The 69,865-nt window shown below is 36.0% G+C and overlaps 8 protein-coding genes and 1 long non-coding RNA gene across 24 annotated transcripts in view; 4 read left to right on the forward strand and 5 right to left on the reverse strand.

Annotated features, from left to right (window-relative positions):
* The window catches only part of LOC116160669 (prohormone-3), a 16,327-nt gene extending 16,278 nt beyond the window's left edge, over positions 1-49 (forward strand). The window contains exon 5 of the mRNA XM_031473933.1: positions 1-49. This exon is cut by the window's left edge and continues 300 nt beyond it. The gene's annotated coding sequence lies outside the window, so the exon portion shown is untranslated.
* Positions 50-3,131: 3,082 nt separating this feature from the next.
* On the reverse strand, positions 3,132-4,503 carry LOC116159377 (transmembrane protein 68-like). The gene is made up of 6 exons (XM_031472345.1): positions 4,368-4,503; positions 4,095-4,316; positions 3,878-4,045; positions 3,638-3,828; positions 3,377-3,580; positions 3,132-3,330 (listed from the first exon to the last, which is right to left on the reverse strand). Coding segments are annotated over exons 1-6 (924 nt in total). The 5' UTR covers positions 4,369-4,503; the 3' UTR covers positions 3,132-3,192.
* A 6,501-nt stretch (positions 4,504-11,004) lies between these two features.
* Positions 11,005-13,016, reverse strand: LOC116159162 (transmembrane protein 68-like). 6 transcript variants are annotated; one of them, XM_031472097.1, is made up of 6 exons: positions 12,831-13,016; positions 11,981-12,283; positions 11,763-11,930; positions 11,487-11,677; positions 11,227-11,430; positions 11,005-11,183 (listed from the first exon to the last, which is right to left on the reverse strand). In XM_031472097.1, exons 2-6 carry the CDS (start codon positions 12,210-12,212, stop codon positions 11,052-11,054), a joined length of 927 nt encoding a protein of 308 aa, XP_031327957.1. In that variant the 5' UTR covers positions 12,213-12,283; positions 12,831-13,016; the 3' UTR covers positions 11,005-11,051. The 6 variants fall into 6 exon arrangements, with proteins under 6 accessions (XP_031327957.1, XP_031327956.1, XP_031327960.1 ...); XM_031472096.1 differs by lacking the exon at positions 12,831-13,016 and adding an exon at positions 12,649-12,804; XM_031472100.1 differs by lacking the exon at positions 12,831-13,016 and adding an exon at positions 12,519-12,802 and having other exon boundaries at positions 11,487-11,650.
* A 4,745-nt stretch (positions 13,017-17,761) lies between these two features.
* LOC116177291 (ATPase family AAA domain-containing protein 2-like) lies at positions 17,762-29,957 on the reverse strand. Of its 7 annotated transcripts, none has more exons than XM_031496242.1 (25): positions 29,801-29,955; positions 29,307-29,386; positions 28,972-29,107; positions 28,801-28,924; positions 25,480-25,637; positions 25,299-25,429; positions 24,889-25,249; positions 22,816-22,944; positions 22,447-22,521; positions 22,034-22,157; positions 21,175-21,413; positions 20,976-21,124; positions 20,682-20,930; positions 20,424-20,636; positions 20,196-20,377; positions 19,961-20,147; positions 19,726-19,911; positions 19,385-19,677; positions 19,067-19,252; positions 18,839-19,017; positions 18,567-18,790; positions 18,379-18,521; positions 18,225-18,331; positions 17,987-18,174; positions 17,762-17,937 (listed from the first exon to the last, which is right to left on the reverse strand). In XM_031496242.1, exons 2-25 carry the CDS (start codon positions 29,373-29,375, stop codon positions 17,872-17,874), a joined length of 4,098 nt encoding a protein of 1,365 aa, XP_031352102.1. In that variant the 5' UTR covers positions 29,376-29,386; positions 29,801-29,955; the 3' UTR covers positions 17,762-17,871. The 7 variants fall into 7 exon arrangements, with proteins under 7 accessions (XP_031352102.1, XP_031352096.1, XP_031352089.1 ...); XM_031496236.1 differs by having other exon boundaries at positions 22,034-22,166; XM_031496229.1 differs by having other exon boundaries at positions 22,034-22,181.
* Positions 29,958-30,989: 1,032 nt separating this feature from the next.
* On the forward strand, positions 30,990-37,983 carry LOC116165087 (3-hydroxy-3-methylglutaryl-coenzyme A reductase-like). 3 transcript variants are annotated; one of them, XM_031479394.1, is made up of 6 exons: positions 30,990-31,244; positions 35,218-35,454; positions 35,565-35,732; positions 36,886-37,076; positions 37,128-37,331; positions 37,379-37,983. In XM_031479394.1, the coding sequence occupies exons 1-6, from the start codon at positions 31,196-31,198 to the stop codon at positions 37,511-37,513; spliced, it is 984 nt and encodes a 327-aa protein (XP_031335254.1). In that variant the 5' UTR covers positions 30,990-31,195; the 3' UTR covers positions 37,514-37,983. The 3 variants fall into 3 exon arrangements, with proteins under 3 accessions (XP_031335254.1, XP_031335239.1, XP_031335246.1); XM_031479379.1 differs by lacking the exons at positions 35,218-35,454; positions 35,565-35,732; positions 36,886-37,076; positions 37,128-37,331; positions 37,379-37,983 and adding an exon at positions 31,294-34,194; XM_031479386.1 differs by lacking the exons at positions 35,218-35,454; positions 35,565-35,732; positions 36,886-37,076; positions 37,128-37,331; positions 37,379-37,983 and adding an exon at positions 31,294-34,194 and having other exon boundaries at positions 30,990-31,240.
* Positions 37,984-38,399: 416 nt separating this feature from the next.
* Positions 38,400-41,169, reverse strand: LOC116165114 (NAD kinase 2, mitochondrial). Its single transcript, XM_031479416.1, has 6 exons — positions 41,032-41,169; positions 39,969-40,245; positions 39,509-39,719; positions 39,283-39,462; positions 38,971-39,238; positions 38,400-38,925 (listed from the first exon to the last, which is right to left on the reverse strand). The coding sequence occupies exons 1-6, from the start codon at positions 41,069-41,071 to the stop codon at positions 38,693-38,695; spliced, it is 1,209 nt and encodes a 402-aa protein (XP_031335276.1). The 5' UTR covers positions 41,072-41,169; the 3' UTR covers positions 38,400-38,692.
* LOC116165105 (beclin-1-like protein) lies at positions 40,956-42,843 on the forward strand. The gene is made up of 6 exons (XM_031479405.1): positions 40,956-41,347; positions 41,397-41,557; positions 41,602-41,753; positions 41,803-42,322; positions 42,371-42,585; positions 42,632-42,843. The coding sequence occupies exons 1-6, from the start codon at positions 41,236-41,238 to the stop codon at positions 42,750-42,752; spliced, it is 1,281 nt and encodes a 426-aa protein (XP_031335265.1). The 5' UTR covers positions 40,956-41,235; the 3' UTR covers positions 42,753-42,843.
* Positions 42,844-44,165: 1,322 nt separating this feature from the next.
* LOC116160681 lies at positions 44,166-45,242 on the forward strand. The gene is made up of 3 exons (XR_004143281.1): positions 44,166-44,808; positions 44,866-44,938; positions 44,988-45,242. It is a non-coding gene; the product is annotated as an uncharacterized LOC116160681 (long non-coding RNA).
* Positions 45,243-48,354: 3,112 nt separating this feature from the next.
* The window catches only part of LOC116159732 (diacylglycerol kinase 1), a 23,818-nt gene continuing 2,307 nt past the window's right edge, over positions 48,355-69,865 (reverse strand). For 2 of the 3 annotated variants that reach the window (XM_031472800.1, XM_031472799.1), the window contains 11 exons: positions 63,065-63,187; positions 62,899-63,023; positions 62,616-62,853; positions 62,370-62,569; positions 62,161-62,316; positions 61,833-62,115; positions 61,520-61,785; positions 50,356-50,511; positions 50,095-50,302; positions 49,866-50,047; positions 48,355-49,816 (listed from right to left, as the gene is read on the reverse strand). In XM_031472800.1, the coding sequence (XP_031328660.1) occupies positions 49,727-49,816; positions 49,866-50,047; positions 50,095-50,302; positions 50,356-50,511; positions 61,520-61,785; positions 61,833-62,115; positions 62,161-62,316; positions 62,370-62,569; positions 62,616-62,853; positions 62,899-63,023; positions 63,065-63,187 (2,027 nt within the window). In that variant the 3' untranslated portion in view covers positions 48,355-49,726. Of the gene's footprint in view, positions 49,817-49,865; positions 50,048-50,094; positions 50,303-50,355; positions 50,512-61,519; positions 61,786-61,832; positions 62,116-62,160; positions 62,317-62,369; positions 62,570-62,615; positions 62,854-62,898; positions 63,024-63,064; positions 63,188-63,243; positions 63,406-69,865 lie in introns of all 3 variants that reach the window. The other variant, XM_031472798.1, reaches the window with a different exon arrangement.

Here is a 69,865-nt window from a genome sequence, read left to right on the forward strand (position 1 = left end):
CACAAACCGCCATAGCGCAGTGTGTAACTTCCTTTATATTTATTTACTTGAAAAAGAAACTAATAGAATAATAGTTATAGGTAATCAAGAGCATTCAAGTTTATGGCTGAGGCATTTTGTAGTACTTAAGGTTTTTTGAAAGATTTTTCAATCTGGCCTAGAAATAGAACACTAAAGAGTAGATAAATAGATTAAGTGAATCCTAAAAAAGGAATCAACTCAAAACTGTGTAAATTGAATGCACAATACTCAATTGTTTCAATTTTACTGTCTAACTGTGATGTTTTTTGAATACGTCCCTTTGACAATTTTGTCCGTGACGTATCTCTCTTTATCCAACTGATCCAACTGTGAAAAAATTATCAGAGGGACCCTAATAAAATATATGAAAGAAACTACATACATATCATATTATACATATCACTTATTATTAATGTAATATTAATGTGTAATCTCTAATAAGTATTAAAAATAAATGTATTCAGCAAATCATGTTAGTAGAAATCCCTGATAAGTTGGTTTAGCTTTCTCTCTCGGACATTACTGAAGATTTTACCTTTTCTGAGACATAGCGCCCCTATTGTTGGATCTACAAAGTTGGAATAAATATACAATTACAATATCATTAACTTATGCATTGAATGAGACCAAACGCACAGTAGTGCTCATCGAGGGGAACAAATTATACAAATTATACTTCGTTCTCCTAATTTAGTTTTTCCTTGTTCCCATGGGAATTTCGGGAAAAGCTTTCGGACTACACTTTAACACATTCAAAGAAACCAACGTTCTAAATGTTGTCACTATCTTCCGCAGACTGTAAAAAGTAAAATCCCTTTTTTCCCGTTCCCGTAGGAATTTCGGGCAATCCTTTCTTAGTGCTACCCTACAATCCTCAAGAAGCGTATATGCCAAATTTCAGCTTTCTGCGACCAATAGTTTCCGCTATTCCGCCTATCTTTCATTCAGTAACGGAAGAGTTTTATAGAGTTACCAGATTTTCCCTCGCGACTATATAACGCTTGATATTGACGGATATACGATAAGGGAAACCCAGCGTACAAAACGTAAAAATGTAAAACACATCGGCACCGTACGACGCGTGTGACTTGTTGCATATCGATCGGTAGGCGAAATAGCAGAGTGCGACATCCACGAAAAAGAAATTTAAAAAATCCATTAATCTGATTGGATCAAATTGTGAATCTAAACTCTCCGGACACATACAAAAAACTTTTCATCAAAATCCGTCCAGCCGTTTAGAAGAAGTTCAGTCACAACACACATACCGAAGAGTTTTATCATTTATTTATTTATTTATTGATTTTCAATTTATTTGCTGCTTTTTGGCGTACCATCTACTTAAAAACCCATTATCAATAAAGTGGTCGGTCAGCAAATTTTTCAAAACCTGGAAGAGGAACGAAGCCATCGAAAGTATTTGGTCCCAACATGTTGTTAGGACACCAGATGGATGCACCCCTCTGAGGTAATGATCACTATTAAGTAAGTAAATGCATCACCCATCACCATCCATTTCAAAGAACCACCGATCGAGGAGGAAGTAATTACTAGATCAATGGTAGAAAACGTTTCTGAGCGAGTCGGGATATAAGTAACAGAGATGTCATTCAGCAGTATCAATTTTCGACTATCTGACATATCACTCACCATGCGCTCGCGAGGGTTAAGTTTAACGGACCCCCATAATGGATTAAGTGCATTAAAATCGCCCGCTAAAATAAAAAGTCTGAGAAGCTGGTGGAAAACGTTTCGCAGATCACCAATATGAACCTCGCCATAATGAAGATATACAGGGTGGCACAACGAAAACGAAACAGACTGAATAGCTCGCAGGAAAATAGTTTTTGGAAAAACGCAAAAACGTCGATTTTGGTTGTAAGAGAGACATCTTTTATTTCAAAATTTACACCCCTGCTATCAACCCCCTAAGCAGGGTTGCCACTCCTTCAATAATTTTAAATTGAAAGTTGGATCGAGTGAAATCATTGGAAAGGGCTCTTAATTTCCTACACGCGTATGGTTTATTTTTCAAATTTGAACGAGTCGTTTGTAGGATACAGGGTGTCTCGTCCTCTTTATAGAGTCCTTTCTTTCATCATCAGAGGTGGAATCCAGTTGATCGTTTCCGCTTTTTGATGCGTTAGTTGAAACAGTCAGGTATCTGTCTAGCTCTAGATGGAACGATGACATCCCCAATGGATTTCCATTGATTTAAATCCATATTTGATGACTTATAGCCATTCATAACGTGCCCCGTTCTCTTATTTCCTTCAGCTCCCCAAAAATGTCTTCGTTCTTTATTTCAGAAATATTTCTTATGTATTGCATCCAAAATTTCTTGAAACTTATCTCGTTAAATTACATTTTCCTGCTACAGCATCTCCTTAAAACCTACATTTTCCAAAGCCTTCTCGAAAACTTTCTCGAATTTATTCAGAATTCTCTCTTATTTTCTCAGTTCTCACAACTTATTAATTCATCCACAATTTCCTTTAATTTTTATAGTTGGTATGGCAGGATGTCTACAGCGATATTCATTTAGAAGTAGACACAGAGATTTGTGCGTATTGCTTTCCCTGTGTCTACTTTTAAATGACAAAAACTCTTCTGAAGGGCGCCTGATTTTATGTAACCAAAATAGCTTCTTAAAATAAATGAGGATCTGCCTGTCAACTAATTAATTGGAATATTATTGCTTTGGCTTCCGTATTTTTATTTTCGTTCGTGTGCGATGTATTTAAATGAACAAAAAGTTTAAAAGTTCCTAGATATCGACATTTCCTTAAAATTTCCCAACATTTCATGTTTATTTAAGTGGAATTCTCTTCTATATCGTTAAAATTTCCATATAATCTTCTAGAACTCAAAATTGACTCTTATCATAGAGTAAATATGCTCTTATCCATTAGATCTCGTATTAAGGATAGATAGGTTAAAAAAATTCCTTCCTTGCCCGAAGTTCTCCTTCTTCTTAAGGTTACGAACTTTTACCATAATTTCAGCAAAACTGATTGCATTGATACCTTACTATTTTAACAGCTCAATAATTCTAATGCTATCATTGATTTTAAAGAAGTTGTAACCAAACCGATAGGTGGCAGCCTACCTCACTTTGAAAACTATAATTTATTAACTAAATCAATTACACTTAAAATTACATTACATCCCTTATTTTTGTTTTCTAAGTGTATGTTGGTTTAGTTTATGACGTTCCTTAAGTGAGGAAATTCTATCGATTAACGCATGTAAAATACTTCCAGGTAATCGCTGATTCTCGCTGATTAGGTGATTAATGGCGTCAGCCACCTAAACATTCACAAACGTGATTTAAGTTACTCACTGAATCACCCACCTTGACTTGTAATTCTTCCGGTGTTAACTCGGGGTCGTAAGCTATCGGTTTACCAACGTGGGTAATCATTTTGACAGGGAACGCTCCATAGACTGGTGCAACCGGTAATTTGGTCCAAGTGTATAGCTTCAAAAATAAGCGTTGTGCAAAGCTTACCGACCGAAATGCTTCTCGTACGTTTTCAGTGAAGATTGGTATAATTGGCTTTGAAGAGAAATTTGCGGGTGAGTATTGGAAGTATTTTGGATTGCTAGGACTTACAACTTTGGCGTCGATTGCCACTTTAGCGAATCCTATGCGGTTTTTCCACATTAAGTTGTAATTGTGACTAAATTGGGATTCGTAGACACCTCCAGGCGATAATGCCAGAATATTCCCGTCTTTGAGAAGATTGATGCATGTTTGTTTCGTGCCCGTGGTTGCCTTCAAGCACTCCATCAGAATTGGAAAGCCTTCAACGGTTTTGAGCTAATGGAATTTTCCAAGATGAGGTTGCGTTACCTGGCAGTTTAAACATAAAACGATCTGCAACAGCATTCAATATCCTATTCTTGTGAAAATAAACGTGTGTATAGAAGTAGTACATATCTGTTGGCACTGCCCCGTGATAAAATATAAACAATGAGGGCCCACTATCAGGTACATTATGCAATCCACGAACTTCGTACCCTAAAAAAATAATAACAGTTACGCCACGCTTACCAGTAGCTGTACCAACCATGCCAAATTTTCCCATGAAGATACCATAATCCAGAAATCATGGTTCGAGCAGCGCTGTCCCATCCGCCTTTGCTCTTATTCAATTTTCGCAAGATTAGGCAATATATCTTGCAAAAATATGCAAGTAATGCACATATGTACAAAAGTATTAGGATAGTTACAGGGAGAAGAAACGGCCATAGCACCCATATGAACAGCCCTGTAGTACTTGCGTATTCCACTGTAACATAAATTAATTACAACCTTCAATTAACGTTGTTTACAAACTTACTATTTAAGACGACTAATCACAATCAATTAATTTCAATAGTAAACGTTCCGCACTACCGACCGAACTTTTAATAAATCGATTTGGCTAAAAAAAATCCTATTATGATTCCGCTTTTTCTAACAACAAATGATAATTGGGAAATTAAACCTGTTTCCAGAATAACATTCGGTAGTACGTTATTAACGCAGGTATGCAATTAGGTTTATCACGTCAGTAATTTGTTGTCGTTAACTTTTAATGTTGAAAGTCTTCTTTAATTTTAATCTGTTTGAAGGATGGAAGGAAAATATGGAGAAGATTGCAATGAGATTTTGATTTTATTTTTCATTGTAGTCACTTGGAAACTGAATTATGAAAACACGAATCATGTTAAATTTTTCCTTGTTCTCTTCAAGAATACAATTTTTATTTTCGGCTAGCTCCTTACTGTAAAATTATCTCGTTCGTTATTGATTGGGTATTACGTTCTGTTTATTTTTAGAGTAGAAACATTGATTCAAGAATACATAATCAGGTACTGACCATTGCTGTAAAATACCGTCTTGTACCACGTTTTGTTGAAGTTAGTTACCCAAAATTCAGTGTGGTATTATAATAAATCAAAAAGTTGATTTAAACACACGCTTTTATTTATCTGAATGCTAGTATCTAAAACTTGTGCAATGACACTGACCCCTCTCTAAGATCTTCAATTGGTTCTCTGTGATCCCAGCAAGGTATGCCTCTGATAATTTAGTTCCAACTCCAACCTGATTCGCCAGAGCAACACTGCAAAATCACTTCAGCGAATAAAAATAGGAAGATCATGATTCATTCCTCATAAGCTTCTTTGAGTTTTGGTTCCACTAAAGTTTTTCAATTAGTCGAAAGTCACGAATCGGATTCAGTTTCTTCCGCCATGCGATTATTGGATTGAGCTTCTGAATTGGACGCATGTGCATATCGCTGTCAACAAATCGGTTCAATCATAACTCTTTTGTAATAAAAATTCACCATATAATTAACCCAATGAACGATAAGAATTTGATTATCAAAATTAATGTGGTCTCGCATTCTGTAATGTTGGGGTGGATTAACACCCAAAGAAACGATAATTGTAGGAAATGGAGAAAGTCATTTCGGGGATTTAAAAACATAATTTAAGACGAAAATAAAGCCCATTCTCCTTCATTAGCCGTGGATGGACTAAACTGAACTAAAAGCTGGAAGGATTCCGAAGTTTCTGAACATCCTGGACTGTCTTGATCTTTGAGAGTGTTGTGCGCGTTCTGATCTGAATGCGCAGAAGCGTAGCTTGTGCCAGATTGTCTTTGCAAGCTTCAAAAGCTAGGTCCAAGTCCGGTGTCCAATTCACAGGTTGATTTCCTCAAACTTTAGATAATGCAGCACGAAGAGGACCTTGATACTGTGCCGCATATTGTAAAAATCGTCGATAAAAATTTATCATGCTCAGAAATAACTACGTAGGGCTTTCGCATCAGACGGTCGAGGGAAATTTCTGAGGGCATTAACTCGGTCTGTTCAAACAAGCCAAAAGGTGGGCTTATAGCAGTTTTTTGAATATCTTCCGCGTTGACAGGAATCTGTGTACATCAAAATGGACGATGCAGAATACGCAAAGACGTGAATGTGCCTTACTGGATATCTGTCCAGAACTGTTCTGGTGTTAAGAGCCCGGTAATCGCCACAATGTCTTCAACCATCTGGTTTTTAGGGACAATGTGCAGTGGAGAAGACCAGAGTCCACTGGAGCGACGGATCGTATTTTTTCAGAAAGACTGCACCGGTGCAGATAAGTGGTACTAAATTCATTTGTAAACTAAGAGAGAATCGTACTGTTAAAACAATTTTTCATGCCAACTTTAGTATTGCATTTGGGATTATTTGTCGAATTTCTGTTTATACTGCTGATCCAAAAGTACATTTAAGGTCTATGATCAGAACTGCCCTCATTATTTTACGCGAGTACTAATTTGTCATATGTATACATAAATAAGTATTAGGTACGCAATGCTATGACTGTCGTCCTACCAACTTATGTAGGTACACATCTAATTACAGAATAAAACCATGCTAAATTGAAATTTTGTGGCCTTGAATAATATTTACAGATTGAAGGAAAAACCAATTAGTATAAGACAACGTAACATAATGATTAGACAAAAATCATATACTTTCTTTTAAAAAATTAAATATATCCTGCTCGTTCCATAAACGATTGAATTTTCCGACTATAACGTTTCCGGGCATTCATTGATACATACTAACAAATCGATGGAATCGAGGGTGGAGGAGACTCGCCCGTTCTGAGGTCAAGTGTACATCTTAGGGGATGACATCTTCCGTATAAATTATCAATTTCCTTGGGGAATTATCGTGAACAAAAATTTTGTAAATATCGTGTAAAGAATGATCGCACTGTCCTAGAAGCTTCTGCATATATTAGTATTCCCAGAAAACACTGCAATAACTGGTTTTCTTTTGGCATAATTTCAAAAAAATGGGCTCACATGATTCCATTTTGGGGTTGAGAAAGTAGTGCATTTTTGAGAAGATTTGTGTATAGAATAAGCTTAGCACCAAACAAAATTTAACAAGTTCAGGAAGAAAAGAATTCAGCGTCATTTTTACTGTAATGTAGGTACATATTTAATTCTGGGATTCCGTTTATTGCTGTGGCAAACTGGCAATCCTTATTTATTTAGGATTGTAATTTGATCTAAAGATTTACGTATTCTAAATATTAATACAATGGGGAAATTGCAAAAATTGAATTATGAACTAGTTCAAAAATAAACTCCCCCAGTTAAGTATTAGAACAATGTTTTGATGTATCTAATTTACATTATGGGATTAATTCAGGCTTTCCTTACTTTTAAGAAATATGTAGGTAGTGGATTGAGTATCATAAATTGAAATCTAAATCCACGGAACCTTTAAAATACCAATTTTACTTCCTCCGAATACAAAATAAATGCTAAGTAGTAGAAGGTCCTTGAATGATGAAGCCTGCTCTGTGGCCGAGATACTGAACGAGAGAGAGGTGGAGCGGCAGCGAGTTTGTGGTTATATGCACTGAACAGGAGGAGAAAACCAGGAAGGAGGAATGCTGACATTCAAGAAACTCGAGGCCGTTATTACGGAAGAAGACGAGGAAAATGAAGATGCAGATGAGAAAATAAGCGGCACAGCACCTGGAGGGACCACCGAAAGGAAAAGTAAAAGGTCAGGTAAAAAATTTTATTTCATACTATCTAGTAATCGCCGCTTTCCCAGACTGATTTGAGTCTGGTAAATAGTTATTTACGTTATAAGTCCGGTAGGTTACTTGTAACAGTACGAGTTAGACATTATGGGCGAGGCGACGTCAGGAGCCGAGTCAAGAATGTCTTAAACGAGTACTGTTACAAGTACTACCGGACGTATATCGTAACGTATTTTATTTCATACTGTAAGTCTATTTTGTATCATTATTTCATTTCAAAGATTACAAAATTTCATTATATTGTAAAAATTGCATTACCTTGTTTCTGTGGCAACGGCCGTTGCTATAGTTTCTAGTTTGTTGACATTGAATTTTTTTCACTGACAATTCAACTCATGTATAAAAAATCACATAAGCCGCAGTGTAATTGTCACTTTGACAGCGGCAAAAGTTACCTGCAACTTTTCCAGCGACAAATGCACTAGTGGTTTTTTCACTTATTCATTTTGGAACAATTATCGCATTATCCTTTCCCATATGATTAGCTTGACGTCTGTCAATAATTGACTAGTTTGGTGAATTTCTTGTTCGTTAAATTGTCCTGCCGAATTACACTCGAGGTTTGTATTTAAACCGAGTAAATTTGGGTTGTTGCAATTCAAATATGTTTCCATTTAGCAATTGAACTCGAAAAACTGTCAACCTAAAAATGCTCCACCTTCGGTGTCGCATTTTTATTAGTTGACAGTTTTTCTCGTCTAATTGCTAGGCAACAGATTTTCATTACCTTAACAACCCAAATTTACTCGGTAAAATTCAAACCTCTTGTGCAATTATAAGTGAAAAATAGACGCTATAAACGTTGTGGGATGTTCCACTGTTCCCGATACACTCCTGTCGAAATCTCATGAAGCAACCGAAAAGTTAGTTCCTAAGAAGTCGGCCGCAAGGTATGAAAAAGAGTACTAAGTGTTTTGCCAATTGAGGAACGAACATGGGGCGAAACAAGTATAGAGGAAAACGTCATGTTGGCATACTGTTTGGATGCAGTAAGTTTTTGAATTGAGATTTTTTGCCTGGGTTTCGGTGTTAAAGCGTCATGGGGCATGGAAAAACTCATCGACGGCAGAAAAATACATCGAAGACTCGGTAGAAGGAAAAGTTAAGATTGCCCGTATGATACAACTGATGCAAGGCGGCGAAAATTTCATTGAAGTTCTACAGCAGAAGGAATCAAACATTACTAACTCGACATCCAGTAATAACCCAGGCGTTAGTGTTGAGGGCAATAGGTACAAATTGTTTGATGTTTGAAATAAAGAATTACAGCCAAATTTATGTTGGGGTTTTTAATTAATTGTGTGTAGATGTCAAATTTGATGTATACAAATAACAATCCGGTAAGTGTTGCTTAGCGACACTTACCGGCTCTGATGCTGTAATAGCTCACCTACCGGACTCAAAATGATAGTGTAATCGAACATCTACCGGACAGTATGAAATAATCGTATTTTACCAGACTGAAAATTTTTACCAGACTGGAAATTTTGCCTAGCAACCGCAACTGACATCCATCTAAACGTGATATTTGATTGATTGATTGATATTGATATTTGTCAAACTACTGTCAGATCAAACAAATCAAGTGATCGACTTTTGCTTTTATTTTAATGTGTACCTACAACAATCTAATCAAAATGGTATTTTAATAGAAATAGAGCAGTATGAAATAAAATGTTTTACATTATTTGTATGTCAAATCAGTTTACGTTACTCGTTTCGAAATTCCTGCCCCAGCTACGCTTCGGCAGTAAACATCTCACTCGTTAACGTAAACCTTGATTTACCATACTCATATGTAAATAACTATCCGTGAAAAACAACGGGATAGACAGTTAAGCTATTTTCCCCAAAGGGAGACGCCGGCGTACCAAGTACCAAGCAGAGGGCAGGACATACGCAGAACTACTAAAACGCGCGAAAGAGGCATTAGAAGGGGCGCCATTGCAGGCAGTTAAAGTCATCCGGAAAACCAAAAACGGGCATTTGAGGATAACACTGAACGAGGATAAGACCGACATGAGACAAGAGACATGATACGTAGGGAAATGGTGGAGGCCAACCGTCCGTTATGGGGACGGTGGTAAGTGAGAGGTCGTCCACCTCAGCTCATAAATATAGATCAGCTCATGCAGGACAAAAACGTGGAGGAGGCGGTGCTTGGAGTTCTGAAGAGGGCTACGACAAGGTCGACATTAAACCCATGAAGGCGGCGAAAGGACACAGAAGAACAGCGACGATCTATGCGGATAAAACGACAGCGCCAAAACTAGACACGTTCCCCCTGCACACTGAACAAAAGGGCGGAAATAACAACATTCAGGAAGTGCTGGGAGAGATACAGAAGAGGAAGCGGGGCACCTCAGGGATAAGTGCCAAAATGAAAAAAGATGTTACGTATGTGACACAAACGACCACTCTTCTTGGACGATGTCGTGCCTCAAATTCAAGAATGCCATAAGACAAGCGGAGCAGGAAAGGTCCCCCTTCTACCTAAAGTAGGGTTCAGAGGACATCTAGCTCATATAAAATAACCGAGGCGCATGGCGCAGTGGTTGCGCTCACCGATGCTATTCGGTAGGTCGCGGGTTCGAATCCCGCTGCCGACTGCTCTGTCTAGGGTTTTGTCAGGGGGTTTTCCTCATCAGACATACGTAGCTTCGCATAATGCTAGCATTATGTTGAAATCTACGAGGCGAATGCTGGAGCAGTACTCTCCCTCTCAGCACCCTAACTCCGTTCCTTCCGTTCCCATCCCTAACTTTAGCCATCCTTACAATCCCGTTCTCTGGCTGAAGAGGGCTAGGAAGCCCTGAGCAGCCCGCCTTCGGTATCCCTGTAGTCGGGGGTGCCGGAGGAATGAAACACGTTGGCCTTTTTCCTTTTTTCATATACAATAAAAGCGTTGAGTTTAAATCCAATGTCGCTCAATTCTTATATACTTCAAAATCATCGTAGAGAAAGTAATTTCTCTTATGTTAAGTTAATAAGTTTCAAGTGGTAACATGTATAAGAGCAAGTGCAATAAGGCGTTAGTGATATTTGCTTCACCGATGATGACGGTTTTGCTACCGAAACGCATCCATTAATAAGAGTCCCTACGAACTATTCATTTTTTGTGTTTTACCCTTAGTAAATAGCTGCAGATAACACAAGAGGTACCTATACGAAAATGTTCATTAATAACGAGCAAAAAAATTAGCGAAACTATTAATGAAAATATGAGGGACTGACAACGTTGTTTCATTAAGAAAAAAATGTTTAAAATGAATGTTTATTTGTATTGTAGTAGAAAAATATTTACAATTGTCACCCCTAACACACTTCCTAATAAAATAGCTCGGGTAAAAGTATCCAAAAAGTAAGAATACAAAATTTACCAATAGTATATTAAGATTGCACCACTTTTTATCTTTTAATCATGATTCCTTACTGACTATATGATCTTTGTGTTCGACTCTAAATGCGGGAATTCTGTCCATCACAGCTCGCAAAATGCTCGGAGGTCTTCGCTGATGTTTTGCTATTAATTCTTCAATAGCGTTTGCCACCTAAAAAATGCAATGATACCAAAGGCATAAATTCGCCGATTACCTTTGTTTTTAGCTGCTCTGGAGATAATTCCGGGTCGTACGGTATTGGCTTTCCAATATGAGTAATTAATTTTACCGGAAAGCCACCATAAATCGGGGTAAATGGAAATTTAGTTGCGTTGTAGATCTTTTCAAACAATGATTTTCCCGTACTTAATGTCCTATACGCTTCACGCAGATTTTCCGTGAATACAGGAATTATTGGCTTTAAAAGAATTGCCATATACTTTAACTGCCCATATTGTTATGTGGGCCACTTACCACTTTGGCATCAATGGCAACCTTCGCGAAACCCACTCGATTTTTCCAGAGTAAATTGTACCGATGGCTAAATTGGGATTCGTAAACACCTCCGGGGGATATGGCCAACAAATTTCCGTCTTTGAGAGTTTTTGTGCAAGTTTCCTGTGATCCCGGTATTACACCTATGGATTCCAATAAAATCTTCAAACCTAAAGTTATTTTATAGGCATACAGTATTGGTAGCAAATACAAAGGTGAGTCCAATGTTGGAAAAGATACATTGGATAAACAGACCTGGTACCTTAAAAAGGAAGTAATCCGCAACCGCCTGTAGCACCCTGTCTTTGTGAAAGAAAAGGTGCGCTATTAAATAGTAGATGTCTACAGGTAATGCTCCGTGATAAAAAATGATTAAAGCAGGTCCAGAATCGGGTATGTTTTCCAAGCCTTGCACTTCATAGCCTAAAACATTATCAGTTGTGGTGCAAAAAATTAAATTTGAGTATACAAACCATTCCATATCCACCCATGTAGGTACCATGTGAACCTATGCGCTCTGGATGCAACATTTGAAGTAGTATGGAGATCATATGGGTTTTGCAATATTTTGCAGTATATCACGTAACCAGTTAGAATCAACACACTTTGGTATACCAAAACAGCTATCATAAATGGAAGAAGGCTCACCACAAATATTGGCAAACACATGAACATGATGAGACATTGGCAGTTTACATATCCCATGATGTTTCTTGAAACGGGTACCTCCTCGCGTATTTTGGTAAGAAGAAATCTTGGTATTTAATGCTTTTCCACTAAAAATAAAGAGTATTCAGTGCTATGGCCGCTATGGGTTTGTACAATGAAATGCCTTTATATAAGTACATATTCGTAGAAATTATAGCATAATTATATGCAAATTAGTGCAGTGGTAAGGCCTAAGCTAACCTTCAACTGGATAATTGTGTGGATAACCATGGTTTCATAAACATACTGTACGATTTCACACGAACTTTGAATAGAATAATTTTCATAGGTACATATACTTACTACCTTTCTCTCCCACACACATGACTTTCTGATATTTTTAGAGTGGCACTTCAATTTTTATGCAATTCTTTGAGACAAATGCACCTCAGCTAGCCACCTCAAAATATTTAGACGATGTCCAAAACCATACCTTGTTTTATTTTTTGTTTCGTTTGACATCACATTGTATGCACATAATTATTTATAATCGCTATTGGAGATATAATCATTGAATTTATAGTTATAAATTCAATGATATAATTATGAGCAATCCACACGCGCATACACCAACAAACATTACCTTTATTACTGCAAATGGCCTTCGGCACTGACCTGAATTATTTATAGGTAAACTTTCCTCGCTAGATTCCATACAAATGCGTTTTAATACTGCATTAATTTGAATAAGTAGGTATATGAAGTTGCAGTCACTTCGCAACCTTGGTCACCTTTTCTTCGCACATTTACGCTAAAAATAAACCGAGTTTGCGAACCTCGGCCAAGAAGTGCGATTGTTGGTTTGGGATATTATGCGATTTTGTTTGTAAAGTGGCAAAATTGTTAAGCAATCACCTCAGCGCTATCTCCCGCGCTTGGATGTGATTGGTTCGAAAATTTGCGATTTACGGTTGGATGAACTTTAATAAAATTGAAGAAAAACAAAGAAATCCCAAAGAACTGGTTGACACCAAGTATGGATGGGCAAATTGCATAATCCGTAACGGCATCATGACAATTTTTTCTCCAGAAAAACGGGTTCTCAGTCAATGAAAAAATCACTACTTATATTAAACATTTTCAAGGCATTATTACTACACCAGCCTTGTAGAGATACGTGTTGTAGAGATGTATAGGTACAAAGTAAGTACCTAGGTAGGTACACCTGAAGGAGATCAATTTTAATTTAAGAAAGGAAGATAGGACTCGTCATGGATCCTATTCCAAAATCTGGGAGTCGGCAACTGGAAATTAATGGAAATGTTAAAACTGCGATTCGACGAAAGATTCATGCATTTTATTTTGCTAATGAAATTCCAAAAATTGCAAAAATTTCCGTAGAACTCGTTTTAAGTAATATGCCTACCAATTGCATGAATTAATGGAACGTTAATGGAAAGCCCGGAAGTAGAAGAAGTATCTTCGAAAAATGAAACAGAGAAGAGAAAAGACCCGCAAAATGTAGGGTATTAACTACTAGTTAATCTGTGGTATTACTTAGATGAGACGGGATAAATGAAGGCCATTCTGTTTCGAAGGGATGGCAAGATGAAATTGAAATTCATACCTTAAATCAGATCATTAGGTACCTACATATTATACCTATTACATATTAAATAGTAATGTATAATATACCTATAGGTAAAAGTCGGACTAATTTATAGTTTTGTAGTAGTACAATTTACCCAAAATCGTTATGAAACTTTCATTTTCATGCACACTTTGTCAGGAAAGTTTCGTTTCCATGACAGAGGCACTAACACTTTATTACCTGACAACTTTTCCTGTCCCCTATATCACATTTATACCAGACTCCTGTCAAAAAAGTTCTAAGTAAGTAGGTAGGTATATAAAAATTGAAATGCTATATTCAAAATGCGATTTTTGGAAAAATGTAATACAAAACTCGTCAGTAAAATGACACTACTTAACTCGGGAATTACCGCAAAGGGCCCTCGTACTTCGTTTTCTGCCTTTATGTAAGTAAATACTTAACGATTTCCCAAAATCATGTTTTTTTAATATAAAATTTCAAATCATATAAACCTTGTTATAGGTACCTACCTAGTAATAAAGCAAATAATAACGTGTCAATAATTTATAATTATTTCATAACGATTTCTGGAAATAGTATACTATATACCGCGGGAGTTTTTTTTTATTGACAATTTATTTGGAGGTACATCAACCTTTGTTTTTAGCACCTTAAAACTAGATTATTATTTTAATTATTTACAGTTTATTAATTAGGTTTGTCGCTTTAAGGTACTGGACTGTGGCAGTAAGCGTAGCGGAGTCATTCGAATTTAGGGCTTCCTGGACTCTGGAGGTTGTTGGACACTCCAACAATGGCGGCCCGACCGCACTACCTATTCATTTTAACAAGCCGTAAGAATTGTATTAAACAACTTTCGACCTTAAAACTGCGGTTTTCCCTTACATTTAAGCAGAGCTGGGCAGAATACTTTCAAAAAGTATTTTGAATACTAAATAGTAAATACTTTACACAAATCAAAGGTATTTGAATACTAAATACTTTTACGTCCCAGCACAAGCGAATACTAGATACAGATACATTGAAAAGTATTCAAATACTTAAAAAAATAAGTATTCAAATACTTTAGAATGTATTCGAATACTTTCAAAAGTATTCTAATACTACCAAAGGTATTCGAATACTATAAAAAGTATTCGAATACAGTAAAAAGTAATCAAATACTTGTCACTCAAATACATTAAAAATTTAAAATAGTATACTAGATAAAAGTCTTAATACTACTCAAAAAATCAAGTTATACTTTGTATGGGGTTAGCTTTTTTTATATTTCTATTGTTATATACAAATTTAAGGGGAGTAAAAGCGTATTATTATTATTATATTATTATACCTATAGGAGGTACCTACCAGGACCTTTCTTATACCAGTTATAGCCTTAAGAATACGTGTACCAGTTTTCAAAGCGATCGTACGTCGCGCACATGATACGTACGCCTTTCTGAAATTAATCCTAGCGATTTTGGAACAGATCCATTTTTGACCATCCGTTTGTCCGTGTGCATGATAACTTGTTTAGAAACGTGCGATCGCTTTGAAAATTGGTACACAAGGTCTTAAGGATATAAGAAGGTCCCTAGTGTTTTTAAGTTACGTAGACTATCGAGTTCGGTATTCAGATGTATCGGATTTTTATATTTGATTTTGTGACAATGGAAACTTTCCCTAAACATTTCTAAATTGTTCTCAAATATTTGAATAACTTAAAAGTACTGCCTTTTTTTGAGGCCGGAAAAAAAAATTGTCTGAGATCGAGATCGATCGAGAGTCCATACTTGTTTTGGATTCTACGCACCAAAATTAATAAGATAAAGTGTTTTCCCGAGAAATTTTGGTGTAGTCGATTTTTGGTAAAAAAGGAAGGTTATACACTGCCTTTTTTTGAGCCCCGAAAAATAAATTGTCTCAGATCGACCTGAAAAAAAAATTTTCTTATAGAATGTGGCCTGTAGAATCCATAATTTCAAACAGTTCCAAGATTGGGCTACTAGTTAAAAAGTTACAGCCCTTTGAATTTTCTTTCGAAATTGGTTTCTAGTCTATAACTTTTGATTGAGAAGTCTGATCGAAAAAGTACGAATTGTTTTGGATTCTACGCACAAAAATTAATAACAAAAAGTGTTTTCACGAGAAATTTTGGTGCAGTCGATTTTTGGCAGACAGCAATACACCATTATAAACATATATAAACGACAAAAGTGTAAAATGGTAGTTCATGAAAAACAGTTTTTTACCATAACCTTTTTCTTAAGCAGCACAGAAAAAATTCCTTCCTTGGTGCAAGTCTCGAGACCATAACCAACCAAATATCGAAAACAATAGAACAATAGCTCTTTTAAGGTAAAGATCTAGTAGCGATCGGACGGATGGACAAAGTGACCACAATAGCGCATTTGTTCTTAATTTTTGTGGAAATTCGCTAAAAAGAGACCAAATGCGCCTTGTTTTAAAGTTATAGGGATACCTACTGGTGTATCGCCTGTTGCTGTCAAAGTAATTTTTTTAACAAAACGGCGAACAGCAGCGGAGCTATGACATCCAGTTTAAGCGGCCTTTCGGGAGATCTTCCAGCTTCTTTTCCACGTCTGATTATCACCTTTAAATGCTCAAGAAACTATATGTAATTCTCTCATACATGCATATATTTTTTTCAGCTCCAATTTATTGATAGCCTCAATCTCGTTGTACTTATTTGATAAGAATGATGCATATTATATAAGACTATTGTACTATATTTTGCACAAATACCGCCAAAAATGGAGTATTTTACCTTTGTGTCTTCACTTTTGGAGTGTGGTGTAATATATATTCGGCGCAATGATTTTTGGCACTGAAGAACGCCCATTTTGTTTTCCTTCATAAGAGAAACCTACCATAAAAATTTGGAACAAATTGCTCCTCAAATAAGAAAGTTGTCTTTTGCACACGTCACGTGTGACATGCGAGTGTAATATCGTTTCATTTCATACTATGAATCGCATACCTAATGACTGATGTCTGAATTTTACACAATTTCTTAACCAATTACTTTAGACTTTATAAAAACGTGTAATGAAATCAATATATTATTGTTTACATTTTTTTATTTCTTAACATGAACTACAAGCGTCTTCGGCTAACACCAGGTAAATCACATTTTTGAGAGTGGGGTATTTTAAATTTTTGCCTTTAGCACTTTAAATCGTATTTGAAACGCAAGCCCAAACCCGAACACGTAAAAAGCACTACGTTTTCGCTAGGTCACAATTTATTATTCTCATCCAACTACCTCCAATTTGCGATTTTTGGCTAATTTCAATGTCCGGGCCCCAAAAAAGGTTACTTATGGACCCCAAATTTCCAGCAAACTTTTCCATTCACTTTATGTCCTAGTTTAACGTCGACACACAGAGCATACAATACAAGCATATCGTAAACATCAGATGTGCGTATGCGCAATGTCAACTTTTGTATTTATGGAGACATTTCTTTTAAATTTTAACTAGATTCTTCTAGTGACGATATCACATGTTAAATATCAGGTGTACGCATGCGCAGATTGTGCAATGCTAAGTTTCTTATGTATAAGAATATTTATGCCGTTATTTTCCCTTGTGCACATAAATAATCCGTTACATAACCTTTCCTTAAGTACAGACCAATTCTTGGGAGATTTATTTATTTATTATTCCTCTTTTGTTCTGGGTCCTCAACAGGCTTGCGCCCAATTACAGAGTGACCCGTATAATGCTAAGGTTTTAAGTTGTTCTATACTACTCTGGTAATTATGAACTAGGAGAACTGCAGGAAAACCTAATTTGGAGTATCCGGCAGAATGCTCGAAATTGGCCTAAGGTAATTCCCATCTCTGCCACAGATGAACAATTCACCTCAACCCAGGTTCGAACACCCGATCTATATTAATATAATAATAATGTCTTCAACATTTAATTAATCAATTGAGATATACACGTTAATATCTAACTTGATGGTATGAGAATAAACAACTATAAAGAGTGAAATTCAATTTTATAAATAAAAAAATTTATCAATTAAAAAAATGTACAATTTTAAGTAGTGATAAATAGAATTAGCTTAGCAGAGGCAGTGATAATGAACACATTACTCCGGAGGTAATTCGCTATAACTCAACTCATTTCGGTACCTCTCTAATTCTACCCGTAAGTCCTAAAAAAAGATTATAAGTGCACCTGTTAGACCCACTCGGGAATACTACCTTTGGTAATGATTCTCTGTCGGTGGTCCTTGAATATCTTCTAAGTATTCTGCTTAAATTACTATGAAGGTCTAATAAAGATCGAAGGGGCTTGTCGACAGTCAACTCGACCACTTCCTCCAAAATGTCCTCTAATGCGTGCTTGCTTACATCTATCTTCAAATTCTCTGTACAATTTTCTTCCCTTACTAGATACACAGTCTAAGCTCCTTTAAACACGATCTACGTTTCAACTTACCACATTCATACAATGCTTTATCAATATCATCAAAATCTAAATGATCATCCAAAAGTTCAGATGGACTTAATAATGAGGTATTCATCACCCGCCTGCAAGTGGGAGATCTAAAATGTTTTAATTATACCAAAGGTAAAATTTGAAAATTGCATACTCAAGGGCTTTTGCATTGCCACAGTTGACAGTTAGAGGAGTGGTAACGGAGCTTCTTCTGTTGTCTGGTTGACTACCAAAAGTAATGGAGCTGTCATCCATGGTTGACATCGGAGAAGTATCCTTCTCTTTGAGTGTATCATTCTGAAACACCACCATTGCAGCTCTTTGCATTTACCCAAATATTACCTGTTCTTCTGTTGAATCATTTGCAACACTTGTCTTTTCCCTTCGTTTTCTCTTCTTTGCTAAATAGCCATTTCTCCAACAACTTTGAAATTTTCGCTTACGAACTGAACCACTCATAACAGGGGAACTCCGCTTCTCAGGTGTTTCAACCGGTGTTGTCGGTGGACATTCTTCTACTTGTTGTGGTTCACCGTCTGCTTCCACAGGGCGCAATCCCTTGTTTTCTGAAAAGAATTGGTTTAACATCAAATTGCAGCCGCCGTCAGATTTACCAGCGGTAATAATATATGCGGGCAAATACTGAGATACACTCGCTTTCCTAGACACTCTCTCCTTCGATATCTTTTGGCATTTGTCCTCAAAGTCGGTGTCCATTTCGTTTTTTATTAAAGCATGAGCGTAATCGCGTAATGAGCAAGCCCTGTGGCGAATTTGTTTATCGGCGGAGGTCCTACAAGAAATTAATTAGCCCCGGTTTGACAACGTACCACGGTGCTCACTTGGCCGGATTATATTCCAAGGCATTCTGAACTATTAACTCTATATCATTTAAAAAGTCTTTTGCGCATTCGTAGCGATGAAAGTCCAGCTTTGTCATCATTGTTTCTAAGTCCATCGGCTGCTTTATGATAGAGGTGTAATCTGGTACTTCCTCGGTATCCACAGGTTTTGTAAACATGAAAAATCTGAAATTGCAAAACATGGTTTGGACTTTTTTTTTTAATTATAGTTTAAGCATAGAGATATGACACAAAAAAATGGAATGCATCAATTCATTAAAAATGTGTGACAAAAAGTGGACCACTAGTTATGCTCACAGTTTGTTATTGGCCAATTTTTTGCACATGTCACGGAGAAATATTCGAAGCTCTCGTAAAGTATGCTCTTCTTGTTCATACAACTTTCTAGCGTGATCTCCAGTCAATGGAAGCGGTGGAGGAGTGGGTGCTCTTGGAAGAGGCGGTGGAGTTGTTGCTCTTTTCCTAGGGGGCTTAACTTGTTTCATACAAGCATCAATAAGGAGAGGTTTAAAGAATGCAGTTCGTGCGTTCTCATCTGGAGCATTTAATTGATACACCTCCTTGCGATAACGGGAGAAAACATCCTGAAGCTTAAATAGAATTGAATTATTATTCGCCATGCAGCGTAACCCACTTACTTCCTCAGGTAAATTTTCAAATTGCACATCAGCGGTAGCCAACAGAAGAATAGGGATGTTGGTATCCATATGCTGTAGCGATGATAAAAATATGGCCTTGACAGTTTCGTGAACTAAGCTCCATAGCTGGTCAATATTTGGAATGTATATCACACTGGGAATATTTCTTTTTGCTTCCCCGAATACCTAAATGCAGTAAAATTAATCTAACGCAGGCAGTTGCTTTACCCCCTACCTGAATGCAGGCCTCTTCGGGCGAACGCGCCGATTCGCGGTACAACATATTCAAATCAAGCACATAAGCGTGAATATGTTCCATGCGATGTAGAATTGCGGGCGCTAAATATGAAGTTTGGCCGTGCTGTCCGCCATCACCAACTAACAATAACTGCGCAGGTCTATACCCGGCTGACAGTTTTACCCTGTTGGGGATCAGTAAAAATTAGTTATCTAATCAAAGCAACCCTTACTTTGCTAATACTGGATCTAGACCATGTGGAAAGGATTCCTTCAAAAAGCTTAAGGCATTCTTGAATGATTCACCTAATATAGGCTCTAAAACTGGAAGCAATTTCTTTCCTAAAGTATTAGAGATTCTATGCGAAGCAGGTACTAACAGCGACTTTGCTCTCAAAAAATCTACTTTGTTTACCTGCAAAGATACCCAAATAATTATGTCATTAATTACGAGATATTACCTTAACACATTTTGGATCTAAAAGTAGACGGTGATCTGCTGCATACACTTGAGGATAGGTTCTGCGAAAACTTTGAATGACGGCTTCCGAGCACAAAGCTCTCAAATCAGATCCACAGTATCCGACAGCCTGTTCAGCCAAATAAGACAGAAGCTCCTGGCTCGGACGATCCGACCATTGAGACACATGTACATTTAAAATTTCCAACCGTTCCTAAATGAAGCAAATATAAATACTATCTTTCCAATCCATACAAACCTGTTGGGAAGGAAGTGGAAAAAACAGTTCCCGATCGAATCTCCCCGGCCTGCGCAAGGCAGGATCAATGGCATCAATTCGATTCGTCGCCCCTATAACAATTACCTCACCCCTATTATCTAAACCATCCATTAATGCCAGCAGAGTGGAGACAATGCTGGCGTGTATTTGATCCTGTCTAGAAGAACGCACTGGAGCTAATCCGTCTAATTCGTCAAAAAATATTATAGAGGGCTTTATCTCCTGAGCCTACAAGCAAATTTGAGACGAGCATCACGAGAAAAAAATACAAACCTGCTCAAATAGCATTCGCAACTGCCTCTCCGACTCTCCAACCCACTTGCTCAGTAAATCTGCACCTTTACGTAAAAAGAACGAGACCTTGCGAGATCCGAAGCTGCACTCATTAGCTAAAGCTCTCGCAATTAGTGTTTTTCCCGTGCCTAGAAAGGTGATGTTTTTTTGTCTGAATAGACTAAGCTGCTTTGATTACCTGGAGGCCCGTGGAATAAGACACCGCGAGGTGGTTCAATTTGAAACTGCTTGAACACTTCAGGATACATCATGGGCAATAAAATCATCTCTTTCAGGCACTGCACGTGCGAATCTAATCCACCGACGCTGCTAAATCTGACGCTATTGTCAATCGTTTCTGGGCCAATTGGTAGTGGTTTGTTTGAACCAGCGCCTGATTTTATCAAATGATCATTTTTGGAATGCAGATTCTTTGAGCTGTAATAAAAGTGGGGGTAAGCTACAAAATCGCATAAGATATTAAATGTAGTATTGTGCGTTTAAAGGAAAAAATCTGCTTAACCAAATCTATAATAGATTTAAAAAAAAGACTATTTTAGATTAAGCCTAAATGTGCAGTTCTGACAGATTAGCATGCAAATATGTCTGTTGGCCATGAAGCCCAGCTCACACCGCCATCTTGGTGATCACTTTCATGCCAAGAAACGGTATGGCTGTCTTTCCCCCTCGCCCCCCACACCCTATTCACCCGATATAGCTCCGAGTGACATTGTCCGAATAAACCTCAAGAGAAAGCATTTCGCCGACGTGGAGGAGGTGAAGAGAAAAACAACGAAAACACTTGCAGACATCAAAGTAAGTTGAGGAGTTTAAAAAATATTTCAAACAATGGCAGAAGAGATTAGAAAAGTATATTGCCGCTAACGACGAGTACTTTGAACAAGATTGAAGAAATTTTGTAGTAAGATATAAATCAATCAAGATAATCCAAGAAAAGGTTTAATAGCCCAATGGCCCATATGAATAAAAGGGAGCATATGCTTATACTTGCAAAATTCAAAGTAAATATCATATAAATACCCCTTAAATTAACTTACTTGTTTGATCTATATTTCGATTTGCGAGCTACTTCAGAGTCGGACGATGAGCTTGAGCTTGAGTCAGGTGAAGCTTTCCGTCTTGCGAATCTTCTTCGTCTTGGACTTAAAGCTTGTTCTATTTCTGAAAGTACTTTATTGAATGGTTCTGTAATTTAGACATCAGTTTTAACCCAATTTTTGTCGAATACTATGGTACATTGATTTTAGTAAATAAACAAGCATGGAAATAAAAACTTTCTCAACTTAAGAATAATTTTATTATTGATAAAATTATGTCTAGGTGTTGGTGCTATGTAATTGGTGGATTAAATTGTTAGTGACTTCTAATTGGTAGTTGGCAATATGTAGTTGTCTTTTGGTAAAGTGTATTCAGACTAATATATACGTAAATAAAAAAATTCTATACATACTTGGTTTGTTTGAAGGTTTCGGAGCACGCTGCCTTAATGAGTACACTCTATTTACCTCAGATGAACTGGAAGTTTCTGGAACATACACAGTTTAATTAAAGTTTGTAGATATTTCATTAACTACGGTTGCAGAACCCCCATCAAAAACAGAAATTTAAATTATTTTTTAACGACAGTATTCATGGACAAAAAAGCGCACTACATGCAAAGGTAAGCGATATTTTATTGTCTAAACTCAAAATTAGCAAATTCAGAACATAAAATATAACTACTCAGGGTACTGCTCATATTTCTTATTTCTGCTTTTGAAGAATAAATATCTAACGGCAACAAATAAAGTTGATATAAATTAAAATAATAAGAATTTACCTGAACGTTTACGATTTCTACGTTTTGGGGACTCGATACGATTAATAATTCGACGCTTTCGTACATTTCTTATTTCTTCACTACCCGACGAGTCCTGTTCGTCTTCGCTACAATCACGATCTGTACTATCTTAAATAATTAAAGAAAATAATTGGTAGTTCTTCTATCTAGATGGACAGGACAGCAAAATCTCGCAAGAGGTCGGTATGTTAATAATCAATCAATGATGTTAAACAGAAATCTATGCTATTTTAGCAGATGAAATGTTTTTTAGTAGCTAATAAAACAACAGCTCCAGTTATGCATCTCCTAGATCGACTTAAACTGAAAATATAATTTGCATATGCCCTGGAAGGCCTTCTCAGGGTTGGATGAAACCAGGAATAGTCCAGTGGGTCGGAATCCTAGTGGACTGATATATTTAAAAACGAATTAACAATATCTCTATTAAATAAATACATTCATTCAATACAGATTTTATTTAATATTGTAAAACTTTTAGGGATTCTGAGATATTTATTAACAATATCAAACCACTAATTATTATAACAATGAACAAACGAGTATAACATGAAACAAGAAAACTAATTAGAGTTACAATTTAAACATAACAGTTTGGATGAACCTCGAAATTTTAAATTTATTATCCCTCTCTTGTTTTGGGGCCTCAACAGGCTTGCGCCCAATTACAGAGTGACCCGCATAATGCTTTTGAAAATAACGTGTTCTTCCTATGTTTGCATTCCTTCTTCTTTGTTGCAGAAGGTGATGTCATTCGCTGAGGATGATGGGATTCCTACACTATTAGGAGAGAGTTGCTTCACTATTAGCACAGAAGCAGACTGAATTTCTGACGTCGATGCACACCCTTTTGTACCCAGTTTTCATGATGGGGTGTGTCCATGTGACTTGTACCAACTGTCACTGCATTTGCTGGGGGTATGTCACTGTGAGCTTGACAGGGGACATTCATAAACAGCTGATGGCAGTGTTATCCTGATTGTCAAACTGTCAGTTTGAAGCAGGATTGTGGCGTTGCCATATTTCACTACAAATCAATACATATACACTGTATATGAAAGATTCTGATACATTTGTACCACCACCATCATTAGCTTCACCAAATGACTGTCGAGTAAAATCGTTTGACAGTGCGCTGTCAACTATAATGACATATAGAAACCCACCTACCTCGCTACCTACCTATCCTGTGGCTTAAATCACTCCAATTAACCACCTAAATATTATTTTATTATTTATATATATTTTATATTATGTTTATTATATGAGCCAAAGCTAGCTGATGTCGACTGGTTTCTTAAGAAACCATATACTGACCAGGTACAAGAAACCTCTCAAACATGGGCTGGTTACAACAGCCTCATGACAGATGAGAAGCCTGTATCACGGGAAACCATGCTAACTATGATCCCAGAGTCACCAACCAATCAATCAGTGAAGCTTACTGTGATGAAGCAATTAGAGAAATTGAATAGTTTAGTCCATGATATAAGTTCAGATGTAGAGGCCACGAGGAAAAAGGTAGTTGTGATGGATTACTCAGAGATACTTGGGGCTGATCAGTAATGTAAAAAACGTCTATTATGTATGTCTCCCACTTTTTGCATTATCTATTCTATTGATACAAATTTTTACATCAACAGATAGCTCGAAAAATTTATAGCAGACAATGTTTTTGAACCGAGTTTCGAACTGTCACAACAGGACAACAAAATTTGGCACCATACAACGATACCACAAAAAAGTATAACCTTTGAGAGATTTTGCTGTGCATGATAATGATACTTTATGAACGAATTACGAAAAGAATCTGAAAATTAAAATAAAGCTCGACTTTGTCCAACTCCTACGAACAGTTAATTTAAAATGAATGATTGCTGTTAAATTTAGTAGGTATCACCAAAATATAATTTGAACTAATTAATGATGAAGAAATGATGAGCTAAACCTGATAAAGCAGACCATAAATCCCACACGGGAAAATTTATGTGCAAAAATGTGCTTATTATGAGGTTTAGACAACAAGCATCAGTTGTTAATTTGCATACTTACCATTCATACTCTTATGTTCATCAATTTTTTGTTCCTCCTCCTTTGCTTCGTCCACATCGTCATTTTCACTATCTTCTTTTTCGTCGGGCTCTACCTTCACTTTGCCTTCTCTTAATCTGCCATTGGTGACATTATTCTCTTTATTTTCGTTGGACTCTTTTTCAACTTTTTGCTTCTCATCGGCCGCCTTTTCGTTATCGATTCGATGCTGTCTACTGCGCGCATTCTGAGCGCTTGTGTTTTTAAACGTATATAAGTACTTGGCGCTTTTCTTGCCATCCTCAACTCCATTTGACAAACGCGTAGTGCGTCTGGTTTCGTACATTCGCTTGTGAGACTTCGTATTTAAACACTCTTCATTCTAAATTAACACATCGCTTATTAATCCGCGTCGAAAAACACATACTAACCTCAGCCTCACGACTGTCTTCTTCAGAGTACGCAATTCGAAAACTCGGATAGCCAACTTTGGGCATCTGGCTGTCCGTTAACCATGACATTTCCGAGTACTTGATGGTTCGTTTCCTTGTACTTCGACGTACTACAAAAAAATGAAGAAAATTACGACGCAGCGATTTGGAATTACGTTACGATCTTTCTCTGCAGCGCTGTCGTCTGTATTGTATGTAATTGGTGAGTGAGGATCTGCATAACATTTACTGCCTAAAGGACGCAAGGAGAGGGCGGTTCGTTTTTCGATTTGCGACAGCGTTGATCTGGCATGGCGCAAATGACGCGACTTACGTGCTCTGCAAGTACCTCATTTAATCAACATACATGCTGGCAGTGTAAAGAATAGAATAGTGAGACAACCACCGCATGGTTTTGGAAACCAGCAAATTTAAGATGCGCGCCTATCAATTCAAATGGATATACAAAAGCATATTCACTGTAGTTTGATGAAAATATAATATATTCCAAGTAACTCTTGGTACTATAAATCGTGATAAAACAAAAAAAAGTTGAGGGTCGGGTTGTCAAAATATTCAACAACAATGGCAACGACAGTTCTCACCTAATTTGTATAAAAAAATTAATAATAATAAAACAAGTATAAATTGTGTACAACTTTTGTGCAGATAAAGAACATTTTTTTTTAACAGAAGCAGATCAGTAAATACTTGGGTTAAGGTAGTAGCATGCTATCGAAGTTTACCTTCTTGGTAGATAATTAATGGGGAGGGGGCTCTTTACACATAAACATTAATTAAAAACTGCTATCCACACTTTCAAAACCTACGCTTACAGGGTGTACTGCGAGAAAACAGGCATTTTACTACACGTTCCTTAGGTGAATTTAAGTCTGAAAATGTCCTAATGAATCTAAGTCCGCAAATACTTCGGCAAATCATATGATTTTTTCCATTCAGTAATATTAATAATGACCCATACACCACCATACTGTAGTAAAATTATTTCAATTAACGAAAAAAAATAAAGTAGTTATGAAATTAAATATTTACAATAATTGCTCAAAGTATCCACCATTGCATCGCTAATAGATATCTCTCGTCCAGACGTTCCACTTGCCCTTTATAAGTATCCTCTGTGACACTTTGTTTTTGAGATATTCGTTTTGATCTCATCAATAGGTATGTCTCGTCTATATATTTATTCTAAGATATTTTTAGAATGCTAGAACAATTCCCTTAAAAGTAAACATCAAAATTGCCGGACGAACGGACGGACAAAATGCAAACAAAAGCACATTTTTTAATTCTTAAAAAAATGCACTAAAAAGGTTGTAATGTTTATTTTTTTTTTTTATTTTAGGCATCACAGGTCATTAATGTTTAATGTCTAAGGAAATTTACATCATTGTGTAAATTAAGAGAAAACTTACGTGAACATACCAAATTTTCGCATATTTTGGCAGAAATTTGGCCTTAATTTACTAATAACAGAGCTACAAAAAATTAAATGGTAATCCCCAATAAAAATTAGCAAAAAAACCTTAACAATCAAAAGAATTATAATCAATATTTAGTAGTATAATATAAAATACTAAATAGAATATAACAAAATTAAAAAAAAAACCTGAAAAAATATTAAACACTCGTAAAAACATTGCGACACTTTTTCAATAAAAATTTTATTGTTGGCTTTTTAATTCAGATTCTGTGATCTGTTGACAAAAAGCTTATATAAGCGATATAACCCAAACAGCACAATTTTACGTAGGTAAGACTCTATTTTAGCGAATTTTCCAATGGAAGGCGTTATTAAGGCCACTTTCTCCATCTGAAGTGGCATGTACTCTCAGTTTTTAAGATATTTAGTGTGTTCTTTTTGCATTCTATAGCTTACAGCTCTGGCACCTCAACCAAGAAAAATCTTGACAATTAATGTGCGCATGCGTGCATTATACTCGAAAAACAAGAAACACGAACTGTTGTAAACAAATTAACGGTATGCAACCAACATTACAACAATACGCCAAAATCCATAAACGTTATACCTACTTCTTCCTACATATTTAGACAGTGTGTGGCGCGTTTATTAACAGATAGAAAAAAGTGTATATACAAAAATGGTGGGGTTTTCAATCGCCAGACAATGTGTAAAGTAAAAAAACAATTGAATTCCGCATAATTAGTAAAAAAATGAAAATTTGGTAGTTTTAATGGAACACACTTTTTAAATTTCAAATTTTGAATAAATCTTTTGTTTCTGATTTCAAAAATATATACTACGTTGAAATTTGCAATGACCGTTTTTGAAGTATTTGCGTTTATTTATTTTTTTCGTACCTACCCTAAAAGATTTGAATCATTGATTCTACTTTCTGATGAAATTCCGAGGGAAATTTGTTATTGAGATAACATGTACAAATACAGAGAACCTGCAGCTTGATCTCCAATGTATTTTAGTACGATTGGCTGGATTGGAATGGTAAGTTAGGTGGCCCCACAAATTGAATAAGAATTTAATCTCCAATGAATCATATTTGCGAATTTTGCAATATCACTGATAGTTATTCCTGAGGTTATTCCCAACTTCCCAATGTAGCTTCAACATCTCTAGATATCTGGAGGAAATCCGAATATAGACTGATTTCAGATATCACCAGAATATCTAAGGATAACTATGGGAATCCAAGGATATCTATGGAAATCCAAGGGTGTCTCACGGGTTTCTGGTGGATATCCATGGATTTCCACACTAAGTGGATTTTTTGTGTACAAAATTTGATGTTTGATTTTCCCCTCGGTACATGTAGATATATAATGAGCTGTTTACTTATAATTTTTCGGACTCTGGAAGCCTATCAATTACTCATTACATGAAAAGTTGAAAAACAAAAATAAAGAAGAACAGAATTTATTTATATTTACAAAAAAATAGCACACAAAGTAGTTTGATTTAAGAACCCCCTGTACTGAACAGCTTTTCCTAAAAGGTAAAATAAATTCACTGCATAAATGTATGATAATAAAAATATGAAGTGCTACCTCTATTGATAGAATCATTGATAAAGACACACCAGAATTTTGTAAACTATGTTATTGTCACTAGTTGCTAATTATGTGTGTGGACGAAATCTAGGAAATAATAAGTTAAATAACTTAGGGGCCATTTTTTAAAATAAATAAAATTTCACACGCAAGGTGCCCACCCTGGCTCACCCTCGATCATACACTTGAAAGTGTAGGTACATGTATAATACATTTTAAACGATTTCGCATTATGTAGATCCTCAGAATCCGAATACTTGGTACTGAATTTCCAAAAATTTACTAGATCTTCACCTAAAGTGATCAAGCATGGTAAGGTGGCAATTGTTTTCAACAGCTGCCCCCCTTTCAGGTTATTGTCTCCTGAGTCACGAAATCTGGTACAAATCTGTCTCCCCATAAGGTGGTCTCCGGTGGTCTCACTATTCCTTACACTGTAGTGTTAGAAACTACTTACCTAGAGGAATACATGTCATCTTCACTTTCGTTCCCATTACAAGAATCAGTGTCATGCATTTTACGAGTCGAGTACACAGACAATGTGTGCCTCTGCTTTAATGCCCGATTTCGGATTCGCTTCGCTAAAGAAGTTTCTATTGAAATGTACAACAAGAACAGTTTAACTTACATGGATATCTCCTCTTGAGCTCCCTTACGCAAGGAAGAGATTTGGTTTTATCTGGTGAACTCCATGAGTGGTCCTCCTCACTTTCTGTGCCGCTTTCATTTGAACCTTCCAAATCTGCACCCAACTGAACAGAACTCTGAGAATAAACAAATTTTATGATAAATAAAATGAGGAAAGTAGAAGACAATTTTAGATCTAATGCAAATGATAGGTAATTTTAGATGCATCCACAATTAATTAAAAGGTTAAATGATCGAGTGATGTGGTTAACACAAGGATTCTAAACGTCAGACTGCATACTATTAAGGAGACATTGAAATAGCAGATACACATACCCGTGTACGATGGCGCAGGCCGTACTCAGGTGTAGTTGTTGTGGAATCCATACGGCGAGTGTGTACCATACCTACACGTGCTATCACACCGATTCTGTACAATTCTCATACAAATATGCAAGGTATTATGTACAAACGTAACCAATTGAGATCTTTATTATAAATTATTAGCACAAATGTCATAAATAATTTAAATATTAGGTTCGATGCATTAAAGTTAATGCTAGCACACAAAAGATTAGTAAAACTGCAATCGTATGAATGAAATGACACTTAAAATAGGACTAGGCGGGACACTAAGACTAGTGTTAAGAATCCCAAGGAGACAGGCGATAATTAATTATGGTAATTTAAGTAAATAAACGATGAAATATAATAAAATGGTAAAGGAGAAGAATTGACTACACCTAGAACTACAACCAAATGACAGTAATCTGACCAAACTCTCAGTTGCTTACAGTGATATTGTATAATAAAATTTCTTTAAGACTTACAAAAATATTAAACTTCTCAGTCACCCTTCAGGTTCCACTTAATAATAAAAGAAAATTGCTTAAACAGAACACAAAATTCTTTCTTTTTACTCAGGTTAGTGACTTTAATTTTTTACTGGCTTCTGGTTAGCCAGACCTTTTTTGTGGTTATGTTTTGGACTTACAGTGTTGCCAAATTGCGTCGATATATGATTCGAAGGGGTACATAAAGTGATAACTGATTTGATCACTATCACACACATTTTTTTTAGTCGTCCTTCGCGCCCCCTCTCATTTCACCTGCTTCACGTCACGTCATTTCTCATATTTCACACCCTGTTCAAGCCTCCCTCGTGTTTCCTTTCCTTCCTACAGCTATCATCCTTTGCCGGATGCTATACATTTCATTCATTCATTCTCATTCAAGCCGTCTTCGCTTCGCACATTTCTCTCACTCGTCAGTTGTTCTGCATGACTGCTTCAAACATTTCTCCTTTTCTTCGCTTCTTGCAAAGATCATATTACACGATCTTTGCTTCTTGTTTGTCATCATTGCTGATCAAGGCGCCACAGTGACCAAACCACATGCTCGGTAGTTTCATCTGCCTTGCCACAAAACCTGCACGTGAGTTCTCACACAAAGCCCAATATGTTGTGCAGGTGATATAGTTGACCCTCCAGTGAGGACCCGGTGATCTTCCCAATGTGGGTTCTTCCTAAGCAATCCGGGTTCAGCCTCACTGCTCCCTGTTAAGGAGAATAGCTCTCCGATCTTAGGAAGACAGGCCGGATCACCCCTCTTCTTCTCCAGCTAGGGGATCGGACCTGAAGGTTTCCTCCCAGGCTGCCTCGATCCTTCTATTCGTCCAAATCATTTAGCCGTATGGAAGCCTTCCGAGCTTCTGCCCTCACAGCTAAGGGTAAAGGCTCTAGTCCCAGGTGCGTCCATCGCCAAAGTTTACATCTTTTTCACCTCCTTTTCTCTATGCCTGCTTCAAACCTATTCAAGCCTTTTTACATATCTTAAACGTCTCACCACTCCATTGCGTTTTTTTTTTGCTTACGTTTTCTTCACGTCTCCATTGATTTTACAGAGTATAATCAATGACTCTCCTTCAAGCCTCCCTCCCTAGTCGTCGTCCTTAACTTAAAATTGGCAACGTCCAATTGTATCAAGGCGGGAAATCAATTTGTCATTTTTGACAACAAAATCCCTAAACAAAACAAACGTCATCATGAACAAACCTATAAAAATTTTAGTAACAAATAAAAATAATAAATAATCATTGTTCAAACTACAGAACATTACGAGTTGTGCTTTCATCAAATTAACAGCAAGTAGAAATGTTAACGGAGTAGTTATCGATCATATAAGTTTGCACTAACTGTAGTATGTGAATCCGAAATGTACAAAAAATGTGGTATTATCTCGAAAAGGCACGACTGGCGATTCAGGATTATGTGGGTAGGTATTGGGTGAACTTTTTCCAGTATGTTTTGTTGTTTTGCTTCAGGGTGCAATATCGTTCGGTCGACAAAGTGCTAGGCCTTATTGATATTATGACATAAGTTACTGTTAGCCGTGTTTTAGATGTGACAGTGTTGTCTGTAATATATTTACATTTTGAGATTGTTTCATACAGTCTCAAAATGGCTACTAAGTTGTTTTACACTCACGGAGAATTTTGTGCAAGTCACCCTTGGGAGCTTATAGTAGGTGTACTAACTTTAATGACAAGCATGCTAACATTGGAGCAACATTATCCACGACACGATGAAATTGGGTTTCTGGAGACTGAACGTAATGGCGCAGATGCTATTGTAATGACATTGATACGCTGTGCTACACTGCTTCATGGTTACTTCCAACTTAGACAACTGTGTAAAGTGGAACATCACATTTCAGCCATAGTTTCTTTATTCACAATTTTCTCATTTATTTTTACTTGGATGATCACTATTCATTTCCCAATTGAAGCTGTTGATTTACAAGATGCCCTACTCATTTTTTTGTTTTTAATGGATACGACTAGAGCAAGAAAGCTGGCTCAGTTTGTTTTCAACAACGGTTCACGAGAAGAAGTGGCTAGCAGTATCGCAACCGGTGTGTCCCTATTAGGGCCGTCCATGTTGTTGGATACCATCATCGAGCTACTGATTATTGGCGTGGGAGGTCTGTCCGGATTAACCAAGCTTGAGCCACTTTTATACTCTGCATCATTAGCAATAGCTGTGAATTACGTTATATTAATGACACTTTTTCCTGCTTGCTTATCACTAATACTGGGATTATCATACTTGACTAAGACAGTTAGGATTACTGTAGGATTAGAATTGGAGAAGTTTAATCCAGTTGTACAGCGTGTTAAACTGATTATGTGTGGAGGATTGCTACTGGTACATTTTAATAACTGGAACTCCTTGAAGGAGTATCTTGTCGTCAAGATGAATTGTGGTGGGTTGCTCAACACAGTCCACGGGTGGTTGTTGTGGCGGACGGACTATCTTTTAATTTTAATTTTTTTATTGGTTTTACTTGCACAGTTTGTGCTTTTCGAACGAGATCAACTGCTTACTTTCATTATGTGTGACAGAAACATCTCTGAAAGCAAAGAAGTACAGCAGAGCACTTTAAAAGAATGCCTAAGGATTTATATTTCTGAGAACAGTGCTACCAATCTAACAGATAAGGAAGTAATTAATCTTGTAGAAAACAAACATGTTCAACTATACCAAATTGAGAAGGCAGTGGGAGATGCTGAACGAGGAGTAAAAATCCGTCGACAAATTCTTGGTGAGCAAAAAAATCTTTCTACCGCCCTACAGAAGATACCCTACGAAAACTACAACTACCAAGATGTTCTTGGTACATGTTGCGAAAATGTGATTGGGTACATTCCGGTGCCCGTCGGTATTGTAGGCCCCCTACGACTAGATGGCTGTTTAATTCATGTTCCAATGGCAACCACCGAAGGATGCTTGGTTGCCAGTACTAATCGGGGGACTCGTGCCATATTAGAAACGGGTGTAACAAGCCGCGTGGTATCTGATGGTATGACAAGAGGACCGGTAGTACGCTTCCCGTCGATCGTCGAGGCTAATGACTGTAAAATGTGGTTGGAGAAGACAGAAAACTTCGCCACAATTAAAGCCAGCTTTGATTCTAGTAGCAGATTTGCAAGACTGACCAAGGTGTACGGGCGCATGGCCGGTCGGTACTTATTCATCCGGTTTGTTGCCACAACTGGAGATGCCATGGGAATGAATATGCTATCCAAAGGCACTGAATTGTCATTAAATTGCTTGCGAACCTACTTTCCCAGTATGGAAATTGTTAGTCTGAGTGGCAACTTTTGTACGGACAAGAAACCATCTGCTGTCAACTGGATTGAAGGTAGAGGAAAGTCTGTTGTTTGTGAAGCGATAGTGCCCGCACACACCGTTACTACAGTATTAAAAACTTCGGCGTCTGCAATGGTTGATGTGAACATTTCTAAAAATTTAATTGGATCATCTATAGCAGGTAGCATAGGTGGATTTAATTCTCACGCCTCCAATATAGTTACCGCAATATTTATCGCGACCGGGCAAGATCCAGCCCAAAATGTGACCAGTAGTAATTGCATTACATTAATGGAACCCTGGGGAGATGATAGTCACGATTTATATATATCCTGCACAATGCCTTCAATTGAAATAGGAACCGTGGGTGGTGGAACCATATTAGCTGCTCAGGCTGCTTGCTTAGATTTATTAGGTGTGAAGGGTTCTCATCCGGAGAATCCAGGCAAAAATGCCGATAAATTAGCTAGAATTGTTTGTGCCTCTGTCTTGGCTGGAGAACTTTCGGTTATGGCAGCGCTAACAGCTGGACATATTGTTACAAGCCATTTAAAGTACAATAGATCTTCTACTACTCTTAATAATTAGGAGCTGTGTGTGTAATTATTGATATTGTAGCTAATAATCTCGGTGTACGTAGGTTTTTGCAGATTATCAAATAAATTGGTCTTATAATCTTTTTAGTTAATTACTCAAACAGTATGTATGGTGGTTTATTTGCCGTGCACAGCACGGACTTAGAGCAATTTCAGGTAAAATAGATTTCTACATTTTTGATAGAAATGTTAATTGATAAATACAAAGATACGCAACTATGGCGCCCGATGGTTACAAAATGTATGTATTTTCAGCATGTATATGTTGATGTACAACTTGTTAATTATAGTTTGACCACCGCCATAGATGAGAAGATTAATTCTAAGCAAAAAGTGTTATTACATTATACATTTTTTTTGTAAAATTAATACATTTCCAATTTATTTGCGACCGTAGGTATCAGTTTTCTATACAAAATGTTCAACCTGCATACAGGGAGAGTCTAATGTAAACTCAAATTATATTCTTTTACAATTTTCCCGTTCTTTTGCATTTAACCATTTACATTCTTTAATAACGTCATTATTATTTAGTAAAAATGCAACATGTTAGACGCACTCGTTGACGACTAACTTTTGCCCGCGACTGCGTACGCGCATAAACATTGCACTCTTGGCTTAATTCCATTTCGGGCAATGCTTTGGGAGTACTCATTTTAAGTCACTATCTTTTTCAACTTGAAAACGTAAAAGCCCGTATTTTCCCGTTCCTATAGAAATTTTGGGAAGTGTTTTACTAAATCAGAAACCTTCACGGTCAAAAAATGTATGTAGGTATCTTAAAATTTTAAAAAAAATTTTCTGTTTCGCTTTTGTTTAAAAAAAATTCCATGTGATGAGAAATTAAATACCAAATAAGTTTTATTTGAAACATTTTTCAATAAGATGAATATTTACAATCGATATTCCATAGTTTTCGGACACCCTGTATACAATTAATGCACTACTCATTCTAGTACTATAAAAAAGTTCAATAAATTTAATTAGAACCAAAGTGTGGATTATAATCTACGTTAGTTTAATTTGTAGTATGGTAGACATTTGGGCTTTAGCGTTTTGCGCATCTAAAAATAAAAAATTTCCTAAAACAGAAAATTAGTATTGCAATTCAAAGAGGGAATGCAAGTTGCATTATGGGAACTTTCAACAATTCTTTCAAGCTAGAAGAGATTTTTTATTTGTGAAATGCGTTTTAAATTAAAATAAATTGTTCAAAATTTCCTAAATAACTGAAAGCAGTAGGTACATTTTTGTTTGTTGGATTGAAAAGAATTTTTTGTTCAAACAACGATTCATTAGGTCATGGCGCGCTTATCTCAGAGTCTAGCCTGGCTGGTAACAAGCTTAGCTTCATGGAAAAAATGTGTACAAACTAAATAATACTATCTTAAGTGGTCTCAATAAATGTTAATGTATGATTTTTATCTGACGTAAATGTCAGTAAGAACTTTTGCTTATATTTTAATATGAAACGATCTAAACAAATTTTTATTATTTCAGTGGAATATATCGACGTAGACTTCACCCTATGGCTTACGTGGCTGCTAGCACCGGTTGTGCTAACATTCCTGCTTCCATTAGTAATCGCTATTATATTGTATATTGATGCTTTAATTGTTTACATTTATAAGTTACATTGGAACACGTTGAGGAGATCGTACGATTCAGAGAGTAGATGGGATGCGGCTCGAAAGACACTCGCTGCCATATGGGATGCTCACGGCCGGATTTGGCATGGTACAGTTCAATTCAAAGTAAATTGTGTATGATCCATGAAATGAGTCATACACAACTTATTTTGAGTGAAGTATACCTGGTTCTCATAACATAAAATTGTATATTTGCAGGGTATGAAGTTCGGGGATTAGAAAATATACCCGATTCTGATCCTGCGCTTATAGTATATTACCATGGAGCAATTCCCATAGATCTCTACTACTTCATGTCGCATATTCTTCTAACGAAAAATAGATTAGTACGTACCGTAGCTGACAACTTCTTGTTTAGAATTCCTGGTAAGTAGTGTTGTAGAATAATGCACATAGATTAAGGAAAAGCATATAATTAAGATAATCACAGTCAAAGATGTAATGTGTGCAATATACACATTAATCAAGATTATATGTCAATCTACATACATTTTTTAATCTAGCAGGCGCTTACGTCACATTTCCTCCAGTAGTCGATTCAAAATAATCTACAGCTATTTTTTTTTCCAAGAGTACAAAGGAGTAAGTAGAGAATCGGATAATCTTCTTGGTATATTAGCACCTATGCGTGGCTCAAATGCTGTTCAAAGATCTCGCTCTTTTTCTGATTTCGAGAATTAAATTTAGCACGCTCATAGATTATTTTCCGCTGCCCTGAGATGCAGTGTGTTGCCTGCAGTTTTTGCATTTCCGAAAGCACTTCGACATCGTTGACCATGTGGTCCGTGGCTCCGGAGTCGATATCAGTGGAAATCGACACCTTGCACGCGACGTGGTCATCTTGTTCTTGCTGAACATTGTTGGTTTGCTTCAGTTGTCTGCACTCTGACTTCTTGTGGCCTGGGTGTCCGCAATTGTAACACTTGAGTCTCGTTGCTTTGAAATGAGTAGGCTGCATGTGAGATGCCGATGAATCGTTGCTCCCTACTTGTTCTTGATGGAACTTCTCACACATGATCCAGAAGCTTTCCCTTCACGAAAGATAGTGTAGGTAAATTATTTTGCTTCATTGGTGGCAGCGTTAAAAGAAGATGGGGTACGATGTCAACATCCTCCAGCACATTTTCCAAGAAATTGGCAGGTATTCCCACTGCGTTAGGGCATTGTGCGCGGGCGCACCATCCTGTTGAAACCAACATTTGCCGACTATTGTTTGTTTATTGTGTGCTGTATATGGTTGTATTGTATTTGTAATTAAAATACTACTCAATACACACAGTATGTACTTTTTATAGGCCCTATAAAAAATTAAGTTAATCATAATTTCTCCGAAACGAAATGTTGTATTTAGAATCTCTCAATGGTGTAAAATTGGTTGTTTTGTGAGGAAAAAAGTATTTTTGGGATGCATCAGCACAATTAATTCGAGGATTAATTAACTCATGTGGTACTAGGAAGCATAGTTAGGCTTTCAAATTTGTCTATGGTTGCAATTCATTGCGTCAGGTTATTATTTTAGGTTTTTCCATATTATCGGAATGCCTACAAATTATACCGGGAACGATACAGACGTGCTCCAATTTACTCAAAGATGGAAATCTCTTAGCCATAGCTCCCGGAGGCGTCTACGAAGCACAGTTCAGCCATCAATACACTTTGATGTGGAAGAAACGTCTAGGTTTCGCAAAAGTCGCCATAGATGCTAAAGTTGTAAGTCGAATACAAAAAATATGTTGCGCTTGTCTTACGCACTTATTAAAGCAAATCATTCCAATGTTCACCGAGAATCTACGCGAATCGTTCAGGGCCATTACCATTGGTCGCAGGTTTTTTTTAAAGCTGTACGCAAAAACAAAGTTTCCATTTGCCCCACTCTACGGTGGATTTCCTGTAAAAATGATCACGCATATCGGAAAACCCATATCGTACGATCCGGAGCTAGGTCCAGAGCAGCTGCAAGCCAAGGTAATGTCAATATTTCCATAACTACGAGCTTCAAATGTTTGTTTTAGATTGCAAATAGTATTAACGAATTAATATCGAATAATCAGCGGATGCCGGGAAGTATTTTACACGCATTGGCAGATAGGATTCCACGATTGAAAGAGAGACACAAATTGACTCGACAATTAGGCCATATTCAGTGAACACAAAGTATTCAATTGTAAATGACAAGAAAACATATTTTTATAAGACAAATTCATCATTCTAGTCTTTAATATGATTTTTAGTATAATAATTGGTGCTATGAAGTATGTTGCTATATTTGTGTAGAAGAGCCGATTGTGACATAGTTTTTTTGTACCTACATTCCATTTGATTCTTCATGGAATATTTGGATATATTTATTTAAGAATGTGTAGGAATTATGGTGAAAGGAGCCTAGTATTTACAAAAATTAATAGACAAAAAGGTAGGTATGTGATAGAAAGTAACGAAATTTAAATTTCATTTTAAGACAGCACTGAAAGTGACTTAAACGTACTTGTCTCTTCTTCCCTTACCTTTTTGCATTATGTTTGCTGTGATTCCTTTTGGATGATCGATAATGTACTTATAATTTTTTATTAATGTAAATATTTTCATAGATAAAACCACAGTATAAAATTTAAGTTTGTATGATTGTTTCATTTAAAAATTCGGGTTGTCGTTTTTCTCCTTGGAGTTTATCATTGGGACTATGCATAAATGCGGAACTATAAAACACCGGAGTTATTTTTTTAACAAAACTCAGCAACACTTAAAATTTCGGGTTTTTTAAATGGGTCATTTGCGATGAACTTGGGGTAGTTCGCGCACAGTTGGCGAACTTTTAAAATTAAAGCATCATTAACGGAATAATAATTTCGCTTTACTTGAAAGAAAAAATAAATGAATATACAAATTATATTAGTCTTGTACGCTTATACCTTCGATACGTTCAAACAAATTAAACTGTTTTTAATTAATTACCCCTTTCTCCGACATCGGAAAAATATGGACGGTGTCAAACTTCAAGTTTTTTAAGAGCGCACCTAACGGATGTTAGAATAATACGAATGTTATCAACTGGCATTTTTGATAATTAAAATAATTGTATTTAACATCTACACTGTACAAATTACAAAATTGGCATTCCCATTGCTTAAAAATACATGAAGCATTTACCATTTCCTATTGCGTATAAATAATGGATTATTTCCTACTTTAACAAAAAGACAATAAAATAATAACAATTGTCGCTTATTGAATCACATGTTTTTTCATTAAAATCACGCATTTTTTTCACTTACACTTAAGGGATAAAAAATTCCCACACCATTTACGTTAAAATGTAGTTTGTACACTTAATCCGGTAGAATGACAGTACGAAGGGTATCTTGAGGATTTGTAGTCAAAATTAATGTGGCCCCATTGGATACGTCTAAAGACACCCCGCCGTCGATTACCAAACATGCATCTATACATTTAGATTTAATAGCAATTGACGTGCAGAAGTCTCTAGATCGTATTCCTTTCGGCTGGGGCCATACTGCAGCCGATATCAAATCTCGAATTGTGTAACTAAGTCGGGTGTCGCCTGTAAAGCATTGAATAAAAAGCTGTTTGTAGTCGGTGCATTCACCTGGTTCAAAAATTAATTTTTTGTTGTATTCGGCGCTCACAGCTTCAGCAAGCTCCTGAATATTAGCCTTTGAATCCGTTTTAATGAGACTGATGAGATCAGCAGCGCACTCAGTTGAAACTCGATTCATACTCGAATGCCACGAAGTTGAACCCGTACCGGTGGTTACACACAATCCTGAACATTTCATATTTGTTGGTCGTTCATTGCCATTTAAAGTTACCTCTAAATAAGACACGCGAGCAGATAAACATTCACCTATAAAAACCTGCAGATAATTGAATATAAAAGTCTGTAAGCATTACAAGTTACCTCATTTAAAGCTAAGTACGGCAAAATGTATTCGTTACTTTGATTCAGCTCGTGCTCTTTCGTAAATGGCTCATAATTGCAATTTTTGTCATATACATGCAAATGTGTCGGAATTACCGGACATGTCTGACCCAATAATTTCATTCTGATTCTAGTGCGCAGCAGCCAAGAAAATTGTCCCTACAATCATTCAAAATTCATTCCAAAAGGAAATGTTAAATTCTACCTTTTTTAACAACTCAAGTGCATCGCTTATATTTTCCGAGTAGTGTTTCGGCAGACACAAATGTCCTTCTGATCTTGTAGGATCTGAATTAAATCCGATCACTGCCCTTTTATTGTCCTTAATTTTACTAGCAGCTAGCAAAAAAGTACCATCACCTCCGGTTGGTATTACTACATCCGCCCATTCAACAGCCTCATTTGAATAATTCATTCTGTAAACACATCAAATGGTAGCCAATAGGGGAGCTCCCTTGTGGAGTTCCATAAGTCGAATGAAAATTTTCAAAATATGCAACTTTCAAAAACTAGAAGATCATGTCTACTCTAATTTTGCAAAAATGCTGGAATATTAATTTGCAGACTTCCGACTTTCAAATCCGCATGGAAAGCGACAAATGGAATTTTCTTTCATCGCAGCCTTTTTTGGGCACATGTACCTTTAAAAAAACAATTGCACTTACCTATTAACCACTCTAATATCAGTAGCAACAGCTTTCAAATTTTTGATAACTTTTAATTCAAAATCCTTGTGAAGGTGATAGAAGTATGACAGCCTATCGAAATCCAACCCATTTTTCCGTAATTCATTTTCAAATTGTTCATCTGTCAGAGTTTTATGTCTATTTCGTTCGCACTCATAAAGAGAGAGTTTCGTTAATACTAACACTTTTTGAAGATTAAGCTTATTTGGGTGTGAACGGTTTGATAAGCTTTTTTTAAGTACTCTGGAGTTGGTACCTACAATCAAATAGAATAATCAAATTTTCAAAATTACTTAAAGTAATACAGAAAAGTGGAAAAAGCTTTGTTAAACTATATAGAATCCATTTAGAAAATGTGTCATGTAAAATACAGCCAACAATTGCGTAAGTATCCGTCCATCCATAATTCTTAATTATTTTAACCACATGCTTGTAGTAAAGACAATCATATCTCATATTATAAAAATTCAGACGTGGGCATGCGCAACCTGCGCAATTCTAAGTTCATCTACCTATCCCTTGCAATTCCAAAGATTTTTAATAAAGGTTTCATATTTTCAAGCCTAAAGGTCCAGGCCTTTATAAATGGAATTGGAATTCTTATCCGCAAAGTTGAAGAACCTTAACGAAAGGAACAAGCTTTTGAAAACAGTCAGAAAAGACTTAAATAGAGTTTCAAACTAAAAAGAAAATTCAATGCCTTTGCAAATGGATTTAAATCTTTGTGTGAAATCAAAAACTAACCAATGTCATTTGAGTCCGACATTTGTATTTCATTATATTGTTGAACTGTAAAACTGTTATAAATCTTAATTTGAGTATAGAACTACAATAAAATGCAAGATTCGTGATAACAGCAAATCATATGCCATCTGATCTTAATACATTCTGTAATCGGTCAAAAAATATGCACAACTCTGTATATAAACAGTACCGCACTGAAGTTATAAAAAAATAAGACGAACAAGAACGAACTGTCAAATGTCAAATTGGTGACAATTCAATAATTTGCAAATTTTAAATGTCGTTCCCAAATACTTACTTTGAATGATATTCTTAAACAGAAACGGTGGTTTATACATTGAAGCAAATTGTATTAAAATACGCTATACAGAAAAAGTACATGAACACCAAACGCCAAATTCCACCATTTAGGTTATAACACTGTCACTTTACGCACTTTGGAATCTGTGTGAAGTTAGCAAACAATGCCAAATATTTAAAAAATCTCTTCTAATTTAAAAAAATGTCCGACGAAAAATTGTTAGTATCGTTTGCGTGCCAAAGGTGCCTTCAACCACTTCGGCTGGATGACACATTTAATTACTTAAACGAGCACACCCTCGCCGAACTAACTTGTAAGTCTGTCAACCTGATTTTGTCAATTACAAAGTGTCTCTGTCTCAGTACCTGTTATATCAAATCCTGATGTCGATCTCGAATCACAAGCAACCAGCGTCGATCACTTCGTTCATCCGTGCCGCCTTTCGGACTCTGGGAATGGGATAAACGGTTTCATGCTCATATCCGACTCGGGAGAGGTCGAAACGATAAGTAATCAAATGAGGGTAGGTACTTACGTAGTGGCCGCAATGAATTCAATGTGTTTCAGGTACGCGCGACCTTGTTTGATACCCTCTCGGAGAATTCTCATATCGATCATCCGCTATGCGACGAATGCGCGGATGCTCTTATTGAAATGCTGGAGCAGCAAGTTAAACTGACGCACAACGATTACGATGATTACTGTGAATATTTACGCAAGTACCTATACTTTGAAAGTTGAGGCAATTGATCTTGGAAAGTTTTGTAGATTAGAAAGTGACAGTGAGGATCTACATCTGGATACATTAGAGCAAGAATTACACAGTCTTCACGATGAAGAGAAACGTTTATTGGATGAACTTGAACGTATGAAGGAGGAGGAAAGTGCCATAGTGCTAGCGATCGAGGAACAAGAGAGGATATCACAACGTTTGACACAGGATGAGGAACGATATTGGAGGCAATACACAAGCCATAGGCGAGATTTAATGGCAACTGACGATGAGTATAGGAGTGTTGAATGCCAACTTGAATATACACAGTCACAATTAGAAAAATTAAAGAAAACCAACGTTTTTAATGCTACTTTTCACATATGGCATTCTGGACATTTCGGTACGATTAACAATTTTAGATTAGGACGTTTGCCTTCTGTACCAATCGACTGGTCAGAAATTAATGCGGCTTGGGGGCAAACTGCATTGTTACTAGCAGCTTTAGCTCGTAAAATAAATTTAACTTTCGATAGGTATAAATTAGTTCCATATGGCAATCATTCCTATATCGAGGTGGATTTTAATTTATTACCAAGTTTCAAATTGACCAAGTTCTTGTAGGTACTCTCCGATCAAAAGGAGTTACCGTTATTTGGGTCAGGTGGATTTCGGTTCCTGTGGGATACCAAATTTGATGCCGGCATGGTTGCGTTCTTAGACTGCTTGCAACAATTTAAAGAAAAAGTCGAAGAGGGCGACAAGGATTTCTGTTTACCTTACAAAATGAATAAGGGAAAAATCGAAGATTCCTCTTCCGATGCAAATTACTCGATAAAGTATGTTTTGTCTTTCCTTTAAAAGCTGTCCTAATCATAATTTCAGAATACAGTTTAACTCCGAGGAACAATGGACCAAGGCACTCAAGTTCATGTTAACTAATTTAAAATGGAGTTTGGCGTGGGTCTCTTCTCAATTTGGTGCCGATGATAATGAGACTAATTGAAAAATTTATTTAAATAGCTTTTATTGTTCAATATTTGTTGGAAAATTCTTGTATCTCCTTTTTTTTATTTATTATAACTATTAATTTTTAACAAATCCTTCACCTATCACCTTAGTGAGATCCTATTCTCAAATATTAAAGAATTCCTTCAAAGCTTGGCACTTAAAGGTTAGATGTTGAAAGTTTCAAGACCGTTTAAGGATTATGAAAGCTCTCATTGGAGGCGCTTAAAAACTGTTACAGACTCATAAGTTAAGTACCCAAAAACCCCTTAAGGTCTCTCTAAATCCAATTGAGTCCTTCAAAGCCTCTATAAGGTCCTGAAAGACTCATAGAATTGTTTCAATGCCCATAGAGAAACTTTACGTATGTCCCATATATCAGTTGTTAGGTATGTTATATAGATATAATAAGTACTGGCTGACTAATATTTATTTATTTCTTTAGCCCCCCGAAATCGATAGCTAAAGAAATACACAAATATTAGTCAGTCGAGTACTTATTATACCTGGTATAATATTGACCCATAGAGACTTTGAAGGACATCTCTATAAGTCAATTAGAGGGTTCTCAAAGCCTTTAGACGATTTTTGTGGTATTTTAGATATTTATTTGGAGTCACATGGAGACAACGATTTTAAAGATTAAATGCTAATTCAGGATCTCAAAGCTCCTTCAGAGTATCTCTTTGGGAAATCCATGTACACTCCTAGAGGAAAAAACGGCTTCAGAAGACTTGTAGAGTCTCTGAAGGTTTTAAAAGGTCTTAGAAATTGTTGGAACTCTAGGGGGCTCTTAAAATTTAGATGAAGTTTAACGGCTATCATATATATATGCTTTGATCAAATTTGCATGGCCGAATCAGACAGTGCATTCCAGTCAAGTCACCCTGTATAAGTTGGTTGATATTGATTCTATAAAACAAGTTGTAAATCAGCATATGCATGATTAAAGCGCATTTTTGGTAATGCAGGTCAGTATTTTATTAGCGAAGTTTAAAATTATCGATCTCACGAGTAATTTTGGCTGCTTTAAATAATCAATTTTATTTAATTTCAATTGAGGGTACGTCTCGAGGTACGTCTTCATTTTGTAAAACAAATCACAAAGTAAATAATAAGTTTTTATACTGGTAGCGCTATCTAACGATACAATTATAGCACCTCCGAAACCCATATCGAAATTATTTTCTTCAATTATCGATCTCACAAGTAATCTAAAGCAAAATAGACTAGTGCCTGCACATCTACACTATAGCAGAAAGCTTCTAGTGAAAATTTGAAGTCTCTAGCTATTGTAGTTGTGGAGATCTAACGCGGACAGCCGGCCTGCCAGCCATAACGAATATAATAGCGTATTTTTTTCAAAAATGCGCTAAAATCGCAAAAACACGTTTAGTTTTCAGAGGGGACACATTTATACGAAAAAATCAACCCCTTGTCAGCACCCTCCATCAACACCCCTTGTGACAAAAATCTCAACTGAAATAATGTCAGTGATACTTTATTAGAAAGGTCTGTCAATTCCTGTATCCAACTCTATACATCCTTTTTTTACCGTACAACGTTAAGCAATGCCAGAATAAATAAAAATAGGTTGGCACTGCTACCGCACGTGAGAAGGCGAAAGATGACACATTCTCCTATTCTATTAATGCACCTACTAGTTCGCCACGAGCCGAATGGCTCTTCCTGCAGACGCTAAAGTGTCATCTAAGCATAGTCCGCTCACGCCTCCTATATGCGGGTACCAGTACTACAGTATTGAAGGTGTCGCCCACTAAATTATTCCCTTCTGAAATTGTTTAAACATGATAGATTGTGGGAGGGGGCAAAGATATTGATATTTTGCGTAGAAAATAATTTGCCCCCACACTCAAATAGAGATTGATCCATCGCTATATTACATTTAAGTTCTTAACATGGAATCCAGTGCCTTACAATTTTTTTCCAACCGCGTGCGCAAAGTACTAACATTGCGCATTCATTTATATGCATGCGCAAAGTTGAACTTGCGCACGGAAACGCTTTGGATTTCGAGTTCTTTCACTTGCACTGTAGTATATATTATATTATATCGTGTATTTTTATATTCATTTTGTGATTTTCCAAAGTCAAATATGATGCCTCGCATATGAGGATCACAATGCAACGCACTTTCGTCGGAAGGCTCACGCACCAGCAACGGTAGCTTCGGTTCTACTTTACACAAAAAAATAAACTGCATTTATTACAGAAATGAAATTTAACGAAGGTAAGAAAAAAATCCAGTCAGAATCTGTAGACGGTGACGGCGGTAGGAAACGGCGGAACGGGGGAGTGCTTCGGGCGTTACCAGAAATTTTCGGTCTCTCGCTTGCTTCTGGACAACGTGCGGCCGGCGATGGTAAGCTCCAGCTCGCAGCTGCCTCCAGCCCCAAGTAACTTGAATAGAAATTCTAAAGGGCAAGTGGTGGGCGGCTAGTAGTGAATTTTCTAAATGCAATTTCACTAAGCGGAGACAGTAAATAATTGGATTAATTATTATTGTTTCTAATAATAAATAATATAAATTTTGAATTTGTGTTGAAATACTATTTTATTTAAGACACTTGCGCAAACGAGTGTCTTTACTGCGCACTTACAGCTTATCCCAACATATGGCCTGCTTTTACATGCGGGAAAGTATCACGTTACCATTTACTTGCAAACAGTGATAGTATACCTACATATTAGTTATAACCGTTGAGTAATTACTGATTTCGTTATTCAACGTTATAATTTTATGGATCCATGAAATCCGACATCAAAGTTTGGTGTCGCCACAGTGTCTCGATTATGGAACCCACATGGCCCCATGCTAAATCGGCCGCCCTGATTGTCTACACTCTTAAGATTCATCTGCACACCATATCACCTCCAGGATAATTCAAATTGGAATCTCTACGTTTCAATCACGTAACAGATGGATTTGGTCGGTCCCCTTCTCAGTGCGGATTTAGGATTTTGTGAAGGGAGGGGCGCATTAAAATTTGTAAAGTGAATATATTTCTAAAAAGACATTTATTATAGCTACGCAAAAACATAGAACATTTTTGGCATAATACCTAATATACACGGTGTCCATTTTTCCAGTGCCATGGGGATGGGGATGTCACTTATCTTAAGAGATAGAAAGTTGGTTAAATGGGGGCAAAGTTGCCAATTTTCGTGCCGAATAAGAATCTGAAAAGAAATTTGAAATATCTTCAATAGTTTTGAAGATATCGCAAAAAAACGAAAATTTCTGATTTTCGTTTTTAATTTTTTTATGATAAACTAATCGTATAGTAGACATTTCTAATTAACACATTATTGGGACACTTTTTAATGGAGATTTCAAATATGGCATCCTGTTTTTAATAACTTTCAAGATGACGGAGAAACACGTGGCAACTTTAGTTTTTCTTATGGGCGCCATTTTGAATTTTCACATTTTGAGATTACGTCTTTTTTTCTCTTTACAACAATATATCACACAGGGTGGTTCAGTATCACATTTTTCCTAAAAATACAATTTTTAATTATTTGAGAAGAATATCGATTTTTTTCCACTTTACACACTATTATAGGGCATTGTTCACGAGTAGGTACACCATCTTGTTGAAACCAACATGTTTCCGACTTTTGTTTTCTTTTGTGTGTCGTACATCGTTTCATTCGTAATAAAAAATGCTACTCAATATGGTACTTATCTAGTTTTTTTACAAGCCATATAAAAAAATAAATTGAGCGTCTCAACGGTGTCTTGTAAAACAATAAGTGGCAATCAGAAAAATAATGTTCTTTTTTGTATCTGTTCAAATAGCACCAGAAAATAATAAAAACCAAATCGGCATATTGTTGTCTCTAATTTGACCATCTTCATAAATTTTATATGGTTTCCGAAATCTTCATGACAGACATCCTTATTTGGGACACCGTGTATGGCTGCACTTCATCCAGAACTTCTGCTAACGACGGGTTATCCGTACTCCTTTGTTATTAATGTTAAAAGATCAATTAAAATGTTATCATCTGCGACGGCCTGCAGAGCATTAGGTAGGTATTAATGTACCGATTTAAGTTGAAGTTTAAATATAATTTTTTAGATCAATTATTAAATAATCAGCAATTGAAATATACATCTCTCTTCCATGAGTCACTAAATATGACCACCCGCCTAACTATTACTGTCTAGGAGGGGGTGCGTACCCCCTGCGCCCCCTTTAAATTTGCGCCTGCCCCTTCATACAAACCTAGGATACACGTACCTACCGCTTCACGGCTTGGGCCGAAGTTATTCCCATAAATGCCATCTCCGTCGCAATGGATTGCAAGATTCGGAATTCCTCAACAGATTACAACCGACCGTGGCCAACAATTTGAGTCTGTTCTCGTCACTGAAATCAACCGGATTTTCGGAATCAAACATCTCCGACGTGCCCGGCCTAATCATCCCCAAGCGAACGCTAAGTGGAACCGAGCGATGAGTAGAGGGGCTACCTATCATCCTTCCGGGTCTTCGCTCAACTCCTGTCGATAACTCTGCTTTTCTATACATCGTTAATATATACCATATAACGGAACAGCATTTTATTTAACGTCGTCAATTAAAGGGTATTTAGGGACGGGGATACCTATAGTTGATGTGGAGTCGGCGACGACCGGGCGCCATTCCCTAGCGTGTTATAATAACGTGATGATTTTTCAATTTTTTCCTATCGTCTTTTACAGTCTTGGTCCGACTGTTTTCAAATTTGTGTCGTCGGAAACATCTTGTAAACGCGCACAACTCCTGCGTGACGGAATTTTGTTTTTTTCGTAAGGGCGAAATTAACCACCTTTTGTTTAGAGGGGTAGTCGACTTTGGGCACCCGAAAGTTTAAGAATAATCGAGTACTATTTTGTGGAGGATTTTTAGCGAAATTCACCAAAATGCGAATTGCGGGTGACCGGACGTCGGAAGTGGGTACCGACAAAAGGATTGTGGTAGCCCCCGACATGATCTTTTCGGTGGTGGGTCAAACGCGAGTTTCGAGTGAACGGGGCGATGTCAAGCCTTCGATTTATTCGAGTTCAAGGATCAGTTCTCTTGAATATGAAGTCAAAGTCTGGTTTCCGAGTGTGAACTGAGTGTCAATAAATTTCCCTACAGAAAATCGTATCTATTGTAATTTTTCCTTGTTTGCAAATGCTTTAAAGTTTTCCTTTGTTCCCTTGTTTTCCAGTGTAGTGCGAATTGAGAGTTCTTGTGGTGTGGATGTGATGTTCAGAGAGAAATAATAAATGCAATATTACCTTCAAATATGTTCCCAATCACAAGTTTTGTGCAAACCGTATACATCACGCTGGTACATTCCGTTCCCCATTTATTAAGGGTGAAGTAAGGGTAATTGCATGGTCTGGAGTGAAGGTAAAGAGAAAGAGGTAGGTACAAAAGTGCAAACACAGAACTAAATACCTATATCGGTTACGACCATAGCTAAATTCATGTGGTCCATACGTAACTGACGTAGTAGAAAATTATAAGGAAAATTTAGAAATTTGACTACAAGGACTATTGATCTGGTAAATTATTTTAATATCACTTACATTGTTACATTTACGAAAGTTGTAACAGAAAAGTAGTGGCAATTATAGGATGGACGATTCATCTATATGCTATATGCCATAAATTGTATAAAAACAAAAATGGCTTAATATATGTCACTATGTCAGTAAGTACTAAATATAAAATGGACATTAAAAGCAAACATCTCTTTTTACATTAGAATCAGTGAAGGCATATACATTCATTCAATTTCTCATTAGTCTATTATATAATCTTTTATAATACACAATTAAAGCTCTATAGCAAAACCACACTTGATAAGTGGCAGTACTATTTTAATGATATATCAAATACAATACGAAGTGTAAAAAAGCAATTCAACTTTTATATTTCTCTAGTTTGAGTAACTTCCCCTACACACGTTTAGGATATGAGTAGGTACCGTTTTCTAATTTATAAATGGCTGATGCTGTTTTACACTTCTATTTCTTTAAAAATAGAACAAAAACTTGTAAAATATCAGATTTCTTATAAACTACTCATATTCGTTTTCTACTTCTAACGAGACAGTACCCATTACTTAATGACTATTACGTACATAAAAGTACTTCTTTATAAAATAAATTTTATTTATACGCATGTACGCAAACGTTTGTACGTCGCACTTCGTTTTATACCTACCAATGTACGTTAAATCTACTTTACAATAGAACGGTGGAAATTGCAGTACTTAATGCGTAACTATGATCATAATGTTTACTTGTAGTTTTTTGTTATGCTTTTATAATGAAATTCATGCTCCATTGTAATTTTTGGGCACTCCAAAAAAATGTATAAATATAAATTGTAATAAGTTTACGTATAAAAAGATAACTCATTACCACAAAAAAATTCGATGCCAATTCGAGCAGTATTTCTCCATCGCTTGAATGGGGAAGAGCACTCGGCAAACTCCAGTTGTTTCATTTTCTATATAACATCACAGCATTCGCTTAGATACATTTATTCCATATATATAATATAATAATTATATTCAAAGGAAAGCAATGAATTTCAATGTAAAGGCAACTGAAGGAATACAACTTTCTAAGACGTTGGATAGGCGGTTAAGCAGTATGGTCCCTATTTTGCTAGATATTATTCGCACATTAATAAATATCTACACTATACCTCACTTTGTATCTTATTGTATAGCAGCACACATTATTCCAATAAACAACGCATCGACAAAATGCTGAACAGTGATAAAATCTAGTATAATCGCGACGACTAAGATACTTAACCAAGGTTTAATACTGAAAAGACGAAAAATAAAGAAATTTTTCAACATATACAGATTAAGTATAGGTACATAATTAACAACTCCATTATTGTCGTGATGAAATAAACAACAGATTATGGATAACGTATAAAACTGGAAGAGTCTATCTTCTGAAAAAACTGAAAAACCCTTTACCTTTTTCGGGAGGTGGTGCCATAAGCATTGGTACTTGGTTTTTATGAGTGATACGTACCTAGGACAAATTTTATTAAACAGCAAAACAAGACCAATCTTAATATTACTGTAGTGGGCGGCTGCATCCACGGTTCCCCGTCTATCTGCATGGGAAATGTCTTTTTAGTCTTAATTACTATGGACGAACACTGGGCTAATCGGCGCCCACTTGCTCTCAGACCCGTTCTAACCTGTCCCATGTGCAAGCAGTTTTCCAAGCCGATCACCTCTATCAAACCATCGCCAATGTCTGAAAGCGACGCAATAACAATTGGGAATAGCACATTTGGTAGGTACCTTGCAATGCGACGCTCAGATCTACAGAGTTAAAGCTGCTAGTGCTCAATTCCTTCTGTTTCTTTTTTCTCTTTTTGCTTCTTCTCCGTCTTGAACCTGAGAGGTGCTCGCCCCATAAGTTCGAACCTCCGTGCGTATAAGGAATATTTAACAAGGCTATACCTTGCAGAGGAGCACCGTTGGCCAGATCTAGAGAGACATCGTCGCACTGCAACAGTAAATTTCGTTTTTTATTAGTGATTTTTTAGCAAAAATTGTTACCAATATTTCGACGTTTTCGTGCAAATTTTTGCAGGAGGCGGAAAACTGTTCTGAAGTTGCGTATTCGAAGTACCACAATTTGTTCTTCATGCGGCTGTTGAACTTTTCCGGATTCTTTTCTCTTTCAAGATGGAATTTGACGCAAATCGCTGCATCCTGTAATTAAAAATGCAAGCACTCAATTGGTCGATGTTAAAACTTTTAATTAACTGTTGTATTTTAGTTAGTGTGTACCTACAATCAACAAACAGTAATACGACTGAGAGTACCTACATGCTGATTGTTTATTTATTAACACTGGAATCCAAATTGTATTTCATTAACGGAAACACGAGGTATCTACTTAGCAAATAACGAAATGAAATAAAAAGCAATTTACTACTGTTTGGGGTTGCCCATGTTTAATTTAGAAACTGTATTGCAATTTTCACCGCGACGGGGCTGAGTTCCTTAGGGAAAATGTATACAATGTTATCCTGTAGTTTGTAGTAGTATCCCTACATTTAGTTAATCTAAAAGACAAAATAAAATGCATTCTTAAAAAACGTCCAATTATACATAAATAAATAAATAAGATACTCCACTGTACTGTATCTGTCTCGGCAAACATTCATTACGTTTCTATTTTGCAATTTAAGAGCAGAAGGGAACTAGGATTGTTATTTTAACAGCATCAACTTCAAGATCAAAGGACACAAACACAAAAATACATTTCGCTTCAAAATCAAGTGTGTACCTTTAGTCATATGCTAGGAGCTTATTGAGTGGAGTGAGGAGGCTAACACCTTTAATTATTACGTTTAATAATTTAAAATTAATTTCATTGAAAATGTTGTACTTAATACCTAGTTAATAGCCTGCCCGTCCGTCAGTCCAAAATTGCGAAATGATAACTCATGAACTGAAAAGATTTTTAACAACAAATCCTGGACATAGGTACATACAATAATTGTTTTTATGGAAAAAACAGATAAATAAGTAGTACCTACCCACAAAATAACCGAAGACACTTATTATAGCCTATTGCATTTGCTCACAGGATAATTGTGAAGCAGAAAAGGTACGATATCTACGCTGAGCTGGTTATTCTATCTGTGTTTTTTTGATAGATCCTGTATAAGGGCCTTAAAAGCTACCTTGCATTTGCCACCTAAAGATAAAGTTTCTACCCGTTTCAAAATTTCGTAATGAACCAATATTTCCACCCCGGTACCTTATGGAATTCCAACCTCAAAAATATTGGAGACGATGGAATTCATCCAATATCCAGGTCATTCGTTTTAATTTATTTCAAACGATAGATTTGGTTTTTTCAATTGTAAAGATATAGAACAGGTGAGTGGAATGGAAGGTGTAGATAAGCGCGCGTAAGTTACCGGTTACGTTCGTCTCCTTTCCCCAAAATTGTAGTTTGTGCCCAAACAGTCGTGCGCGTAACGCGAAGTTAGTGCGTTTTTAGCGTTTTGTTCTTCAAATTTCAAATGGTTTCCATGAGGGTTCCAGTTATGAAACACGTTATAGAGCTAGGGGTGAGTTATTATTTACTACGTATACATTAAAGTTGATCGTGAAAACAAGAATGTGCAACTAATGATTTAAAAGGCGCATTTTCCCCTGCAAATATTTGGAACCTAATCTTTTACCTACACAAATTTCGCAATTAAAATTTCGTCCAGTAAAAAGGAATTTTAGAAACGGGCATACGCAGAAAAGTGTCCAAAACTCAGTTATATTTTTTCCATTTCGACAATGCGCGAAAAACGAAGAATGCAAGATAGGTAGTTGCCCATTTAGATTTGCCCATTTAGATTTTTTTAGGCCGTTTTTGAGCTTTAACTTTTGAGTAGTTAACCATTCTTAGATTTGTTAATCAAACTAAATGTCTATAAAACGGCTTTTTTCTGCTAATACAATCGAAATCTGCGTGTATGCAGCTGTGCGTCAACAAACATGTGTTGGCAATTATACTGATAACCGCGCATCTGCAATTAATTTACGTTTCTTTCGATCGATAAAATAATGTACCTACACCAAATTAAATTTCCGAAGACGTTGTGTACCGGCTTTCCCAACTAAAATTTTCACCCCCTCATAATTCAGCTTCCGGAAAAACGGCTGTTTTTAAGTTTTGAATAATTCAACATTCTTAAATTTTTTAATCGAACTATTTTAATCTGCGAATTTAATGGAAATCGACGTGTATGCGTTGTGCGTCAACACGTATTTGCAATTATTACTGATAATTCCAATCAATTTACCTGCACTAATTTGCTTTTCTTTCGATCGATAAATAGACACTAAATTAAATTCGGAAGTATTTGTGTAGGTACTGAGATTCCCAACTAGTAAATCAGCTTCCGGAAAATTAACAAAAGAATGCTCAATCTGTATCGAATAGATTCTCGTCGTATTTACCCTTAGGTGGAATGGCCGGCCCTTTTAAAATCTTCAGTAGTCGCTTATTAAATTCTTTAACCAACCCGAACTTTAGTTTTCATTTCTAGAGCAATCCTGTTATTTCAATGTGATTTCACAAAAAGTAATCATGTAGGTTAAGAGTGTATGATGTTGTTCCATCAATTTCAGTTTTTGTGACATTTTTAAGGGTTGGAGAGCTTTCTTCACAAAATGAATATCTTTCAATAACAAATTTAACCCCCATATAGAAAATATTGGTTACTGTGACACAAATTTTCGGTTCGGTTTTACCAAATAAAGCTGAACTTCCTAAATCAGTAAAATAATTAAGTACATGATTCCATAATTTCGACTTCCTCCATCGTTTAAAAAGGTCATTAATGGGACATTTTGCTAAAACTCCATAAATAATTAATTATTAATTAATAAATTTGTAACTTCATGATGCATTAAGCATGTGGATAATTTTTAAAAATCTTTGGACCGCGTTTCTTTCAACATTATTTTGATTATATAACAGTTCCAGATACCATTTTTGAATTATTTTAATAAGCTCGATAGTACAAAAAAACACATGAACTATCTTCCTTCACGTTTGGTATCAAGGGAATAATGGTATAGCATTCTAGTAAGGAAGGATTAGGCTCGGGATTAGGGGAACAAAGAATCCGAAGAATGCCAAAGCAAAAATAGCTGGTACCTAACTTTCACAAGGAAAAAAAATCAGCGTAGAAAAATGTTTCGTTTTAATTTATTTCAAAATGAATTTGGTTTTTACTTTTCAATTGTATTAGATAGAACAGGTGAGTGGAAGGTGTAGATAAGCGCGCGTAAGTTACCGGTTACGTTCGTCACCTTTCCCCAAAATTGTAGTTTGTGCCCAAACAGTCGTGCGCATAACGCGAAGTTAGTGCGTTTTTAGCGTTCTGATGTTCTTCAAATTTCAAATGGTTTCCATGAGGGTTCCAGTTATGAAACACGTTACAGAGTTAAGGGTGAGTCCGGTTAGTTATTATTTACGTAGAAATTAAAATTGATCGTGAAATCAAGAATGTGCAACTAATTATTTAAAAGGTGCATTTTCCCCTGCCAATATTTGGAAACTAGTCACAAATTTCACAATTAATATTTCTCCAGCAAAGATGAGTTTTAGAAACGGGCATGCGCAGAAAAGTGTCCAAAACTCAGTTATATTTTTTTCTATTTCGAAAAATGTGTTACGGTTGCTCAACAAAAATTAAAGAACAAACTCCAATTTGGGGACCTCTTTATTCATAGTAAATATTTGCTTTGGCTCTCTCTACTACCCTATTTTTTCGCATATTTAGATTTATTATTAATATATTTAATTAATTACGGTTTAATAACAAATTTAACCCCCATATATATACAAAATATGAGTTACGGCGACGCAAATTTTCGGTTCGGTTTTACCAAATAAAGCTGAACTTCCTAAATCAGTACTACACCAGATAAAACAATTAAATATAAGATTAGGAAGCTTTCATAATTTCGACAATTACCTCCATCGTTAAAAAAGGTTAAATGATATTAATGGGACATTTTGCTAAAACACCGCAAAGAATTAATTAATTAATGCTATTATTTGTTAACTGTTACTTTATTATGCATTAAGCACGTGGACAATTTTTAAAAACCTTTGGACTGCGTTTCTTTTAACATTTTTTTAACTATAAAATTATAGATTCAGATACCACTTCTGAATTACTCAATAGTACAAAAAAAATCATAAACCATCCTTCCTTCACGCTTGGTATCAAGGGAATAGTAGCATTCCAGTAGGGAAGGATTAGGGAACTAGAACTTACCGTGTTATTCAAAGAATCTGAAGAATGCCAAAGCAAAAATAGCTGGTAACTTTCACAAGGAAAAAAAATCAGCGTAGAAAAATGTTTCGTTTTAATTTATTTCAAAATAAATTTGGTTTTTACTTTTCAATTGTATAAAGATAGAACAGGTGAGTGGAAGGTGTAGATAAGCGCGCGTAAGTTATCGCTTACTAGTCTCCTTTCTCCAAAATTGTACCTATAGTTTGTGCCCAAACAGTCGTGCGCGTAACGCGAAGTTAGTGCGTCTTTAGCATTATATTCTTCAAATTTCGAATGGTTTCCATAAGGGTTCCAGTTATGAAACGCGTTACAGAGTTAAGGGTGAGTTATTAATTACGTATAAATTAAAGTTGACCGCGAAATTAAGAATCTGAAACTAATGATAGGTAGTTGCCCATTTAGATCTTTAGACCGTTTTTGAGCTTTAACTTTTGAGTAGTTAAACATTCTTAGATTTGTTAATCAAACGAAATGTCTATAAAACGGCTTTTTTCTACAAATACAATCGAAATCTGCGTGTATGCAGCTGTGCGTCAACAAACATGTGTTCGCAATTTATTATACTGATAACGACGCACCTGCAATTAATTTACGTTTCTTTCGATCGATAAATGTACACTAAATTAAATTTCCGAAGACGTTGCGTACCGAATTTCCCAACTAAAATTTCAAACACGATAATTTGTATGGAACGCGGGGGCCAAATTTCATATTCTTGGATGGAATGGTTGCTCCCTTAAAAAAATTGTAAGTGCCGCGTTTGAACGTTTAAAGCCCAACGTTAAGTTCTTACTTCTTGGTTATCTTGATATTTCTAAAACTAAAATTTTCACCCTTTCATAAATCAGCTTCCGGAAGACACCCTATCTCGAATTTTATTTTGTTCTTTCTTATACAATGTATCTTTGTCTCTTTTACTATTGTAGGGGATAATTTTACAATCATAAGAAATTGGAAGAAAAGAGGCTTCCTACACTTTACAAAGCATATTCGCTTTTGTGAGTAGGTGACTACGAAAGCATAAAAAGGGCCACCACAAAACTCTTTTAAACGGATAAACCACTGAGCAAAAATGTGTACAGTGTGGTCCAATTTCGATGGGATTAAATGGGTAACTTTCTTATTAGCGTAGATAAACGAAAACGGCTTAGGTGCTCGTGACCTCTTTTTTCATGCTTATTCCATTACCGTTGCCAGAAATACGCTGCTGTCTTTTGTTTTTCTTATACATAGAATGAAAACCTGAAAAATGCCCGATTCCTCTAATTAACTGTACCTCCTTCATTGTTGAAGCTAGAACAAAACCGCTTTAGCATTATTCAGGCACTTTTTAACGTAGAAATCAATGCCGTTAGTCGTTTGTTTCTAGCCCTTTTTGTAACTACGCTGTAACTAAAATTAGTTTTTTTAAAAGTAGAAATTATAGTTGGCCAGCGAACGTTCGGAAAATGTATAATATTTCATACTATTTTCAATAGGTAGCTCTCTATAATAAATTTTGTTTATTACTACATTGTGTCTGAAAATAAATAACAAATAGTCGCCTATGAAACACTATTTGATCAACATCTCTTTTTCAAAGATATTGTTGCATTCAGGATTTGTAGTGGTCGAACTGCTTCAAGCGATCTTTCTACATTTTCCCTTAATTCTTCCTCCGTTGTAGAAGGATATTTATAAATTTTATTTAAAAAAAACACCCCAAAGAGAACTCCAATGAGTTTAAGTCGAGTGAACGTGATGGCCATTTTATTGGTCCCTGCGTTTCCATCCAATTATTAGGTAGGTAGTTAGGTACGAGATCATTTAAATTATTTAGGAATTAACGCATTACGAGCTGGGGCACAGTCTTGCTGAAAATAACCGTCCGTCTGCCTTCTAAAGGAATATTATCGAGTAAATCTTTCAAATTGTGCTCTAATGTTTGGATATATCTGTCATATGTAGATGTATGAATGAAGTTGATTAGATTATCTTATTATTATAAGATATCTTACAATTAGAAAAAAACATTTAAAAAAGAAACACCGCCAAGTCATTAAGAGTACCTATCATTAATTTGTAAAAAAATCAGCTTCTTCATCCAACTAACCTAGTTATATCTGTAGAAATTTCGTGAAAACCCACCAAGAATTGTTTTTTTTGCGGAGTTATCAAATATTCGCGATTTATTTCAATATTTTTATAGCTATTATCAACGTTTTCTATTGTTTTGTCTTTGTCTTTTTTTACAATGATCAAAATTACGGCCGCTGAGTCGCCTCCCTCGCTACCTTACAAGTTTTTGAAGGTTTTTTTGGTTTTCTTTACAATGATACAGGATTTTCAAGAAATATTTAAATATTTATGTCATCATTTGACTCCATACGACTTACGAGGACATAGCTTCGGCTTCAGCGCCTACGCCGCCTCGCCTCACTGCATTGCGAACTTTTGACAATTTTTTTTTGCCTTTGCTCGCAATGGTATTTCAATATTGGCGGCATCATTTGACTCAACAAGAGGAGATTCGGATTCGGCGGCTGCACCGCTTCACCTCGCGACTTTAAAAACTGCTAAAGATTTCTTTAAATGTTTATATTTGTAAATTAAAAAAAATATCGACAATTTTAATACGATATTTCCTTTCACATGCGCTATAAAAAGATTGTCATTCCATATAACGTCTCGTGGCGAATGAGATGAATTTAGTCCCTTGCAACACATATCATCATACCGGACGATAATGAAAAACCAAGTCATACCCGCTAATAAATACTCGCTTCAAAGATATTGAACGTATTCCAAGTAATTATATAAAAACTAATGTAAAGTAAGCCGCAATCTAAATTATACTTTGAAAAAGACTTGACATAAATTCCAAAAGAATTCCAAGAGGTTGTTTTCCAAAATCCTGTTATTCCAATGTGATTTCACAAAGAAGAGGTGGCTCAGAAAAAATTAAAGAAGAAACTCAAATTTTGGGACCTCTTTATTCATAGTGAATATTTGTTTTCGCTCCCTCTACGACCCTATTTTTTCGCATACTTAGACGTAATTGTTATGTGTTACACCCTGTATACTTTGTTAGTAGTTATGCATCAATTTACACTTTGTTCTTTGTTTCAGGACTGAAAAGCAGAATTAAAGGGTAAGTGAATGTTTCTTATGCATGTGTTTTATGGATATTAAAATTTGTATTGCGTTTGGTATATGATGTGCAAATATAAAATCTATTTTTTTTCACTATGAACGCCGCATACGAATGTTCATGTTACTTTTTTAAGGTGAGCTCACTAAAGTGCTTGCGAAACGGCGCAATCTTTGAGCGGTAGAATGCGTAAAGTTAAAAATAGCTGCGGGGTAGTAATCATAAGAAATTATTTTAAAATGTGAACCCTTTTGCAACGTTCTATAAACGGTCATTCTTCTGACCTTATTTACTAGCGCACATTTATGTTTCGATGTTACACAGCTACAAAATTCGCAATTTGGCCATATTATACAAAATATTAGTGTCGGAAAAGTTTTTTGCATAGTACCAGATAGAAATTGCTGATCAACCTTGTTCCAGAAAAGGCACGGGTTCCATTCGCCGAAAAACTTTTGCTCCATAGTCATCAGTATAATATGAGTTCATAGCTATACATATTTACTGTGAAGTAAAATAATTTTTTGATAGCGGACGAGACCATACGCCTGTCTGGTATGGGTTTTGCTCTTCAATTTGATTCCAGTAATTATGCACTTTTTTTTATACAACAAAAAAGTTCAGTTACGTAATACAACTTCTAACGAAGATACTTTAAGATAATTATCTCCAAATACATTTCAGGTGCTTAACGCCTTTAAATAAAATTATGCCTAAAGAGTAGACAAATCAACGTTTTAACACACCTAAGCAGAGGTAATACACGCAACAGATGCATGTTCAATATTAAACTAATCGATAGAGCTACTTCGGCTCCATATTCTTGACATCGTTTGGTTAGATCGTATAATTTTAATGGCTATCGCAAATTACGCCATTTACGTCGTATAGGTGTAGATTATTCACTTTGCTCCAGACTTCTGTAACGATCAAATTAAAAAGTTATTGATAATAACTGTATATCTAGTCCAGTGGTTCTTAAAGTGGGCGCCGCAAGTACTTCATAAGGGTGCCGCGGAATGTTTAAATACATAATTAACTTAACATTACATAAATTTAAAAAAAATGAATAAGTATTGCTTTTTTATTACAATTTTAAGTTTTTATTTTACTTATTTCTATGGTTTATAGTTTATTAATCGATGATATGCTGGTATTGCATTTCGTCTCACCTTCTCACTCTTATAATTCCCACTTTCATATGTCTTATTAACTAATCTTGTTAAGTACGAATCACTTCACTTCTCGGTCTCTCAGTGGCTATTAGAAAAATATTCGAAAGTGACATTTTTCTTTCGTTTCCTTGTTTTTGCCGCGATCTATTATAGAAAAAAATGCGCTCGGAGGGTTCGAACCCGCGCTATCATAATCGAAAGGCGGCGGCCATGCATTGCAATTTCCGCTACGCACCGTCCTATTTAATAGTAAATATCCCTTATAAAGCTACAAACTAATACTTGTAATTAACAGTATATATAATATTAAAATCAAACCAAAGGTAAATCAAAAGTACGCTTTAAATGCGTATATTAGTTTCGGCTGTCGGGTTTTACTCATGAAATGATTTTGCTCCCGTCCAAAACAAGTCACCTTAACAAAGAAGAAAGAAATATTAAAGGTCCTTGAGAATTCAGTGAGGGCACGTCTTTCAAAAACACGACATAATAATCAAGGAAAAAATGCAAACCCTATTAAGGAGCATCAGCTCACATTTTATCGCCAGATTCCTACACGTTTGTTTTAAATGTTTTTGTGTTTAGAAATAAACTTACTTACAAAAATATTGACTTCTCATCCTTCATATCTTTACTAACTGTAAAAAAAGAATAACAATACTTAGGGGTGCCGCGAATTTTGTTTAATAATTTTAATGTACCGCCAAAAAAAAGTTTGAGAAACACTGATCTAGTCAATAAGCTTACTCGGGCTATCGTTTTTGGTCGGAATTGGCAAAGGAAGTGTAATATTTATAGTATAACTTTAGATGAGATCTAGTGACATTAAAAGATAATTGTAAACGGTTGATATGGAAATGATGAATAACAAATAGCTGACATTAAAATATGATATGAAAACCGAGCAGTTTAAATTTGTTAACAAAAAAAGCAACAAGCATCCAACATCACAGGAAGCTAAAGATCCTGTTGACCCTTTCACTGGTTCAAGCATTTACAACTTAGATGTAAAGATTGTCGTTCCGAATACGTGAGTAAAACTGGATGCAGCTTCGTATACCCGTTGAGATGAACATATTATAGTTATTTATTATAGAAGATGATAAATGGATGTTTTAACCATCGAGAGAATTAAATTTCACGAGATGGCTAGTTTCTCTTTACCATCCTGTATAATACAGGCCTTTATTTTATAGCAGAATCAGAATCAGAGAGAATCATTGTAAAGGTTCTGAAAATACTATAGGTATTTAATTTAGACGTCCAAAATAGCAAGCTTAAGCTCTCTCGTCATCTCCATGGAAACAATACTGTATTATAATCTGAACCTCATTTCATTTCGTGCTCTGTGTCTCATTTTTAACGAGAATAACGAGATGTCATTGGAATGCACAATGTTGTGTTTCATTTTATCTATCTCTAAATTCTAGGATAGATTGATAAAATTACTGGTATTCCTGGTAATGTTTGATTTAGCATTTCTGAAAGTAATTAAGCATTCCTAATGTGATTTAAGCGTTTTTTTTACAATTAAAAAATTTAAATTCCTTTTGCGAAGGATTTAATTATACGTCTTTTTAAAACAGTAATAAAAAGGTTTAATTCCATTGGATTTAGTTCACCAAATAGAATTAAATCACGAATTAATTCCCTTTTGAATTAATTCCTGTCTTGCAGTGTTATTACAAAGGTATTTTTGCGTATTAAATATGTTCCAATATTGCAATAATTAGACACCTTGATACTTTTTTTAAATTAATTTCTAGCGCGGCCGCAGTCTCGGCCTGCTCGTTTAAGTTACGTTTTAATTACACATTAAGTGTCAATGGATGGATACGTGAGGTGACAAATGGTAAAATAACACGGCAGCTTATTTAGTTCTTCCTATGACATCAAACTAAGTATTTTGTCTTTTTTCCAACGAAATTTTGTGTTTAAATAAAGCTTTTGTTCTACCACCTTAACCGTGCCCTTTACCAAAAAGAGATGGCATAAAATTTAGTTCCTCCGCATGAAGTCAAATTGTTATGTTGGTTTTCCAAAGAAAATTTGTAAACCATGAAATAAATAATTGATTTGTCGTTTTTTCCGACAGATTGTGTAAATGAATGAACATTTTACTCCACCAACTTAATCTTGAAGTTAACCAAAGGGAGAGGGACTATACCTACCCAAGAAATCAAATTGTTTTGCCTGAACATCTTCTCTACGAACTTAATCTTGACCCTAACCAAAGAGAAATTACGTACAATTTAAGCCTCCCCATGAAATTCAATTGTTTTGTCGTTTTTTCCGCCCAAATTTGTAAATAATTAAAAATTTAGTTCTACCAACTTAATCTGGACCTTAATCATAGGGAGATGCCATAGAATTTCAGCACAGACCAACAACTTTTGAGAGCGCAATAGAGCGTATTTAATTTTGGACACCGCGTTAAAATCTCAGGAAAAATACCCACAATAATATGTTAATTATTTTGGGCGTTTTTTTTTTACATTGGCGTTAGGCGTAGGGTATTTAACGCTTCTTGTGCCCATAGTAGATTTACATTGGGAACACAATGATAATTAAAGGTAAACATTTTGACTTACCACTCCAATCGAAAAGTAATTATTGATGATATTATAAGGAATTTTTGAGTCGGCCTGGTTGGAGTTTGGTTCCAATGGTTCAGAGTCGGTGAGTTCTATCAGCCACCTGTCCAGCATGACCGTCGTCGCTCTGGCAATCTTGTGCAGCAGCTTATGCACGGATTCGCCTTCGTAACCTCCGCCCCACCTCAAACATCGCGCGAGGTCATTTCCGGTACCCAGCGGGATGACGGCGACAGGAGGTTGGCACTCTAACTCGACTTTGTCTAAAAATAGATGCGATTATTTCAGACTGTGCGTTTAAAGGGCGTACCCATTGTTTCCAAAACCCACCCAACCGTTCCGTCACCTCCGCAACATACCACTTTAAAGTTTGATACGTCTTTAAACATCGTCAGACCTTGCATAGGTCCGCCGGTCGCCAAGTTGTGCACTTGTCTAGGGTTGAGTATGTATTGAAACTTTCTTAATATACGACCTCCTTGTCTTCCTCCCGATTTAGGATTGATGAAGACTAATACGGGTGTAGTGTTAGGTGGTGGGGTGACTTGAAATGACATGGGTGGTTGTTTTGTTACGCTTGATTGCAAAGAACCCTAAACAACATAATTATTTTCTGCTGAAAATGACAAGGTACCAACCGAGTTACAGTCGTGCCCATACTTCGACCCGCGTTTCTGCAGAGATCTTTGCCTATCAAGAACTATGGGACAAATGGCAGTCGGCGGTAATATATGCACTGCGTGTTCGCCCAATCCGCATTCCGCTTTAATATGGGAAACACACTTATTGTGCAACTGGAACAGAAGTTGACAATCTTTAGTCACAACTTGAGCAACATAATGCCTACCGTGATCTGGCACCATCGACAGTGCAGCCCGGTGATGCCGGCTTTAACAGGTTTCCGACATCTTGCACATTTACCGTGGCAATTTCCTTCCACCCAATGGTGCTGTAAAGTTTGAACTGACTTTTTACTTTTAACGTAGGTCGCGATGCAACTCGCGGGAGCTCTTTGAACACATCTTTCGTGCACCGTATATTTACAAACTGAAAGACATTGTTAGCGGACACCTTAACTCAAAATGAAGCTTACATGTACAACACAAGCCTTTTTTTCCTAGTCCTACAAGCATATTTAAGCATAAATTACAATAAGCGGGTCTACTGAAATGTTTTAATCTCCACAAGTGATTTCCATCTTCTTTGACATTTGAGTCTAATCCTAGAAGGACTAACAGTGGTATAGTTGTTAGCCCTCCTCTCTTCCATTCTTCCAATGACACCGTACCATCGGCATCATAATCAATCTCTACCATCATATCTTGCAAGATCTGGAACAGATACTTGAATTGACAGCGTAAAGGAGGAGCACTCACCGGTTTTAATTCCGTAACATCCCAGCCTAAGTACTCAGCAACCGTCATCATCTGATTAATTATGCAATCCATCTCATTCGTATCCAATACGCCGTTACCATCCGTATCGTATAACCGAAACATAACTACAAACGGCATAAAGTCCCTTTCTAACATTGATACTCACATTCTAGTTTGTCTTCGGGACGTCCCGCTTCTAATAAAGAAAGATAACAGACGATGTCTTTAAGAGATACTTTAACAGAGTTGACGTCAATTGTACTAGCTTTCCTAACGATATGTCGCATTTCTGTAACAAAAATCTCTTCAGCAAAACTCCCGGGGACTTTATAAACAACGCTCTACCTTCTAATTTACCATTATTAACAAGTAACGAGTTATTAGATTTTTTGGAAGAGTTTCTTGACATTTGACTATGAGATGGTGATGAATCGGCACTCTTTTTATTTAACACTTCGTTGCATGAGTATGATGTATGGGTTATGGTTAACATTGGATGAATGCTTCCTGCAAGAGTTAAATATTAATTTTGGCGTGCAAATATTAATCATACCGAGCAGACATCATGCACATTGTTACAGAAGCCTTTGCGAGGGGCGGATTTACGATAATTACAAGTTACAAACATTATCCATGACTGTGGTTGTTTCTTGGATGCCAAAGAAAATGTAGCCATCTCAAAATGTTCCCGAATATTGAAGTGGGTTCATGATCGAAATACATATTTTAGTACAATTTTCCCGAAAACGTTTCTAGGAATCTTACCGTGTCAGGGAATGTGTAACAAAACTTATGAGGCTGTACGTTAATAATTAATATTTTCTTTAAATTCAACCCCCGTCATCATGGCGTTAGGCTCCAATGACATGGAGCAGCTCTCTGTCGAAATAAAATATTTGAATATGGCATCTACTTCGTATTTTACATTGCACATTATTAGTTTTACTGGATTATCTAATTCAATTTCTCATTATGAGTAGCCTCATATTTAGAGTGTAAATTAATTACTTGGGAAAAAAATGGAACAAAATTCAGCTCCCTTTGAAAATTTCACATATTCTTAGCTTTCTATTGCCTATTTCTCTAATGTACAGTATGTCCTATTTTGGTTGAGACTGAGGTGTAGGTATCTCACTTTTTTTGAAACTTTTAATACCACAAACAGAATTAATCTCTAGCTACGTTTGTTTCGGAAATACAGGGCGAAAAAGAAAAGTTTGACTTTCTGATATGTTATCGTATCTTACTATCCATGTAAGATAGAAAAAAAACTGACCAGTTTAGATAATTTTATGTATAAACCAGTGACTTAGTAAAAAAAATGTAGGACCACAGTTTCTGAGATTTGATTCAATGTTTTTTTTGCTGTTTTTAAATAGTAGGCCATGGATTTACGGAGACGTTGGTTTGTTTATTGTATCCATGGTGATTAAGAATACCTGATACCAATCAACAAAAATGACTGACGGTAGAAATAATGTCATTTTCAAATTTTAAAAAATATATATAATTATATTACAAAATATAAGTTGCCATACATCAATGTAATCCGGAAAAAGAATGCAAACAATTGACCTTAAAATATACAGGTGTTGCACTTAAAAAATACCAACTTTGGGCAAAACTTTAGGAAACAGTGGTCCAAAAATTGTTTTGACTGTGTCACTGGATTCTACGTAAACATTTCTAAAATAGGCAGAAGCTTTTTTCTATTTTAAGTAAGATATTTTTGGTTTTCACCCTGTGTCTCGCGAAAGTCCCTATCTTTAAAAACAGCTGTGATATACTGCAGTTTCAACCAAAAAAGGATACACTGTACATCAATAAAATTTAGTAATAATTTTTAGTCCGAGGGTAAGTAGAAGAACAAGGCGAAATTTAATATCTTGGGACGCTCTTTGGGGATTACCTACTGCTCAAGAATAAGACTTGATTACTATTATTATTTCTGTGATGCTAGTCTTTCAAAATGCGATAAATGGATAGCAAAGTGTGATCCTGTTATGCGAGTACTAGTGTTTGTCAAAGTTCATACATTTTTATCTAATATTTTGGAGGGCTCAGCTTCCTCAACGTATTGGTTGAGGAGGCGGACTTGTCCTGATGAAGCCCCTTACGAAGGTCGGGGAAACTGTAACTTTTCGTTATGTATACATTTTCTGAAGTAAATCCTTCAGTTTTAAAGCGAATGCCACTTTTTATGAATATTCAAAAGGTGAAACCCTTCGATTTTTTGTTAATTTTTGATATCGTTTTTGACGTTCTGTTAATTTAAAGGTATCTAAATTTAAAATGTAATATATTAGCCTATACAGCCAAGCGCATCGCAGGGTTTTCTAATTGTTCTGCATTATTTTCTAATTTGACAACAAAGAGAAAAAAATAAGCTTTCATATGATCTATGGTTCTTCCAAAATTCAACGGATTTTATCTCGAAAACTGTAAAATAATATTATAGATCTATCTTCTATAGATAATAATATAATATAAATAATAATCGAATAAAATACAGGGTGTCCCCTTAGAATTTTCAAGTTGGTGGCTGTGGGTCGCTATTGAGACATCTTGTAAATAATAATACCAAATTTGAAAACTTGTGCTTAGGCCAAACAACTGATGTATTATTTTGCGAAACCGGATAGAAAATGTATTAGAGGGAGAATAAAAAATATAGTCAATAACCCGGTACACCCCCCTTAAACACTCAGTTAAACATTACAGATATTGATTTTGAGAAAAATTATAACAATGCTGTGTATTGAATCCTATTCTATTCTATTTACGTAGCCTCGCCACCTTTAATACCACAATCACCATACTGAGGTTCCTAAACAGTGAAGTTCTAGAAATTGTGTATGGTACTGTGATGGTATTAAATATGGACCCGTTCCGATACACAGTGATGAAAGTGTCTCAAGCTTTTTATGTTATATCGAGTTCATATCATCCATCAAGTCGAATATTTTTCAGGTTCTCAAATTGCTTTGATTTTCCCGGTAATGGCGGATTTATACAATCATTATCATTAGTTCACTATCAAAAATCATTAAGGAATAGCAAATAGATATTATTGCACTTTGCTAATCAACGAAACCCACCATTAAACTTACACCATTTGTCTTTAAGCGTCTCTTAAGTTCGTCTGAAGGTCTCTTCTCAAGCTGCTTTCAAGGTGTATCAATTTTTTTCATGTTATATACTTCACTACAAGATTCTCCTCAAATATCTCTCAAAACCTAACTTTTCCCCTGTTCCTCTCAAGCTTTACTTAATTCTTTTTTACACGTCTCTAAGTTCCTTTGAGGTTTTGTTTTCAAGTTGCCCTCAGCTTCCCAAATTTCTCTCACTTCCCCTTCAGTTTCCTTCGACGTAAGAAATTCCTCTCAAGTTTCCCTCACATTCATTCATCATTCATTCAAGTTTTACACAGGTTCTCCCTCAAGTTTAAGTGCGAAGTGGCATTTCCCTTATCTGAAATAGAAATTTAATGCCATAAATGGTATTATTGCTATCCTCTTAAAATTACTTTCATTCGCGTTCACATCTCATTTTCCTCTTTAATTTTACTTATCTCAAGTTCCTCAAATTTCTCCCCGTTCGCCTATACAATTCTTTTTCGTTTCTCTCGTACCTTCAACCTCCCCTGAAATTCTCCTCATAAAAAACCCTCCGGGTGTCCTGAAGCTCTTCTTCAGCTCCCCCTGAATTTCCAGCAATTTCCTCTTTACATTTTCCACCGTTAAGCTCGCTTCAAATTGGCGAGTTTCTATCAAATCTTTCTCAATCTACCTTTTCTTAATTTCCCGACAATGTTCAAATGAAGCACTTCTAGAGAGCCGCTCTACTGTAATATCAGTTCAAAAGTCTGGAATCGCCGAGTATGGAAACCATTTAGTCACCCTTCAGGCAGCATATCTTAAAAGGATTAGAGCCTTATGGAGTTTTCGATATTCGAGATGTTTCTTTGTAAGATTTACGATTAAAATTCACACATGAAATGCAACTGAATATTTTTAGCGCATTTCCACATAAATTAAAAAATGCGCTATTGCGCCACTTTGTCCTCCCGTCCGTCCGTCCGCCCATCCGTTGAGACGCTTTTGTAGTTTTGGAAAGATTTTGATTCGATTTCCTCGAATACGTACGGAAAACGCGTGAAATGACTGAGAAACTATTTTTAGTGCAGTGTGGGTGGACACATTAAGATACTCAAACGTATATGACAAGCTCCCTTTTCATGTCCCATCTTGCATTTTCCCAAAAGGAGGTTCATAGTATAATTAATGGCTGTAGACCGTGACACGTTTCAGCGAAATTTAAAGTTTTCGTCTAAACTTTTTAAATATTTAAACGAAACGGAATAAAAGAAGATATATGGCCTACATATGCGCTAGACGTGTACAATATTTACGTTATACTTGAAATTTATAAGTCTTTCAAGAGGAGCGAATTGCTTTACGAGATCAGCGTAAAACTTGCTATAAAATTTATATCTCGAACATGATTGAGAAGTAGTAGGTAAGACGGCGATAAATCGCATAGATCAAAGGAAAAGTTGGAAGGTGCAAATGAAATCGCTTAGCATGATTACACGTACGTAATTGTTCCATTGAAAATTGAAAATTATATCTCGTATAAAGCTTTTCATTCAACGGTATAACGACGTGCTGAATTTTTAATTACACAAAAAGAAATGGGAAGCAAGGAAACCGCAATATCCAAGTTCCACTGGATGTAAGTGTTTTTAAAAGTAACTTCAAGATCTCCCCATAAGCGTATAATATAAAATTGTTGTGTTTAAAGGTTACGGCATGTTTCGGAACAAAACTTGTCCATTATCAAGTAATACAAATTGAAACGTGAAAGCTAATGAGGAAAAACAAATATTTGATCCAAATTCCAATGAGAATCTACTAAACTTAATACGAAGGAAGAATATTTTATTTGACTTTTTACAACTCTACAATTATTTTTTAAAACAATTACATTGATCTTAATACCCCTTCTCGATTGGATTAATTTCTCAAACTGAGTTACATCTAAAGACTTGGTCAATATATTTGCTCTTTACGTTGATATTGGCTCTACTTTGATAATCCCTTTTTCAACGCAATCCATTATGAAGTTATGTTTAATATCTCATTATATCTTCTTTTATAACTATATCCAAATTCTCCAATATTCCCTTTATCCATAGCTTCTCCACACGCATCACTTAATCCTACCTACATATTCTGCCTCACTAGACGATGTAGCTACTGCAGATTGTTATCGACTGGACCAGGATACCGTGCATCCAAAAACTTTAAACACGAAACCACTTGTCGATTTTCGATCTGCAGTATCTCCAGCCCAGTCAGCATCCGCCTCACGTTCGCCACCGCTACTGCTACCGCCATTTTGTCACTGCGCGCCTCTTCCGGAAATTGTATAAAGCAAAAATAACAAGTATATCCCCTCCATTTGCGGCGCTCCATTCTGTTGAGGCGAATATGCAATAGTTGTGTGTATTTAAATTCCTTTCATTTTATACCATTTATCCTGTTCCTTAGACAAATACTGCCTACCTTGATCTGGTTTTAATTTTGAAATCGGTAGTATTCACTTAGCTGTAGCCATTTCTTCATATTCTTTTGTAGCATCAAATACTTCTGATTTATTTAAATACGGGGCGGGGTGTCCATTTAAAAATTGGAACTTCATTTTGCTATAAACTAAAACCGCCCCAAAAAAACAGCTCAATATCAAATGACCACCACGGCTGACTTGGCAATAGCCCGCATGTAAATGTTCCACCAAATTTTTGTGTACATTTCCGATTATTTCGGGCCTTATCACAGCAATAGCAGTTTGAATCTCGGTTTTGAGATCTTGAATTGTTTCTGGATTATTGGCGTAACATTTATCTTTCACCGCTTCCCAAAGATAATTTTAATTTTAAATTATTAATTTTTGTGCCAAATTTTTTTTCAAATTTCGCACAGTTTGAATAGAAGACTCGCCACTTTGGAAATAAGTTTTTAATATTTCCCAACTTTATTCAATCGTATAGCGTCCCATTTCGTAAATTTCAGAGTTTTTACTAAATATTTGTCACTTCCCGAATGACATTTGACGTTTTGGAAGTCGGTAGTTCAAATTCCAAACATTAGATGGACTATCCGTTATTTGCAAAATGTGTGAAATCATCTATAAAGGAATAGTTATTTATGTAAAAGTCTGAAAAATGATACTGGCGAGGAAATATTGAAGTACGAGGCCCCTTTGGAACTGAGTACTTTAATTTCCGAGTCAAGTGATGTAATTTTACTGACGAGTTTTGTATTAATCTTGCCCGAAATCGTATTTTAATATAAAATTTCAATTTTTGTGTAGAACTTGTTATTTTGCAAACGTCGAATGGAGACTTTCCCACATTTCTTTAGCAGTCTGCTTGTCACGTACATAAGACAAGCACTCATTATTTAGAGACAGACCAGACGGTCCTTCGCTTTCTTATCCCTCTTCATGAAGACATTCCTATCCTTTCCTTCGGTGTGTGGATCGCCCGTTAAAACGTCCACTAAATTCAGGGAGTCCATATATCAATCTTGACCCTATATTGCCACTCACCAAAATTGCAGCCGTTAAACTGCCGAATACCAGTATTATTGTTGTTACCAAGGATTTTTTACAACTCGACAATTATTTCAATTATTTTTTAAAACGATTGCTCTGATCTTAATAATTTTTAAAAGTCTTGGTATTTTGACAATTGGGACAATAATAATAATACAAGTCAATTTACAGTAATGCGATTTTTCAGAGGGTAAACAAGAATCCTCCGTATCTCACATTGAATTAGATTCAGAGTCAAAAACATATTGCGAACGGAAATATCTTCCGAAAAGTGAACGTATACCTTTGTGTCCTGATGATGATGATTGTGACGCTTCCTTTTGATGTATATATGTTGGTCAACTTTGTT

Source organism: Photinus pyralis, unplaced genomic scaffold, assembly GCF_008802855.1.
Source record: "Photinus pyralis isolate 1611_PpyrPB1 unplaced genomic scaffold, Ppyr1.3 Ppyr1.4_LG1, whole genome shotgun sequence".
In the NCBI taxonomy this organism is placed as follows: domain Eukaryota; kingdom Metazoa; phylum Arthropoda; class Insecta; order Coleoptera; family Lampyridae; genus Photinus; species Photinus pyralis.

Coding starts and splice junctions, on each gene's coding strand:
- LOC116159377 (XM_031472345.1), bottom strand. Junction 4,046..4,094: donor TCATGGGAAAATTTGGCATG/GTTGGTACAGCT, acceptor TTATTTTTTTAG/GGTACGAAGTTCGTGGATTG. Junction 3,581..3,637: donor TGGCAATCGACGCCAAAGTT/GTAAGTCCTAGC, acceptor TTCTCTTCAAAG/CCAATTATACCAATCTTCAC.
- LOC116159162 (XM_031472097.1), bottom strand. CDS start 12,212: ATGGGATATGTAAACTGCCAATGTCTCATCATGTTCATGTGTTTGCCA. Junction 11,931..11,980: donor ACATGGGTGGATATGGAATG/GTTTGTATACTC, acceptor ATAATGTTTTAG/GCTATGAAGTGCAAGGCTTG. Junction 11,184..11,226: donor CAGAGCAGCTAAAAACAAAG/GTAATCGGCGAA, acceptor TGCATTTTTTAG/GTGGCAAACGCTATTGAAGA.
- LOC116177291 (XM_031496229.1), bottom strand. CDS start 29,375: ATGGTACACACTCGCCGTATGGATTCCACAACAACTACACCTGAGTAC. Junction 22,945..24,888: donor TGAACATAAGAGTATGAATG/GTAAGTATGCAA, acceptor TAATTATTTAAG/ATAGTACAGATCGTGATTGT. Junction 18,175..18,224: donor TAAAGCATTGTATGAATGTG/GTAAGTTGAAAC, acceptor CTGTGTATCTAG/TAAGGGAAGAAAATTGTACA.
- LOC116165087 (XM_031479379.1), top strand. CDS start 31,430: ATGGCTACTAAGTTGTTTTACACTCACGGAGAATTTTGTGCAAGTCAC.
- LOC116165114 (XM_031479416.1), bottom strand. CDS start 41,071: ATGTATAAACCACCGTTTCTGTTTAAGAATATCATTCAAA. Junction 39,463..39,508: donor CACTTGAGTTGTTAAAAAAG/GTAGAATTTAAC, acceptor GAATGATTGTAG/GGACAATTTTCTTGGCTGCT. Junction 39,239..39,282: donor CGTACTTAGCTTTAAATGAG/GTAACTTGTAAT, acceptor AATTATCTGCAG/GTTTTTATAGGTGAATGTTT.
- LOC116165105 (XM_031479405.1), top strand. CDS start 41,236: ATGTCCGACGAAAAATTGTTAGTATCGTTTGCGTGCCAAAGGTGCCTT. Junction 41,754..41,802: donor TACTGTGAATATTTACGCAA/GTACCTATACTT, acceptor AAAGTTTTGTAG/ATTAGAAAGTGACAGTGAGG. Junction 42,323..42,370: donor GCAATCATTCCTATATCGAG/GTGGATTTTAAT, acceptor AAGTTCTTGTAG/GTACTCTCCGATCAAAAGGA.